Genomic DNA, 72,089 nt, shown 5'->3' with positions numbered 1-72,089 from the left:
AATAAATTGTGTGCGTGACATTAGTAAGGCCAATCATCTAGCCACACAAGATCTTATGTCCCTATTTTTCCCTCCACATATTTCAAATTATTTATTTGTCATACGATAAGTTTGACCGTATAAAAAGAGATGATTTGAGACAATGGGTCAAGCCCGTGTGGTGATTTTTAGATCCAATGGGTCAAGCCCATTTTGCCCATAACCTCCCTCTCTACAAAACTTGGGCACCCCTTGGGGTGTGCCCCGAGGTCCAATCCCGTGCCTTATAAACCCACTCAAAACATCCCACCAAATCAATGTGGGACAAGCCATTTTCCAACCTTAAGGAATTTCCACCAAAACTCCATTTCCGTGGAGCTCACTTTGGCTTCAATTTCCCATTCACCCGATAATGGTTTTGAGCAACCAAATATACCACGTGAATCACAACGCGGCATAGAACGCGTTACCGCTTAGACCCGCCAAAATAGACGTACGGGTCCCACCTAAATAATAGACTAAAGTTAGCAAAAAATTCTGTTTTTACCCATAATTTTTCAACCATTTCCAACAAATTGTTATAAAGTAGGGATTAGTTTTAGGTGTGAAAGTATTTTATGAAAAAAATTGAATGTTTGATTGTGATGCTTGCATTTAGACAAGACCATGTGCATTGTGGTTACATGAAATATTATTGGCCATTCAGATTTGCCAGCTCTAAGGTTGTGTTTTTCAAGCCCGATTTGATCATGGTCGATTCTCATTATTGAATCTATTGATAACCGGACTAGTAAATCTATTTGTCCAAAAAAAAAGGGGTCAAAAAATTTATTGACAATTTGATTATGCGGGCTTTTTAATAAAAAGGCGCTTCTATGATGAAGGAGGTATTGTGGACTATCTTGTACATTATTTGTAGTGCTCATGGCGAACACATAGCCCAACTACCACCTTGAGGCATGGACAACACATTGCCCAGCCAACACCTAGAAGTATTGTCCGCTTTGGCCTAAAGCATGATAGCTGGAGAGCCGCACGGATTTATTCCTTTGATTTCCCAAGGACGCCTCCACAATGGAAGTGTCCAATGCTATCTTATAAGTCTATTCTAAATATTATATACAATCGATGTGGGATGGCAACACATATTTGAAACAAGATAATTGAGAATATTATCCGCAATCGATGTGGGATGGCAACCCATATATTTGAAACAAATGATATAATAATAAATATATAGCTTGGACATGAACATTGAATACATCATATTAATATTTTTCAAAACTGGTGTCGTTCAATGGTCAATTTTATTGAATTATTTTAGAAAATTTGAAGTTATTTTCAAATTTTCAAAACTTTAATTTATATTTCTTTATTTATCTTGATGAAACTTTGCCCCACGTAAAAAAAAGAAAGAATAAAAATAATGTATTAATAAATGAAGTTTTCAAAGTAATTTTTAAATCAAAGAGGCTTGATGATTTAAACCAAAAAAGCATTTTGACGGTGGAGGTATTGCTGATGAAGAGTGATAAAAAAAATTTATTAAAAAATCTACGCCAATAAATTTTTATTTTAACTTCACAAATGGTTGATATATATATATATATATATATTAAATATACTTAAACAATTTGATAGGTATAGACTGTTAGTTTTTAAAAGTACAATCATATAATACAATCTTATGAAATCAAATAGAAATCTCGACATAATCGATCAAAATTCTAATATTTAGAGCTTGTTTGGCATGAGCGTTTTTGATGAAAATAGTCAAAATGTCAAAACATCAAATCAGAACACTTTTTTACTTTTTATACATCTTTTCTTAAAACATAAAAAAAATCAATTAAAAGAATCAATTCCGAAATAGCCCCTAATGTCTTTTTTCACCTCTCCATTTATTTATATTAATCGTAACTAATAGATTAAAATTTTACAATACATATGGCACGATTGTAACCCATTCTGAAAAATACATGCATAAATTCACATTCAATAAATTAAGGGCACTTCTGGAATTATTTCGAAAACCAGTGAAAATAACACTCAGAATTTTCGAACTAGAATTATAACTAATCCAAGCTTCATATTCTATCCCCCGTGTTATATCACAGTTCCATATTTCAATAGCAGTAGATTGGAGAGAATTGATATTAATACCTACATGAGGTCTCGGGATACTGTAACGGTCAATCCCATGATCGTAATAGGTATCAAACTCCATAGCAATGAAAGAACTAAATGATCTGATTGTACCAGGTTTGATCGTAATAGGTATCAAACTCCACAGTTGATATTGACACCTCTACCGTTAGTTACCGTTTATAATCAAACGGAAATTGTCGACGTGGCACCGAAATTTCGTTTGAAATTTTATTTTATCTCCCAAACTATCTCAAAAATTTCAATTGCACCCCAAACTTCATATTGTTGAGGGGTCTAATTGATATTTTGGGAATAATTTAGGAATAAAATGAAATCTCAAATGAAGACGGCAATTAACGGTGGGGTGAAATTGATTCAAAATTGATCATCGATGTATAGTTTGAAGGACAAAATGAAATTTCCTCTTTTATTTATATGAAGAGTAAGTAGACTGTTGGAGATGAATTTTTTGTGTTATGACTCTTTAGGCTATGTTTGGTTTAAGAATTTAGATAGGACGGGACTCGAAACTAGGATCATATGTTTAATAATGAAGACACTTACAACTTGAACAACTCATACTATATATGTATTTTTCTTTGTCATTATTCTTATACTAGTACATTTTACATATTGCATGTGTCGACTAGTAATTTGACATTTCTATGAATTTATTGTTCCAAAGTCACTGTGGGTCGTCTTTCATCACAAATGAAATGAAAACGTGGCATGGAAATTTCTTAAGCACTATCATAGGGGAAATTGTACTATACACACCCCATTTCAAGGGTGTAGTATATGCACCTCTAATTATGTCATTTTTTTTTTTAATTATGACTAATTTTTCTTCTTTAATTATGATATTATTTTAGTTATAACTCATGAGATCTTTGGTTATACCTTATGTAGTGTTTGGTTATGACTTGTTTTTTTTTTAGTTATGATTTAGAAAGTATGGAATTAGATCATTTTCTTCTTTGATTATAAACTGCATATCTTTCCCATATTATGGAATCTTCTCTGACTTGTATATATGTATATATATTCAAAACTGATAGAGACCCCGTTAAAAATGAGTCTTAACTTTTGGGGTTAGAGTAGTATTCGGGGAATATTTAATAATTTCCCCTTAATACTTCTTGGAATTCTAGTTATGTATTTTTTTTTTTTCCTTGTAAGCAATAAATATATATGTTTTCGCTTTTTGTTTAATGCTTTCATTTTTTTGGAAAACACAAAAGTCTAGGAGGGTTGCAGTTTGAAAGTTGCTCATAATCCACAAACACAAAACACACACATATGGTTCCTCTTCTAAGTTGAAGGTTTCAATGACGTTTGGAGTGTCAATTGGGTTGAGAGCTTGATTTAATGTACAAAATTGTCTTCAATAATTTATTTTGTTGGACTTGAGCAGTGACAATCCCCAAGTCAATGTAGAGATTGGGCAGGGAAAGAAGGCTCATTTAAGGAAAGTGACAATGAGCTTAGCAAGTAAAGTCTCTTATTTGGAGACTTGGGATCAAACCCCTCCTTGGTCTGGGTAAGAAGTGTATTGAATTGGGAATGTATTGTATCCACACACACACACAAATCCACTTTGTCACTAAAATTATCACATTTGTGTCACCCTACACCTGCCTATCAATTTGGAAAACAAAAATGCTATGGACCCAGATTTCTTGTTCCAAATTTTTCTGGGTAAAGTGTTTGTATGATAGAGATTAAATTGGTATAATGGAATGAATTGATGTTTCTGGATAAAATTTAGGGTAAAATTTTTGGAATTGTAACATTGTTGTTTGAACAATTAACTCTTTAAACTAATTAGTTCACTATATCCCAAACAATCAAATGTGGTTAATATTTTTTGAGCAGGTCTACCGACTAGAAAATGGAACCAGAAAATCACCCAAAAATTACAATCTAATGTTAAGATTTATTCATGCTGGGTCCCATGACAATAAGCTTTAAAATGGACCCTAGATCAGGAATTCTTTCTGGTATATTTCCCGGGACAATAGACTTTTTGTAAGGGCCAAATATTACAATGAATTGTAGCAAATTATTCAATAAAACTATTGTCAGCAAGTATGACATTTCGTCAAAAAAAAAAAAAATATATATATATATATATATTAACTCTAAAGTGAACTAATGTTCAATTTAAAGGGTAAACTGATAATTTGAAGATGCAAAATCAATTTTTTTTTCTCCAAAAAAAATACATGAAAATCAAACCTGGAGAGCGTGCGTGCTTCATGAGTTTGACAATGAAAAAAACCTCTGCAAAAAAATGCCATTAATAACGCACGCACTCTCTCTCTCTCTCTCGCTCTCGCTCTCATAAAGAGAGATTAAATAGGAAAATTTTAAAGGCTCTAAAATTTCTACCAAATGACATTTGATAAAATATTTAATATGGTGAAAGCCGCTTGCAAATTGAAGAGAATCAAAACAATTAAAATAATAATAATTCTACACATATTCACAATTTTACTAAAAATCTCATTAAAAATACAAATGATCAAATGTGATTGTTATCAAAATAATAATTTTATTTAAATCTCCAATGATATTTGGATATGAATGATTTTAGTAGGATTAGCAATACTACGAACCCATCCTTATCAACTCAAAAATTACTTAGAATTTTCATCTTATAGTTCAAATTTATTCTATGCATAAACCCCACATGAACCTCACAGTACACAAATTAATCTCTATCACACAATCACTCACCCAGAATTTTCTGGATGAATAAGGGTGGGTCTCTAGGCATTTCTTTAGTAGGATTGTTAGTAAAATTTTAAATAAATATAGTGATGCTCTTAAAAAAATACAAAGGCAAAATTACACCAAAAAAATAAATAAATAATTTGACACTTGTAATAAAATTACTTTTTTAATTTTTTCAATTTGAAGTCTAATTTTTTTTTCAATTTAAATTATTTGACTATTTTTGTTAAGTAAAATTGATCAAAAAATAATATTTTAATTATTAAACTGTGTACATAAAATGTCTATAAAAAAAATTATTTAGTTTAACGACTAAAATATTCTTTTTTAGTCAGTTTTACTTAATAAAAATAGTTAGATGATTTAAATTGAAAATAAATCAAAAGATTAGATTTTAAATTGATAAAATTAAAAAGTTAAATTTGTTTTGTTACAATAGTCAAATTGTTCTTCTACTTCTTTTTTTGTAATTTTCCCAAAGGAATTTCAGGTGTGAGCTTTATACATAAATAAATTTTTAATTTTATAAATTTAAACTCTAAGTTTTTATTTGTTTTCAATTGAAAATATTTGGCTAAATTCATTAAGTAATACTGACAAAAAAAAAAAGAAGGCATTTTTGTTAGTAAACTCAATGAAAAAATGAGTATTTTAGATATTTATGTACACCTATATTGAATATAATGATTAAAATATTATTTTTCTACCAATTTTACTTAACAAGTAAATGATTGTACGGGGAAGAAATAATTTTCCTCGTATAATCCTGTTGACTAAGTCCACGCTTCTCCGTACGACGTCGCTTTGTCACCTGAAAACACAAACGTGAGCTAGCCGGCGGGTGTGTACCGGAAACCTCTCCGATGCCTAAGTCAGAAAACTTGACAAACAGACAAAGCTCAATGTATTCAGGAAGCAAAATTGTATGTTGTGTTATGTTACCTCCTCCAAGGTGATGCTTGTGAACTTTTATAGGTTTCGAGTGTCCCAATCCTAGTAGGACTTTTATTCCTCCATGCAGAGTCCTCCTAGGATTCATACTTCTAAAGGATAATGCTTATCCTTTTACACCCCCCCTCCACTGCTTAAACCAAGTGGGATGGTTTTTACCGCGGCCGAACTACCAATTGACCGAAGTAAACTGGCTAAGCTGAGTCACAAGGTAGGCCGAACTATCCTTAGTTCGGCCCTTCCTTTTACTTCTCATCTCGGTTCTCCTTTGTATGAATCATGATATGTTGGGACCAAGCTACCGAGTAGCAAGGTCTTGACCGATCTATCCAGAATACGTCATGACCGGACTAACTCGGAGACCGGACTAACTCCAAGTCGTCCAAACCGAAGTAGCTTCACAATTCCTGAGCCGAAGTAACTTCATCTTTTTTGGCCGGAGTAACTTTATTTCTCTTGGGCCGGAGTAACTTCCCGGCCCATTTTACCCAGTCCGTCGTACTTTGGGCCATAAAGTCCATCTCATAACTCGGCCCAATTTTCACCAAAAATTACCCTCTCAATTGCCCCTTAATTCCATCTGCACAGCATGATTGGGATTACCTAGTGACCAGCCGAGCTAACGTTTTTAAGCCTTTCCAGCCGAACTAAAAAACCTCCTTTAGCCTCTCTAGCCGAGCTTGCTTTACTCCGGGTTCCGCTTGTCCGGTCAAAACATCTCTTCAATCACTGACTGTAACGTTTCACTTTCCAATGACACGCGGCAGGCTCTGATAGGCTGTGAGTAGCTGTCACGCCGCCCTCGTACCACGAAAATTTTGAACAGTTCCCGCTTTTTTTCCCTCTCTCCCTTTTCACAAAACAACCCTTTCATTTTTGGATCAATCACCTATTCTATTCATCTTCTCTCTTCGTGCCTCTGCTTTTCCAACTACCAAGCTTGTGTTCTTCATTTGCTGCCACTGTTTTCGTCTCCAGCTCTCCCTTCTTTAATATGGTAAACAGATCCATCTTCCCTGTTCTGTTTGTTTTTTGCATTTGTTTTATGCGTGTTGCTTACTGTATTTTTGCAAAACATTTTCTTCCATTTCTGCTTCGCTTCTGAACTTTCATGAAAAAATTAGTAGAACTCATGCGTGTATGAACTATTCTGTAGAAAACTAGTCTTGGATCCAAAATTATGTAGCAACTGAACTAGGATACTGTTTGTCCTACATAGGAAGATTACTTTAGCAAATAACCGAACTAGAACTTGTAGAAGAAACAGCAGTTTCAGTAGGTTATCAACTCTTGAATAACTCTAATCGGGATAATCCCACCGAACGAAGTTTGACTTTATTAACTAAGGAATCTCGGTCTTTAACCGAGCTAAGCCTTTGGGGCTAAGCCAGCTTTCCTAGTTTCTAAACCAAACTCAGAAAGCTGCCCCTAGAGGCTCAACCAAAATAACAAAACTCCTAGTTCAACCGATTTAGGCCTTTGGGGCTGAACCAGCTTTCTTAGTTTTTTAGACCGAACTCAGAAAGCTGCCCCTAGACGATGAACCGGTCTAACAAAAATTGTTTCCAAAGCCCGTATGCCGAGATGCCTGCCAAGATTTGGCTAATAAGAACCTTGCTCAAACCGAGCTACCAAGCATTTTGCTGAACCGAGATAGAACCTGTCCATTAAGCCGAAGTAGGACTCTTTTAGCTCGCTTTTAATTCGTAGCACGGTCCAATGATCTGTGCTTAACTCCAGTGTTTTCTACTTTGCAGACTTAGGTTGCCCAGGCACTCTTGCGTGCGCTCAACCGAGCTACTAAGCACAATTTTTTCACCGATATAACTTATTCGTAAATTATACGATAGATGGGGAAGTATAGATACCTAGTAAATACTCCGGGCGGCCTAGCCGAATTCAGGAAAGACTACCAAATACTTGATGACGTCCATCTGGTCTTGGCCGAAAAAGAAGTCATTCCCTGGGACAATGAAGGCTTCGTCCCCTTCACCCTTTTATCCATTATAGAAACCGGACTACGGTTTCCAGTCCAGCCATTGATTTGCGAGTTCCTTAGGCAAACCAGACTATGCCCAACCCAACTATCTACTAACTCCTACCGCATCATTATGGGAATAGCCGAACTGAACCATCAAGCCGGACTAAACCTTGGCCTGGCCGAAATCTTCCATCAATATTCCATTAGCTCAAAAGAGGATGGGTGGGTTTATTACCTTAGAATACGTCGCCGCCGAGAGAAGATAATTAAATATACACCGGACAAAGACGTAAATGACGATGATTTTTTCTGGGTCTCTGGGAACTTTGAGGATTTTCAAGCCCAAATTCCTGGCCGACCTATAAATTGGAAAAAAGGAGAGCCCGGTAATTTAACTTCGGTCTTCTTCCTTGCATTTTTTTATTTCGGTTTGTTAGTGTATCAACCGAACTAACAGTTCTTCTTTCGCAGATTCTGCCCACCTTCATTCCTTATACAGTTATCCAAACCTTGCAACTTTGCGAGCCGCACTACGATATCCAGAACGTAGCTGGGCCAAATTGCTGCAATTCGAGCCGACCTACTGATACAGCGGTCACCGGAAAGCCAAAGTAACTGACTTCCTTCTTGAAGACGCCCCAGAACCGGACCCATCCTTGCCCGAGATTAGGCTAGTCCCACTTACAGCTGAAGAAGAGATGGCAAAAAAGAATAGAGTCAGGGCCCTTTTAACCGAGACAACCAGGCCCGAAGTAACGCCACCCAGCCAATCGCAGCCTGCTGTTGTGGCCCTCCCCTCTCAACAGCCGTCCTCTTCCCGCCGAACCAAGCGAGCTCGGGCTGCCGAAACTGAACAAACTTTGGTTGATGAAGAAGAACCCGCTCTTCCACCGAGCTTACCACCGAGCCCCCAACCGGAGCCCTCTGACCGAACGACCGGTTGCTGGGCACCGAAACTTACTTTCAACAACCGAGACATCCAAGCGTCGGACTCGATTGTTGCTGAAAAAGACCATCAGTTAGCCTTCAATCTGGCCAAGGGTGTGTGCCTCCCCAAAGACATGGAGCACCACCAAAAACAACTGAACACCGAACTAAAGGCCATCCGGTCAACGACAAAATCCATGATTCTGGTAAGTGACTTCGGTCGCCTCTCTGTCTACTTTTCTTTTTTCAACTTTTACTTCGGCTAAAGGGAAATCTTTGCTTTGTCAGACCATTCAGAAAAACCAAATCACTCATAGGAAAGTGCTGGAGCTTAGGAAAATAACAAGGCAGGCCGCGGCAGAGGCTGAAGCAAAAACGACCGAGCTAGAGGAGGCTAGAAAGCAAATGGCCGAGCTACAAGGTGAGATCGGCAGACTGATCGGACTGGTTAGTTCGGCCGAAGTCGAAAAGCAGAAGGCTGCCATTGCTCTGAAGGACAAGTACCTGCGTGAGCTGGTAAAGCTTGAGAGAAAGAAGGATACCGAAATATCCCAAGCGAAGGAGAGCGCAAAAGAGGCCGAAAAGAGAGTCTTCAAGAAGGCAGAAGATGTATATGTCAAACAGTGTGAGGCCGCCAAGGAGCTGTTCTTTAAGTGCGGCTGGAGGGGAGCCGTTGAGAAGCTCGGTCATGATCCGCAGACCGAGGTTTTCAACCCTCCAACCTACTTTATACCGAACTCCTTCATGGAATATGCAAATGCCATGCAACAACAGTTTCTTGAGGGCTCAGACTCTGATGAAGACTCTGCCCCTAAAGATACTCCGGTTGTGCATGTAGATCAGGCAGTTCGGTCGGAGCCCATGGTGGAAGATCTAACTATTGAACCACCAGGTGAAACCGTGGTTCCGACCGAAACCACTCTTGCGACTAAAAACGTCCTTCCGCCTGAAACCGGTCTTCATGTTGATGCCGATGCTGCTTTTGACGCCGAAATTGAAGATCTTTTTTCTTGATTTTTTCTCTTTTTTTGTTACCTTTTGTCTTTGTAACCGGGCTATGCCCCTCTGTACTTGCTTTTCAATGAATGAAAATTTTGTTTGAACTTTTATTCCGGTTTTGATGTGTGCTTGCACTTGTAATGTCTTCTATTGTTCCAACTGCTATTCCGGTTTTAAATGGTTAAACTATGCTTATCAGCCAACCACTCCTTAGCCGACATAATTACTTCGGCTAAGGAGTACGATGAGTTGGTTTTGTAGCCAACCACTCTTCAGCCATACCCATACTTCGGCTGAAGAGTACCAAGAGTTGGTTTATTCCAGCCAACCACTCTTCAGCCATACTCATACTTCGGCTGAAGAGTACTAAGAGTTGGTTTATTCCAGCCAACCACTCTTCAGCTATACTCATACTTCGGCTGAAGAGTACTAAGAGTTGGTTTATTCCAGCCAACCTCTAAGTTAGTTTTTTCCAGCTAACTTAGAGCATTGTTTGGTTATTCCGACCAAACGTCCTGCAGCCTGGATCCTTATCCTGGGCTTAGGAAGGGTGTTGGTTTATTCCAGCCAACCTCTAAGTTAGTTTTTTCCAGCTGACTTAGAACAAACGTCTTGCAGCCTGGATCCTTATCCTGGGCTTAGGAAGGGTGTTGATTTATTCCAGCCAACCTCTAAGTTAGTTTTTTCCAGCTAACTTAGAACAAACGTCCTGCAGCCTGGATCCTTATCCTGGGCTCAGGAAGGGTGTTGGTTTATTCCAGCCAACCTCTAAGTTAGTTTTTTCCAGCTAACTTAGAACAAAAGGTTTGCAATATTCCTATCTTTATTAAAACTGACTTTTACAAAGATCAACTTATGCTGAAAAAGAATTGGTTGTCTTATTGAGAAAAAAGAAGAAATTTCATGTTTGAAAGAAAAAAAGCTAAAAATAAAACAACTTGAGATTGGCCGTGTTCCATGGCCTAGGGATTGCTTTGCCGTCCTTGTCTTCTAGGTGGTATGCCCCTTTGCCTGCTAATCCAACCACTTTGTAAGGACCTTCTCAGTTTGGCCCTAACTTGCCATCTCCTGGTACCAAGGTGTGTCCCATTACTTTGCGCAGCACCCAATCGCCGATCTTGAATTGTCTTGGATGCTCCTTTTTGTTGTATTTTCTAATTAACTCTTGTTGGTATGAAGCAATGTGAACCAGTGCCCTTTCTCTTCTTTCTTCCGCAAGGTCGAGTTCCAATATTATGGCTTCTTCATTTAAGTCTGGATCAAAATTTTCGCTTCGAATTGTGGGGAGGCCAACTTCCAGTGGGATTACTGCTTCCATTCCGTAGGCTAAGGAGAATGGTGTTTCTCCTGTTGATCGTCGAGGTGTGGTGCGGTAAGCCCATAAAACATGAGGAAGTTCGTCCGCCCATTTGCCTTTTGCCTTTTCTAATCTTTTCTTCAGTCCATCCAAGACAACTTTATTTGATGCTTCTGCTTGTCCATTTGCTTGAGGATATGCCGGTGTAGAATTGTAGAACTCTATCTTATACTCTTCACAAAAGCCTCTGAAGATTCTGCCGTCGAACTGAGTACCATTGTCTGAGATTAGGGCTTTTGGTATGCCAAATCAAGTGATGATGTTTTTCCAGACGAACTTTTTTACATCTTTTTCCTTGATTGATGCTAATGCTTCTGCTTCTACCCACTTTGTGAAGTAGTCTGTTGCCGCGAGAAAGAATTTCCTGCCGAGTGCTGTTGGAAGCGGTCCTACTATGTCCAAGCCCTACATTGCGAAAGACCATGGGCTGGTCAATGGTAGGAGTTCTCTTGCTGGTTGATGAATTTGGTGTGCGAATTTTTGGCATTTCTCACACTTCTTTACATATTTCTCTGAGTCTGCTTGCATGTATGGCCACCAATAACCTTGTGAAATGGCCCTGTAAGCTAACGATCTTCCGCCTTGATGGCTTCCACACACCTCTTCATGTATCTCGTACAAGAAAGCTTCTACTTTGCTAGGATGTACGCACTTTAGGTAGGGTCCTGAGAATGACTTCTTGTATAATGCTAAGTATGGGGAGAGCCAAAATCGCTGCAATTTCGCTCTTATTCTGTTGGTTTTTAAAAATTTTGTATATGATTTTTGAGGTTTGGGAGTTTGGGTGGTTGTGTCCTTATTATGGTCACTGTTGTACCTCATTCATTCGCACTTTGAATTTTGGGCATAATGTCCCATGTTCGTATTATATATGATGGGTTGCATTTGTGGGGTAGTGTAATGGGGATAGCAATCCAACAGACTTTGTAATGTTTCATGATCATTGGTCTGAAGTAAAACATTAAAGGCACATCGGTACAATTGGTCATGTAGGTCGATTGATTTTGTTATGTTTCACGTGACTGCGTGGGATATGATGCACGTTCTGTATTTTATTTTTTATTTATTTTTTAATAAAAAAAACTGGCTGTTTTTCATGTGCGTTAACCCAAAAATGAATGTGTCGTTTGCACAATGGTGTTACGTAAAAGTGACGGCTGTCCATATGTTGGTCAAAGTTGCAGTCGTTTGCCTTAAAGTGTGTTCGTGAAATTGGCGACAGCGTTCGGTTTTATTGTCATTTAGGTATTGTGTATTGGGTTGTCAAGCTAGTGTGGAACTATCATGCCATTGTTAACTACTGGTGTTGTGCATATTGTGTCCACAAAGTGTTAAAGGCATTAAGGCAATTAGCAAGAATGTTAGCAAGAACATTAATTCCCAAAATAAGGGAGTTGTATGTGATTAAGGTTTGAAGTTCGCAGGGAAACATCGGGGCTTGATGTTGGTTTTTGATTCATCACCAGTCAATACAAAAAATGGCGTCAGTCTGTGGTGTGTCTTATTTCGGCCTAATGCACTAATCACGTATTTGCCACCCTCATTTATGTTTTTTTGAATTGGCTATTTAAAAAGTTGGCTGTCATTTTTTTTCCCCTCAGATTTGCCATACTGTCAATCATAATGATGTTTGACTCATTGTTGTTGTTTCATACATTGGGACACCACTTGTTGATCATGCTACTACAGGAAAAACGAGTTTTAGCAGCGTTTTTAAAATGCCGCTAAAAGCTTGAAAAACGCCGCAAAATGTTACAGCGACGTTTAAATTTTTCGTCGTTGATACGGCCGCCGCAATAGCTTTGCAACGTTTACAAAATGTCGCTAAAAATATTACACGGCGTTTTTTAAAATGCCGCAAAAGCTTTGACATCCGTCTCAACTTCCATCCCAAACTAACGGATGACATCACAATGACGTCATTTAGTGGCGTTTACTTTTCTTTTTTTCTTCATATGAAATGAAATATCAATTCCCCCCCTAGAAATGAAATATCAATTCCCCTCCTCTTCCTCTAAGCTGCTGCTACTACAAGAATATGGAAAAAAAAATACCAAAATTGGCATTCTCTGTATAGTTGCTGTAAAATACAATCCAGGTTTTCAAAAACAGAATCCCAAAAATTGAAAACAAAATTCACTAGAACAATTACAACAAAAATACTCAAAACAATCATCAAACAGGCCTTTATCCCATGAAAATTATGGAACTAAAAAGGATTATAGAACAAAAACAATCAATTAAATATTAGAACTTGCATGAACAATGGCCTTGATCAGCAAATTTTGATATGCCAATGACTGGACTGCTGTCTCATCTCTGTCGATCCATCCTCATCTTCCTCGTTCTCTTGAGACATTTCCTCCAATGATTTTCCTTTCGACTCAGGCACCAAGAACGTAAACACCATACCCAAGAAATTGACTCCGCCAAGAACCATGAGCGCATTCCTCAAACCAATACCCGGTGGATACCCTTTATCTGTCTTAGTTAGGTCTTGATTCTAAGCTGTATATAAGAACCCGAATGGCCCAACAATTGCCCCAGCTTTCCCAGATGCTGCTGATATGCCATGACACGTAGATCGTAGCCTTGCAAGGAAAATCTCAGCGGGGACAACAAAAGTCGTTGCGTTTGGACCAAAATTGGCGAAAAAGAAAGTTAGCGAGTACATGACAATGAACCCAATTCTGTTCTCCTTATGAGTCTAGTGATTGTAAGGAATAGCTAAGGCATTCATTGTCTTGGCATCGGGAATCCACCCGATTGCACTGAAAATGTCATTTTGGAAAAGGTTTTGACTGTAGAAGGCGATGTACACATTTTGAAAGCAATAAGATTTTAATTTGGTGAGTTAGCAAAACTGACAATTTCAAAACTCCAATAGAAAGGTGAGAGGTCCACCACCTCCCACAGATCCTCTAAAGATTTCCAACAGGTCCACCACCTTCATCTTCTCAAACATTCTAATTGATTTTTTTGTTCCCCTTCCAGCCAATTCAAACCTGCCTTCAATAGTTTTGAACACTTTGAAACTTGTAGACTCTTCAATAGCATGAATAACTGCAGAAGACATCACTGAATTTTGACCGGAAAGATAACAAGAAAATGTAGATATGCATCATCTATCTGCAGCGATCACTCTACAGTAGTTGTTCTCTTTTCTAGCAACGACTCCAAAAATGATGAACATAATTTGGTCAGGGGAGGAAGGCTATGAGATGATCCACTAAATATGGTCTCCCATGGATTTTCTGATGCTACAAATGGGGTTGGTAGAGTCTGCTTTCCCACATTCAAGTCGAACTCTGGTAACTCCCCGTAAATAGGTACATAATCGAACTGGCCTGTAAAAAGGAAAGGCGAAGAATCACCCATTAAATCTTAGGAAAACAAAAACTATATAGAAAAAAATTCTTGTCACCTGACAGATCCAGTAGAACTACAACTGCAATGTTAGTTACGAAACCAAAAGGGAATTTTAACAGAATAATTTCAGTTGTCAATTAAGAAATTGCAACCTGGACAGTGAACTAACCTCGTACCATGTCCATTTGGTAAGTTGTCGACATGGCAATAATACCAGCACATGCTCGAGGTCCAAGGCGTAATGGAGGGGTGAGTTCAGCATCCTCTCCATGAGATGACAATGAGAAATAACAACCCTATTCTACATGCCTACATTGCTTAAATTCAAACCTAACATTTAACAGAAAACAAATTCAGTGACTCGAATAGGAGCTGATGTATGAACCTCATTTAAACATTGTTGGTAGTTAACTGCAAAAGTTGAATGTGTTCATATGCTCTGCATTTGGTCTTCTATTTCTTATCCATTAACTACTAAATTACAACCATTACATCTTATCAGAGACAAAAAATAGTCCACATTCCACAGACTAATTATCCCGTCCCATTTTATATGCCACTTAAAGAGATCACATCTTGTTTTAGTAGCATTGTTCTTCATAACAATCTTCAAAACTTTGATAGTTAAAGAGCCTACATCCTAAGGAGATTGAAATGAATCAACTCATTGGGTTTCAGATAGCATTTAAAATGAGCACATTTTTGGGTATCATTTAACAGGACCTGTCTGTTTTTCCTAACAAGCATTTAATTTTGAATTTTTTCAGGTTCCCTAAAATTAACTTTTATCTCTCTCCTCACAACCATTTTGGTGAGAGCTCCATTTATCCCAAGTACTCCATTCAAGAAACTGGATTTGAGCTGTATGAATTATTAGAGATTATAAAATGGCAATAAATGCCCTTTTCGAACGAAGTGTGAAGTCCATTTATTATATGGAACACTATCCCAAACAATAGAAACATATTCAGAAATAAACTAAAACTCAATTTCAAATAAAAAAATAGGCTATTGACTTTTTAGAAAACATGGCTGCTACACACACGCACACACAAAAAGGAAAAAAAAAATGCAACAAGCAATTTTCTTCCAACGTTAGTACAATTTAAACTGGATTGCTTTGGATCAACCAGCTAGTCCAATAATCAACACATGCACTCGTGAACTTAGGGCTGCCATAGACACACCACAATCCATCACACTTTCTACCTTGACCAGACCTTAACCAATAAACTAGTGGTGGATCTGTACTTAGTACATGTGAGAATGAGGAAACATATCAAAGAGATCATAGCTTTGCTAAAGGTTAAAAGAGTAATAGAGTAATATGAGAATAGAAAATAGGAGCAGGTTATACCCTTTCCAGTCTGCTGCCGATAAAACCATAGAATTCCCCTCTTTGATGTCAAACATGAGCACAAAGAAAAAAATATTTTGATAATCAAATTCAGAAATATATATATATATATATATATATAAAATTACAAAAGGGAATCCTGATTTACTAACCAGAGTCATTCTTCGATGAGTAGCGCCCATGCCACTCCTAATAAGGACATTGAATTCCTCTTGCATAGCAATTCGCCAACCTGGAGATTTGGTGGGCTAAGTGTAACAAGAAGTCATCTTAACAGCATCCAGCAATAGATTCAGTCATGGGCAGGGTGATTTGTCAATGCCGAAATGAGTGATCAAGGGATAGGTATGATCAATTGATGGATCAAAGGATGGAAAAATGAGGAATCAACTCCAAATGAAAATCTTGTGGGAGATAAATACAAGTTCTATTCAAAGAAGGAAATATTTCCACTACTGTTCTAGCAGGATAGTGGGTTTCAACATCTATAGCCTTTTTATTAACCAGAATAGTCAAAGGAAATGCATAAATGTAGCTCTAACTGGAACAACGTTTAGGAACACTTTGCTACAGATTGAATGACGATGTTAGACTCAGCATGACATAGGTAACGAAAAAGGGATATGAGTTGGCACATCCTCCTTGTATGTGTGATAAGAGATGAGAGGAAGTTATACAGAATAATCAAAAATTCCTTGGCTACTACCTTAGTTATGATCCTCTGTTGAAATAAGTACCCATGTTGGGCACTTTATGGTAACACTAGCACATCATTAAACCATAGTGTTCAAGAAACGTAAAATTAAAGGAATTAATCCAAATCATGTCCCCGCAATCACCAATTAATCATCAATTCAAAAACCTAAATATAGATTGTTTTGGCCTAAAAATATATCAAAGCAGGTGTACATGCCTTGGACAACCAAACTTAAACACAAATTAACAAGCTTGCCTAAACATCAAACATAGGTTTACTTTTCATGTATACATGCACTAAATGTTTCAGATACAATTTAGCCCCACATATTCACTAAATCAAGATGAAGAAACCTACTATTATTTGTTGAAAATAAAATACAGGCACCTGGCCAGCCTTGGCCTTGCTAATTGAAGAACAATGCATTAAGACACATAATCTAACAAATCCTCCATCTTACAACGGAAACATACACCCACGAAGTTGAATTAAAACCCAAACCCAACTCAATGCGAAGCATACAATCATGAAATCAATCTGAATGCAACCGAAACTAAATTACTCTACTGGAAACTCCCAGGAGCCACCTCTGTCAATTCTTTTCTACATAAGAGATTTTTACAATGGTGGTTCTATGTAAGCTATAAAGAAATTTATACATGGTTATCATACACATCAGGCAAGACAAATGTGGAGAACAACCTCTGACTATTTTTTCTACATTATTTCAAACTATTACTAACTTACTAGTAATTCTCAATCTTTGAAATACATTTTACCCTCTCACATTAGTTCTATGTTACATTTATTCTCCAAATACAAGTCAAACTGCAAAGAAGAAGGTTTCAGCTAGCCTTGCATTTTGAACAATTTAGATTCACATACAAACACAAGCCAATCCAAAAGTAACACCTACTGAAATCTGGAACTCCAACTCAACTCAAATGGTTGGTATCAATTATGAATCTAGATAAAAATAAAGCAGCAGCACAACCTAGACTTATAATTGGGAAGAAGAAATGTAAACGAAAACAAATTTAAAGAGGATTAAGTGGATTAGAAATAAACATCAATAGTTTGATGTGTGTGCATGAGGGAGAGGTGAGATACATCCACCAAATCCAAAACAATGAACTCAAAATAATGAAAAATCAGAGATCTGAGTTCATACAAAACAAATGCATATATAATAAAAACTTACAGATCTAAGTTCTGCAACAAAAAAAAGCGGGCGACCGATTGAGCGAAATCTGTAACAAAACAAAGCAGCAACAAACTTACAGATCAAAAAAAAATGAGGGGGCCTAAACAAGAGGAGAACCAAAAGACCAAATCGAAACTCACAAAATCCAAAGAGAGGAGAACCAAAATTGAAAGATAAGCGTAAATCTGGTGACCTTCAAAATCTGCAACAAGCTCTGAAATTGACAGATCTGAAATCGATCAAGAGTGTTTGAAATCGAGCGAGAGAGTGCTTGAAATCGAGCGATAGTGAGCGCTTCAAATCAGTGAGAGTGGAGGTTTTTGAGCTTCAAATCGAAAGGGTTTCTGAGCGAGAGAAAGAGTCTGAGTTGTGGAAGAGTGAGACTGAGAGGGAGAGACGTTTTGAAAGGGATGGAGTATTGAACAGTGTTAACAAATTGACCCAAACGGTGCCGTTTTACTGAGATCAGATACAACGTTTTCAAAACGTTGTATTGAACTAATCTATAATGGCGTTTTTCATAAACGCCATAAAAGAAACGTCGCAGTAGGCACCTTTTCTTATAGTGTGCGATATCCATATATTTGCGTTTAACCCGTTATGGCAATTATCATTCTTGTCTCGTAATTGCTGATCATGATTTTGCAACACGATATGTGGAAAAATCTAATGGACACCATGTTTTTTTATGTGGCAAGTAACGCTCGACATCAGACTCCCTAAAAAGTTCCCATGGTATGAACGCGAGGTTCAGGTATGAAATGATGGACATCGACCTGGTTGGCTGTTAAGAAGCAAGCAAAGTTGCCGTTCTAGTGCAAAAAAACAGCATCACCCATGAAAAAAATGCCCCACATCGAGGCATATGTACCATTCAAACATTGCCAGCATCACCATGAAACATTTTTGATTATTTATTGTTGAACTTATCACAGGATTTAGTTTTGTTGGCATACAAAAGACACTAATGTGTGTCCAAATTGTTATCCACATCTTGATGAACACCCAATTTTGAGTGCATAATTCGTGTGTATGTTTGAATGAAGTTCTTGACTTTGCAAAACATCCTTTGGACCAACGACATCCGTCCAAAGTGAAGATGACCATGATATACTGTATGGTGCACAATTAGCACAGTACGAAATTCCACAATTTTATGTTGTCTTTTATGTTTGGCTACATAGGTTGTCGTTACTGATTGCGTCGTAATTAACGATAGAATGTTTGTCGTTTGTTCATGATAATTGTACACCACAACAAACAAGCATATTGCATACGAAATATTGAACAGGTACCTAAACACCAGGCCAATGTGTGACGCTGAATAACACATCATGGAAATAGCATACAAAATGTTATGCATCATGTTTGGCAATGTTGGTGTGAATTATGTTATGCACTGAATGTGAGTTTTTTTCCCACTCATGGTAATTGACAAGTGTTTGGCAAGTTTGATTGCAGTACACACAATATATGCCCCGAACAAAGAGAGTGGAAACACAAAAACTAAAGGGAACAATGGGAGAAAACACCACAAACACCCATACATTGAGTACAAGGAAGACATAAAAAAATGATAAATCTCACAGTAGTCACAAACACAAATCACAACTTACGTCCATCATAAATAATGAGAGTCAGACCCATATCCTATTATCCCTACATAACAATGACAAGTTGTTTCGAAAAATGAGGGGTGTAAATGCATGCTCTTTTTTTTCTTTATTTTTTTTTTAAATTTTTTTTTTTAACTTTGACCATCGTATGATATTATTGTAATAGACACATGTGCGAAATTAAAAGTAACAACAACAAACACCTGAAATGACTCGATATCATTATTGTAGTCTATAAAACGAACCAAATGGACATGCAAGATCATTTGACATGCGCTATTGCAACGTCAACACGTTCAACAAAATCTGAAACTTAAAAAAGGACATGCAACTTTAGCGAACACCTCGAAAACACACCCTAGAAAAAAAAAAAAAAAAGGTGTAGAAAAAAATAACGTCAATGCTTAGAATACGCTGTGGCTAAATCAGTTCCTTGCACAACCTCACCCCTTGATGGAACCCTCTTCCATTTTGGCCTCCTTGGCGGGCGCTTGACAGCAGGCGGTGCTATGAGGAAATCATTAGGCGTGACCGTGGGTTTCTCAAACACTGCCATTGCGATTGACACCATCGCTTACATTTCGTTTCTGAACCAAAACATCAATTTGATCGAGTTCGAAAGACTTAGCAAGAGATAACATATTCTGAACATCCTCATCACACACAACCTTGAACTTATTATATCCGGGTATAGAGAACAATAACACCACCAGGTCGGAGGCCAACCCATTAAACTTCCCGCATATCTCATTAATCAACTCTGCGAATGTCAGCGCTTGATGAAGACGAACGACAGCGTTCATTAGGCCGTATGTACACAACAACAAAATACCGACCTCCATGCTTGCAATTCACAAAAACATTAAAAAAACCCAAATCTGCAAGTTGCTGAAACCTCCGTCCTCCCGAAACAAACACACACACACAAATTACCCACGACACCAAACACATATACACAAAACAAATCAGAATAACAAACACACACACATACACACACACTTACCTTGAGGGGGAAAAAAATCAGAACTGTCGGCACCAAAACCCATAGCATCGCGACAAAATTCTCAGACTAGCAAAATCAAATTCACAGCCCAATAAATCCATATCAACAATCTAACCAATCCCACCGTAAATCATTGAATCAAATATATTACCAACGAAAATGTAAAAATAAGTTACCAGAAATGAACAAAAACCACATCAGCCTAGAATCTACTCAATCTCATAAAAAGGATAAATATGTAAACTTCAACAATATCAAATAAAATAAAAATATCCTTACCCAACTAGATAGGACCAAATAGTTCATTAAAAAAAAAAAAAAAAAAAAACACAGGACTAAATGGAACGACATTCCCTAATTTGGGATTTATCAGTAATTTTTCCATATATCTAAAAAGTAAAATATTTGTGAAAAAATATTTTAAAAAATTAATAAATATACAAAAATACAAAATATATATATATATATATATATATGTATTTTTGTATTTTTGGTATTTAGTAAATTTTTAAAGACTTTTTTTCACAAAAATTATACTGTTTAAGTGTATTTATGTTAGATGTATCTAAAACTTAAAAAATTTACTTAAAATATTAAAAAATTAGTAAAAACAAAAATATGAAAAATAAGAAAATAAAATTTTTTAAAAAATATTTTCTAAAAACTAAAACTAACCTTTTTTTATTAATTACAAGAAGTGTTCATGACACAGCTTCAAGACAAATGGAATGCGTCAACGGAAGGGAATAATATTAATTTTATGAAAATTGAATTTATATATTAAAAAGTTATATGTACTCATTCTCTTTTAAAATATTAATCCTTTATTTTATTTTTTATTATTTCAAAATATTAATTTCTTTTCAAAAATTAAGTAATAAAATAACATAAATTTACTATTTTGCTCTTATTTTAAATTCATTAATAATAAAAAAAATAAATTATGACAATTGATATTCTCAAAAAAAATGTACCATTAAAGGGTAATTCTAAAAAAATTAATATTTTTAAAATGCAATAATTATACTATTAAAAAATATTGAATTCTCCAAAAGTGACTATTATTTTAGAACGAAGGGAGTATTTTATTAAAATAAAATAGAATAAAATTTATTTTGTTTTTTAATTATAAAGGGGACTGCTAAATGTCCCTACCTTTCTATTTTGCACCTCCTACTTCTTTGGCCTCCCACCACTAAAATTGCTTCCCTCTTTATTTTTCTTTGGACCCCTACCGTAATCTCAAATATACCATTTGAACCCCACCTCTCAATCTTCCACCTTCAACTCCTCCTTCCTTCCTCTGGCTGTCCTCCTCCCACTCTAGCAACCTTCATTCTCCGACAACTTGCTCAAACAGCGACAACAACAATAACAACAGAACAACCGTCTGTTTCCTCAAAATATCAAATAGATGCGAATTATGTTTCAAATAATGTAACAACTTTGGAAGTGTAATGGGTCCAAGTTCAAAAAGTGATTCCTCTATTGTAGAGAATCACATTGATGTTGCTGAAGATGAATGATGGATAATCAGTTCGGAAAACCCATCTTTTTGCCTTCGTTCCTCGCCGTTCGGAAAACTAGATCTGAACAAAAGCTTGATGTTCAAAACTCTGTAACCAAACAAAAGCCATATGTTTAGTTGTAAAGTACCAAACATATTCAACAAGTTCAGCTCTGTGCAACCGAACGAAGAGAAATCGACCAACCTGTGAGGTAAAGAGAGAAATTGATAGAGAGAGGGGGAGCAGAGCACAAAAGAGAGAAAAGAGTGTAAGTTCCGAAAGATGAAGATGAAGATCGCAAAAGAGAGTTTGTGAATCAGTCGCTCCTTCTTTGCGGCCGCCACCAAAACCATAACCTTCATCGCCATTGATAGTTTTGTAAACAATAGGTGGTGGCGAGAGGCTCGCCAAAGGAGGAAAATAACGAAGGTGGGTTGGTTGGTGGAGGACGTCGGCGGGAGTGGAAGTAGTAGTGGGATTAGAGTTAAGGTTAAACTTGAGAGAATAAAATGAGGATAAGATTAAAATTTGATGTTAGAATAAAATTATAATAAAATAAAATATAAAAAGTAAGAAATTCAAATAAAAAAGTAAGGCATTTACCGGCCCTCATTATAAAATGAGGTCAATGATGCGATGTGTGTGATAAGGAGGGAGAGAGAGAGAGAGCGAGCAAAATTGTGATGTTTGTCCTCAACATCCTATCTAAAAAAAACATAAAAATTGTGATGTGTGTGACGTGTTCGACCCCGCTATGTAGCTCGAAAATGGAAAGCTCGAATGGCTCGAATTTTTTTTTTTTCTCTCCTTCGTTCTTTCTCTTCTTCCTTCCCTTTGGATTTGTTGAAAAACCTTTCTCTCTCTGTCCTTCTTTCTCTTCTACGTAGCTTGAAAAAGCCTTCTGGGTTTGTTGAAAAGCCACACAGCTCTCTCTCTCTCTCTCCTCAAACCCAAAGAGGAAGAAGAAGAGATCAAAAACGTAATGGTTCAGCCGAAGATCAAAATCAGCACACACAAAAAAAAAATCACAAAAAAAATCAAGTCTCAAAACAAAATCACAGTTTGCAAAATCACCAAAAAAATCAAAAAAAAAAAAAAATCAAAACAAAATCAAAACAACCAAGTCTCAAAACAGTTGAGCCGAAGACCCATAGCCGAAGATCAAGCTTCGGCCTCTCCGTCCATGGCGGATCAAACTTCGGCCTCTCGAAGATCAAGCTTCGGCTTCTCCTCTCTCTCGCCTCTCTCTTCCTCTCTCGCCTCTCTCTCCTCTCTCTTCCTCCTCCTCTGTTTCTCTCACCTCTGTTTCTCTCTTGCCTCTCTCTCAAACCAGTTCAAGAAAGAAGGAAAAAGAAGAAAAAGGAAAAAAAAAATTGGAGTGTCAAAACGACGTCGTTTTGACACTCGGGGCATTCGGGCCGCTTAACTCTCGAGCTACCACGCATTTCTCGTGACGTGTTTTAGTGAGTGTGTGAGTGTGATGTGAGACGAGAGATTTGAGAGGTAAAAGTATATTAGATAATTATAGAGAATTCTAACATTAGAGTTTTAACATGGGTTTTAATTAGGTGTTAAAAAAGAAAAAAACAAATCAACACATCATATTATTACGTGGAACCCACTATTAGAATTATATTAGAACCCTCAAAATAGAATTCCCAAACCTTATTCTATATTTTTCACTTGTCAATACTGTTGAAATTTTCAAACATTTCTCACTGATTTGTGGTTTCTCGCTATAAGGTAATTCCCCCATTTTTAAAAGGTATGATCAACTTTAAAATATATTTAAATTTAATTTATCTAGGTAACCAATAGATGTCAAACAATTTTTTAACCGACTAATTTGGACAAAATACGATTTTTGTGCAGCTGATTCACAGAGACGCCAATTGAGAAATTGAATGCATTCCCTCCGAGACAGCACCAATGAAATCGTTTCTGTTGGGTCTTCTTTGTTCTAGCCCTAACAACTTCCCAACAGAAATAATCCAAAATATTTCAATTGAAGTTGTCCGTGACATTGCTGAATCTGCTGTTTCAGGGCTTCAAATTCTGTAATCAAGGCGGTGATCTCATCAACTAAGCTCAAACTCCTTTGTTTTCCTTTTAAATTGATGGGTTTGTCCTCCTTTTGTCTAATTGAACAAAATGCGATTTTATTTTAATTTAGGAAATATATTGTTTGTTTGTTTGTTTGTATTCCTGTTAACAAATTAAAAGCTTTTTTTTACACCTTGACCCTGTTTTTAGTTGAATTTGTGGTTTTTGGCTCGTGGGTTTGATTGGTTGGTTTCCTTTTGGTCCATTTTACTCTTCCATTCAGGTCAATGAATCAATGTGCATTAGTGTTCTGTACCTTAATTTTTTGTTTTGAGGAAAAATTTAGCACCAAACCCTTTGATTCCTTTGATTTGTTAGTTGAGGAACCGAAGTGACCCCAATGATATGGTTTGGTTTTGTCGTTTAGTTTCATATGCAAATGCATGGATGAAGATGTATATCTAAATTTGATTATGTGATTGGTATCTCTCTTTTTTTTATTTTTTTTTTATTTTATGAACAAAAACTTTGGAATGTATGGCCAATCTGTAGATGGCCATTTTTTAAAAAGCATGTAGATACTTGTATAGCCTCAATCAATAATAGGAAGGTATCCCAATTTCCATGCTTTAAAGATTATTCATTTTTATTTGAGATCATAGAAGCATTACAAACATTATCAAATGCCTACGTCAAAATTTTAGTGGTTGCATTCATGTAATGTCATAATCTTGCACCATAGAGATGATATAAAGAGGACTCTTAAAGTGAATTTCAATGAAATTTAATAAATGAATGTTACCATATATAACAGTAGCTAGTTGGATTAAAAGAAATTCTCATGATGAGTTATACATAGTTGTCGTGGATCAAAGAGATTTGAGTGTGGGATTTATGGTGATTGATATAAAGATTCCTTTCCCATTACTATTAGATTCCCATTTGGCTTAACCACAAATTAGTTTGTAATATTCCACTTAATTAGCAGTTTGTGATAAATTGATTTGTTTATTTTTATTTTTATTTTTTATAGTTTTTTCATGGATTTAATTCATTGTCTCAGCCCTATAAATTTCATCCTATACCACAATATTTGTCTGGAAGCATAATTTGATGAATGTACTTCTTGTGGCTAATGTTATATAACCTCTCAATTATACTTCTATGACTTATCTACATAATTTTGACAAACACATTATTTTTATTATATAAAGCATTATATTACTTTCTAAGTATATTTAACATTCCATGATAATGAACGAACATATCTATATTTGGTGGATACATTGGTACCAATACAAATTATAAATTGCACAAAGAGTAAAAACAATGAAATCAATATCTATAACTATGATTTTACTCTGCTAAAATACATTAAATATTGGACTAGATACTTTCTATATCAACTTACTTTTGTATACTAGATGAGGCAGATGAAGAAGTTGCAGAGGATGAGGTGTACTTGGAGAAATCTGTGTTGTAAGTATAGCTTGAAGAATGAACTTGGCTGCTATTAGAAACAGTAGTAGAGCCGTAGGTTAAAGAAACCAAAGACGAAGAAGTATTCATAGGAGCAAAATATGTTGCCACGTGCATTTTAATTGGGAGAATGGGCAATGGAGCTTCAAAATTAAGCACATGAATGGCTTGCCTAATTGAAGGCCAGAGATTGTGATTCGGGTGAGCACACCAGAGCCCAACAATCATCAAGCATTCCATTTCTTTTTGAACAAAATCTGGGCTCATCTTTGAATCCACCACTGCTTCAAGAAGCCTACCAGTACCGTATAGGTCCCAAACCCAGTCCACTATTCTTATCTTACTTTCCTTAGCCTTTAGGTCGATAGGTTTTCTTCCACAAGCTATCTCCAATGTCACGATTCCAAAATTGTAGACATCTGATTTCTTATTAGCTTTGCCCGTAATTAAGCATCCGGGTGCCATATAGCCCATGGTCCCGGCCAAAACAGTCTTTTGTGACCCTTTTGTGGTCAAGAAGTCTGGCTAACCCAAAATCCCCAAGTTTAGCATTGAAATTCGTATCCAACATAATATTACTTGATTTTACATCCCTGTACACCACACATTGTTCCCATTCTTCGTGCAGATAGAGCAAGCCAAGACCAACCCTTGAGCAATTTTGTACCTTATGACCCATGTCAACAAGGCTTTTTCTTTGAAGAGATGGTAATCTAAGCTTCTATTTTCCATGAACTCACAAACAAGTAAGAGTTCTCTTTTGTAGTGACACCAACCAATTAGTTGCACTAAATTTCTATGCCTCAATCGACTAATGATCTTCACTTCTGATGCATACTCTTTTATTCCTTGTTTTGATCCCTTTGATATCCTCTTCATAGCAACATAGGAATTGGATTCCCTTAAGAAACCTCTATATACCCCACCAAATCCTCCCTTTCCAAGCGTATGTTCCCCTGCAAAGTTATCTATTGCACGAAACAATTCACCGTACGTAAATTTCTTTGGTCCGATACCTGCCTCAAATTCGTTGTCCACGGATAGTTCAATAGCAAATTCATCTCCATCTTCTTCTTTTACTCTACTACTTTTTTTCCACAAGACAAAGCCAAGCAAAGCCAACCCACCAATCAAAACAGGTGAGACAGCGGTCAATCCCACAACCAGCGCCTTTTTGTTGTTTTCACCCATCTTCTTTGGAGGGCTTGGGATGACTGTGTTGGGTCCTGGACTGGGACCTGGTTTCACTACCACATCAATTTGAATCTGATAAGCCAATTGCAACCCATTATGGTAAGTATTCCCTTAGATCAACCAGGAAACTAAGGTTCCTTTCAACTGTCATATTATTTATTGAATTAGTGAAAACAACACTCGAATTTTTCGAACTAGAATCATAATTAATCCAAGCTTCGTTTTCTATCCCAGACGGTATGTTACTGTACCATACTGCAGTATCGTTAGATATGATAGAGTTGATATTGATACCTGTAAAATAAACTGATGTATTATTGATTGATTGATGGATGTTTTGATGTGTGAATTACAGATGGTGAGGTACTAATTATATAGGAGAGGATTGGGGAGTAGGTGAGTGTGTGTGGTAGGTGAGTTGAGTGGAGGTGGTAGGTGATGATATATTCTAACAGCCCCCCGCAAACTCAAGGAGGATAGAAACTAACCAACTTGAGTTTGGAGAGAGTAACAAAACAAGAAAATACATAAAAATAAGAAAATACATAAAAATAAAAATAAAAAAGATAGGGGACACTGTATGGTCGTGTCAGACCGTTGGTGAAGACTCTGAAAGGTAGTGCCATAACGTGGTAGAGGACACTGGATGGGTGTGCCATAACGGTGTAGAGGACACTGGATGGTGGTGTCATAACGTTGTAGAGGACACTAGATGGCGGTGTCATAACGGTGTAGAGGACACTGTAGGGTGGTGTCATAACGTGGTAGAGGACACTGTATGGTGGTGTCATAACATTGTAGAGGACACTGGATGCTAACCGGAATCAAATGTCGGGACAGTTTACGGGGTCATGTCGGACCGGTGTAGAAGACAGTTTACGGGGTCATGTCGGACCGTTGTAGCAGACAGTTTACGGGGTCATGTCGGACCGTTGTAGCGGACAGTTTACGGGGTCATGTCGGACCGGTGTAGAAGACAGTTTACGGGGTCATGTCGGACCGTTGTAGCAGACAGTTTACGGGGTCATGTCGGACCGTTGTAGCAGACAGTTTACGGGGTCATGTCGGACCGTTGTAGCGGACAGTTTACGGGGTCATGTCGGACCGTTGTAGCGGACACTGTGTGGTCGTGTCAGACCGTTGTAGAAGACAGTTTATGGGGTCATGTTGGACCGTTGTAGAAGCTGTGGTGGTGCACCGATGAGGCGACTTAGGGAGTGCGCCTTGAGCACCGAGGAGGCGACTTAGGGAGTGCGCCTTGAGCGACTTATACATGATACTGTGTATAACCCCCCCTCAAACTCAAATAGGTGTGAAGATAGAAACCTATTTGAGGTTGAAACAAAGGGATTGATAAAGCTGAGCGGTGTAGAAGACACTGTATGAGTGTGTATATAGGCTGCCCAAAAAATAGACATGGATGTAAATATCGAGCCCTCAAAAGTCGTGCCCTCAAAAGGTGTGCCCGTACCCTCAAAAGGCGTGCCATCAAAAGGCGTGCCCGATGCATCAAAAGGCGTGCCAGATATGATGGCGAGGCACGTGAGTGCTTTGGCTGGCGTGCCCGTTTGTCTGGCGTCAAGAGGCGCGCGATGCGCGTGGCTGCCTCTGTGTCATGGTCTTTATAAACCGAAGCGGAGGAGGCAGAAGCTGAGACAGAAAAACTGAGAGAAACCTCTGAAAAATTCTTCGTTTTGCTGAGAAAGAGAGGTCGTTTTGCTGAGAGAGATAGTCTGTAACTCTGTTGCCCAGAAAATGGCCTCGTCTTCCCGTGGGCTGCTCACTCTCTTTCCCGATCTCAACGAGTCCACAGGAGAGAGAACTGGTGCGGTGTCCCGTGAACCTCAACCAAACACCACTGGGTTTGCTCCGTTGAACTTTCCGATGCAGTCGGTGGAGCAAAAAATGGCAGTGTAAACGGATGTGGAGGCTAATCAGTATACTTTGAAGGCATGCGTGGAAAGCATGACGGCAGTTACAAACTTGTCGAACCGGCTGCAGAGTAGGACAAATGAGGTGCAGCATTTAAACTCCCAGCTGGCTCTGCTCCAACGCATGTATAAGGATGCGCGAGCAGAGATAAGCGTGCTAAGGGCAGAAAACAAGGAGCTGAAGCGGAAGGCCACCGTGATGTTCCGATTTGGAGGGCCGCCATATGCTGCAGTGGAAGAGTATGGGGGAGTGAACGTGCTGGGCGGCGTGGAAAACACAGATGCAGCACCGTCAAGGACTGTCCAAGACGGAGGCAAGAAGAAGAGACCTGCGGCAGAGTAGAGAAAAAAAAATCCTGCTTGTGGATGTGGTTGTTTTGTGTTTGTTTGTTTGGTTTGTTTGTTTTTTTTTTTTTTTTTGTTGTGGATAACTGTAATCAGGGTTGATCCCTAAGATAAATAAAACTAAGTTGTTGTGCAAATCTGTATAAATTTGGTTTTTTTTTTTTTTTTTTTTAAATAAAATAAAATAAAATAAATAAAAGGGATAGTGGGATGACGGTGTGGTGTGAAAGTGGTGTTGTTGGAATAATAAAAAAAGAAAATGGGTTTCTTTATGCATGTGCGTGTGTTGGGATGGATGATTATGTTGGAAAAAAGGAGAGAGAGAATTGGGACCTATGGGTTGGAAAAAAAGACGAAGAAGCAGCACGTTTTGAAAAAGGAAGAGATGGGGCTGGTTTTGGGGGTGTTGACTCTAATGATCGTATGGGTATAGGATGATATTCGGGAACAGAGTCTGGTGAAGATGAGATTGGGATTTCTCCGGTCTTTCGCTTTGAACAACAGAGTCCCATACTTGCAAAGAGAACTCGAAGCAATGGTGTCTGGATCGGGAATATGGGCTCGGCGGGTGGTGGTGGAGATCCTGGCAGACCACAGCCAGATTCAGGTGAAGTTTCTGTTGGTGGTGATTCTGTGTTGTATGTTTCGTTCGGATCGACAACTTCAATGACATACGAACAAATCAAAGAGCTTGCATTTGGGTTAGAACAAAGTGAGCAGAAGTTCATCTGGGTGTTCAGACATGCAGGTGAGGGATCCATTTTTTCAGAAGATGTCAAAAGAGATGAACTGCCAGAAGGGTATGAAGAGAGAATGAAAGAAGTTGGAATGGTGGTGAGAGATTGGGCACCTCAACTACAAATTTTGGGACAACCATCAACAGGTGGGTTCATGAGTCACTTACAAATTTTGGGATTCATGCTTGGAGAGTATTTCCATGGGAGTGCCTATAGCTACTTGGCCTATGAACTTTGACCAACCCATTAATGCTTTTCTGGTAACAAACATATTGAAGGTTAGCATTCCAGTTAATCAATGGGCACAACAGAAGGAGCTAGTGGTCGAGAGGGAGAGGTGATGGGTGTGTGTGTGAGCTGCTGGGTTTGTCCGGCGGGCGGCCAAGGCGAGATTGCCGCCCGCCGGTGGAACGAAAATATTAGGTTCTTAACCTTGCTCTGATACCATGTAAAATAAACTGATGTATTATTGATTGATTGATGGATGTTTTGATGTGTGAATTACAGATGGTGAGGTACTAATTATATAGGAGAGGATTGGGGAGTAGGTGAGTGTGTGTGGTAGGTGAGTTGAGTGGAGGTGGTAGGTGATGATATATTCTAACAATACCTACATGTTGTTGGGTATACCTCCTTATTGGAGTGTGGGACTCAATTGATTTATTAAAAGAGTTTTAATTTGGCTTGGTTTAGTATAATATATTTTTATATATTATATTTGAGGAGACCCAATTCAATTTGGATACAATTAGGATTTTAATAAAATAAGTCCTAGATTTAACAATATATATATATTGTTTATGGTTTTTTGCTCGGGGCGTGAGGAGAAAACAGCAGCCGTTTTTGTGAAACACTTCATTGATCAATTTGTTTTGTGAGATAGTGCATATGGAAAAGTCAATCCAGTGGCTTATTTGATTAAGGTATGGAATCTTCAGTTGGCTTCTTCGGTTTCGGCTTCATAAGTTGGATGATTTAGTTCGTTATTTTGGGTCTTCTTCAACTTTGGTTCAGAAGATTTTGGTTCTTCTATTTGGTGAGGTCTTTCCTCTTTGTTTATTTGTGATTATTTGGAATTCACCTAAGGGTGTTTTGTGAGACCATTAGTGTCTCGTTTGTAATCGTTTGGAATTATTTGGTTGATAGTGGAATCGGATTTCGATCCCGTGGACGTACCTCACATTGAGGGAACCACGTAAAAATTCTTGTGTTGCCTTTGATTTAATTTTTTCCGCATTAGTTTTTATTCCCATTGATTGATTTACTTGTGGAGAATCACATCGATTTTCCTTAACAACTGGTATCAGAGCTTACGGTTTATTTGGGTCTATTTATTTGTGTAAATCAATGGAGGGGAATGTGGGTCGTATGTCTAGCTTCAATGGAAGCAATTGGGTAACTTGGAAAACTAAAATGGAGGACCTATTATTTTGTAAAGATTTATATGGACCCATTGAGGGTGATTCTGGCAAACCCGAGGGTATGAAAGATGATGAATGGAATAGGCTTAATCGAAAAGCCGTTGGTGTTATCCGTCAATGGATTGATGACAGTGTGTTTCATCATGTTGCTACTGAAACTTCAGCACATGATTTATGGAAAAAATTAGAGGGCCTTTATGATAGGAAATCAGCCACAAATAAAGCTTTTCTGTTTCGTAAGTTGGTTAATTTAAAATATAAAGAGGGCAGCCCTATTCCGGAACATCTGAATGAAATAAAGAGTATTGTTAACCAACTTGCTTCTATGAAAATTGTTTTTGATGATGAGTTGCAGGCTTTGATGCTACTTAGTTCTTTACCCGAAAGTTGGGAGACTTTGGTTGTGACCGTCAGTAATTCGGCGCCCGATGGAGTTGTCACAATGGGCCAAGTCACTAGTAGCCTGTTGAATGAAGAAACTAGAAGAAAATCAGCGGGTTCCTCTCATTCAGAAGCATTTGTTGTGAGAGGCCGAAGCAAATCAAGGGGGAGGAGTAAGACTCCTCATGGTCGTGATCAAAGCCGTGACAAATCAAAAGATGGTTCTTTTTCAAAGAAAGACATTGAGTGCTATTATTGCCATGAGAAAGGACACATGAAGCGAGAATGCCGAAAGCTCAAGAATAAGGAGAAAAGGCGTGATAAAAGTGTGGATAAGAAGCAAGAAGACACAACAGCAGTTACTACCAATGGTGATCTCATGGTCGTTTGTGAAGATGATTGTATCAATTTTGTGGGTCAAGAGAGCAATTGGGTGATTGATTCTGGTGCTTCTTTTCATGTGACTTCTCGAGTTGATTTCTTCACTACCTACACTGCAGGAGATTATGGTTCTGTTCGAATGGGTAATGAAGGTTTGTCCAAGATTATTGGCATGGGTGATGTTTGCTTGGAAATAAATTTGGGCTGCAAGTTGTTGCTTAAGGATGTGAGGCATGTTCCCGACATTCGCCTCAATTTGATCTCTACCGGGAAGCTAGATGATGAAGGCTTCAACAACAAATTTGGTGATGGAATATGGAAGCTCACAAAGGGTTCCTTGGTGGTGGCTAAGTGTAAGAAGACTCATACACTTTATTCGATGCAAGGAAAAATTTGTAAAGGTATTGTCAATGCACTTCAAGATGATACTTCTACCGAATTGTGGCACAAGCGGCTTGGCCATATGAGTGAAAAGGGGCTGCAAGTTTTGTTCAAGAAAGAGCTTCTACCCGGTTTGAAAGGTACACATCTTAAAACTTGTGTTCATTGTTTGGCGGGTAAACAACATAGAGTTTCTTTTCATAAAAATGTTGTTTCTAGAAAAGAAAATGTTTTGGAGTTGATTCATTCTGATGTTTGTGGTCCTTTAAAAGTTAGAACACATAGTGGTGCACTTTATTTTATTACTTTCATTGATGATTATTCAAGGAAAGTTTGGGCTTTTCTACTAAAAACTAAAGATCAAGTTCTAGAAGTATTTAAGCATTTTCAGGCCATGGTTGAAAGAGAAACAGGGCAGAAATTGAAGTGCATCCGATCAGACAATGGTGGTGAATACATTGGGCCATTTGATGAGTATTGTCGCAGTCAAGGTATTCGACACCAAAAGACAGTTAAGAAGACTCCTCAACAAAATGGCGTTGCCGAGAGGATGAACCGCACAATTGTGGAAAGAACAAGGTGTTTGCTTTCACAAGCTAAATTGCCAAGATCCTTTTGGGGTGAGGCATTGAAGACGGCGGTTGACGTGATCAATTTGTCTCCTTCCTATCCATTGAATAGTGATGTTCCAGAAAGAGTTTGGACCGGCAAAGATGTGTCTTATGAGCACTTGAGAGTGTTTGGTTGCCGAGCCTTTGTTCACATTCCAAAAGATGAGAGGTCCAAGCTTGATAGCAAGTCAAGACAATGTATTTTTCTTGGCTATGGGCGTGATGAATTTGGGTATAGATTGTGGGATCCGGTCGACAAGAAAGTCATTCGAAGCCGTGATGTTGTGTTTCTTGAAGACCAAACAATTGAAGACTTTGGCAAAGGTGATCAACCGGAGCCAAAAACTAGTGATCTCATTGACATGGATTCATCTCCTTCATCTTCAGTTGATGATGAAAACGGGAGAGATGTGCAGCCACCTATTGAAAATGTAGAGGATGATGCTAATCCTAATGAAGTTGAGCCAGAAATTGAGGAAGAACATCCAACTCAAGTACCGTCACCACAACTTGAGTTGAGGAAATCTACAAGGGACCGACAACCTTCAAGAAAGTATCCTCCTAATGAATTTGTGTTGATTTCTGATCAAGGGGAGCCTGAGAGCTACCAAGAAGCAATTGAGCATACAAAGAAAGGTGATTGGAAAAAGGCCATGGAAGAGGAGATGAATTCCTTACTTGAAAACCAGACTTATGATTTAGTGAAATTGCCTAAAGGGAGGAAAATTCTGAAAAATAAGTGGGTCTTCAAATTGAAGAATGATGGCGAGAATCTGAGGTACAAGGCACGTCTTGTTGTGAAAGGCTTTGGGCAAAAGAAAGGTATTGACTTTGACGAGATTTTCTCGCCGGTTGTGAAGATGTCTTCTATTCGGGTTGTACTTGGCATGGCTGCAAGTATGAACCTTGAAGTTGAGCAATTTGATGTGAAGACCGCATTTCTACATGGTGATCTTGAAGAAGAAATTTACATGGAGCAACCGGAAGGCTTTGTGGAAAAAGGGAAAGAGAAATTTGTTTGCAAAATGAAGAAAAGTTTGTATGGTCTCAAGCAAGCCCCGCGGCAATGGTACAAAAAATTTGACTCTTTCATGATGAATAATGGTTTTACTAAAACCACTTCGGACCATTGTGTGTTTGTGAAAAATTTTCCAGATGGTAAATTTATTATTCTTTTGCTTTATGTTGATGACATGTTAATTGTGGGTCAAGATTCTACCATGATAAACAGGTTGAAATTGGAGTTGAGCAAGTCTTTTGCTATGAAAGATTTGGGACCGGCAAAGCAAATTCTTGGTATGAAAATTGTTCGTGATCGCAAAAAGGGGCTGATTTGGTTGTCTCAAGAAAGCTACATTGAGAAAGTTCTTGAGAGGTTCAATATGGATAAAGCGAAGCCGGTTGGTTGTCCACTTGCGGGTCACTTCAAGCTTAGTTCGAATCAATGTCCTATAGGTGAGAAAGACAAAGAAGAGATGTTGAAAGTTCCTTATGCTTCAGCAGTTGGTTCTTTGATGTACGCCATGGTTTGTACAAGGCCGGATATTGCTCACGCAGTTGGTATGGTGAGTTGGTTTCTCTCTAATCCGGGTAAAGAACATTGGGCAGCGGTAAAATGGATTCTAAGATATCTTCGAGGGACTTCAAAGGTATGTTTGTGTTTTGGGGATGGTAAGCCGATGCTTGATGGGTTCACAGATTCTGACATGGCTGGTGATGTTGATTCTCGGAAATCTACTTCAGGGTATTTGATGACTTTTGCAGGGGGAGCTGTGGCATGGCAATCTAAATTACAAAAATGTGTTGCTCTCTCAACTACCGAAGCTGAATTTATTGCTATTACAGAAGCTTGCAAAGAAGAGTTATGGTTAAAGAAATTTTTGCAAGAGTTGGGTTTGAAGCAAGAAAAGTATGTGCTTTATTGTGATAGTCAAAGTGCTATTCACTTGAGTAAAAATTCTACTTTTCATTCGAGATCGAAACACATTGATGTGAGATACCATTGGATTCGTGATGTGTTAGATTCGAAATTGTTACAACTCGAAAAGGTTCACACAGATGATAATATTTCAGATATGTTGACGAAGACTTTGTCGAGGGACAAACATTTAAAGTGTCGAACTTTGGCGGGTATGGTTGATGTCTCCACCTAAGTCGGTAGGGGGAGAATTGTTGGGTATACCTCCTTATTGGAGTGTGGGACTCAATTGATTTATTAAAAGAGTTTTAATTTGGCTTGGTTTAGTATAATATATTTTTATATATTATATTTGAGGAGACCCAATTCAATTTGGATACAATTAGGATTTTAATAAAATAAGTCCTAGATTTAACAATATATATATATTGTTTATGGTTTTTTGCTCGGGGCGTGAGGAGAAAACAGCAGCCGTTTTTGTGAAACACTTCATTGATCAATTTGTTTTGTGAGATAGTGCATATGGAAAAGTCAATCCAGTGGCTTATTTGATTAAGGTATGGAATCTTCAGTTGGCTTCTTCGGTTTCGGCTTCATAAGTTGGATGATTTAGTTCGTTATTTTGGGTCTTCTTCAACTTTGGTTCAGAAGATTTTGGTTCTTCTATTTGGTGAGGTCTTTCCTCTTTGTTTATTTGTGATTATTTGGAATTCACCTAAGGGTGTTTTGTGAGACCATTAGTGTCTCGTTTGTAATCGTTTGGAATTATTTGGTTGATAGTGGAATCGGATTTCGATCCCGTGGACGTATCTCACATTGAGGGAACCACGTAAAAATTCTTGTGTTGCCTTTGATTTAATTTTTTCCGCATTAGTTTTTATTCCCATTGATTGATTTACTTGTGGAGAATCACATCGATTTTCCCTAACAACTGGTATCAGAGCTTACGGTTTATTTGGGTCTATTTATTTGTGTAAATCAATGGAGGGGAATGTGGGTCGTATGTCTAGCTTCAATGGAAGCAATTGGGTAACTTGGAAAACTAAAATGGAGGACCTATTATTTTGTAAAGATTTATATGGACCCATTGAGGGTGATTCTGGCAAACCCGAGGGTATGAAAGATGATGAATGGAATAGGCTTAATCGAAAAGCCGTTGGTGTTATCCGTCAATGGATTGATGACAGTGTGTTTCATCATGTTGCTACTGAAACTTCAGCACATGATTTATGGAAAAAATTAGAGGGCCTTTATGATAGGAAATCAGCCACAAATAAAGCTTTTCTGTTTCGTAAGTTGGTTAATTTAAAATATAAAGAGGGCAGCCCTATTCCGGAACATCTGAATGAAATAAAGAGTATTGTTAACCAACTTGCTTCTATGAAAATTGTTTTTGATGATGAGTTGCAGGCTTTGATGCTACTTAGTTCTTTGCCCGAAAGTTGGGAGACTTTGGTTGTGACCGTCAGTAATTCAGCGCCCGATGGAGTTGTCACAATGGGCCAAGTCACTAGTAGCCTGTTGAATGAAGAAACTAGAAGAAAATCAGCAGGTTCCTCTCATTCGGAAGCATTCGTTGTGAGAGGTCGAAGCAAAACAAGGGGGAGGAGTAAGACTCCTCATGGTCGTGATCAAAGCCGTGACAAATCGAAAGATGGTTCTTTTTCAAAGAAAGATATTGAGTGCTATTATTGCCATGAGAAAGGGCACATGAAGCGGGAATGCCGAAAGCTCAAGAATAAGGAGAAAAGGCGTGACAAAAGTGTGGACAAGAAGCAAGAAGACACAACGGCAGTTACTACCAATGCTGATCTCATGGTCGTTTGTGAAGATGATTGTATCAATTTTGTGGGCCAAGAGAGCAATTGGGTGATTGATTCCGGTGCTTCTTTTCATGTGACTTCTCGAGTTGATTTCTTCACTACCTACACCGAAGGAGATTATGGTTTTGTTCGAATGGGTAATGAAGGTTTGTCCAAGATTATAGGTATGGGTGATGTTTGCTTGGAAACAAATTTGGGCTGCAAGTTATTGCTTAAAGATGTGAGGCATGTTCCCGACATTCGTCTCAACTTGATCTCTACTGGGAAGCTAGATGATGAAGGCTTCAACAACAAATTTGGTGATGGAATATGGAAGCTCACAAAGGGTTCTTTGGTGGTGGCTAAGTGTAAGAAGACTCATACACTTTATTCGATGCAAGGAAAAATTTGTAAAGGTGTTGTCAATGCACTTGAAGAAGATACTTCTACTGAATTATGGCACAAGCGGCTTGGCCATATGAGTGAAAAGGGGCTGCAAGTATTGTTCAAGAAAGAGCTTCTACCCGGTTTGAAAGGTACACATCTTAAAACTTGTGTTCATTGTTTGGCGGGTAAACAACATAGAGTTTCTTTTCATAAAAATGTTGCTTCTAGAAAAGAAAATGTTTTGGAGTTGATTCATTCGGATGTTTGTGGTCCTTTAAAAGTTAGAACACATGGTGGTGCACTTTATTTTGTTACTTTCATTGATGATTATTCAAGGAAAGTTTGGGCTTTTTTTCTAAAAACTAAAGATCAAGTTCTAGAAGTATTTAAGCATTTTCAGGCCATGGTTGAAAGAGAAACAGGGCAGAAATTGAAGTGCATCCGATCAGACAATGGTGGTGAATACATTGGGCCATTTGATGAGTATTGTCGCAGCCAAGGTATTCGGCACCAAAAGACAGTTAAGAAGACTCCTCAACAAAATGGCGTTGCCGAGAGGATGAACCGCACCATTGTGGAAAGAACAAGGTGTTTGCTTTCACAAGCTAAATTGCCAAGATCCTTTTGGGGTGAGGCATTGAAGACGGCGGTTGACGTTATCAATTTGTCTCCTTCCTATCCTTTGAATGGTGATGTTCCAGAAAGAGTTTGGACCGGTAAAGATGTGTCTTATGAGCACTTGAGAGTGTTTGGTTGCCGAGCCTTTGTTCACATTCCAAAAGATGAAAGGTCCAAGCTTGATAGCAAGTCAAAACAATGTATTTTTCTTGGCTATGGGCGTGATGAGTTTGGGTATAGATTGTGGGATCCGGTCGACAAGAAAGTCATTCGAAGCCGTGATGTTGTGTTTCTTGAAGACCAAACAATTGAAGACTTTGGCAAAGGTGATCAACCGGAGCCAAAAACTAGTGATCTCATTGGCATGGATTCATCTCCTTCATCTTCAGTTGATGATGAAAACGGGGGAGATGTGCAGCCACCTATTGAAGATGTAGAGGATGATGCTAATTCTAATGAAGTTGAGTCAGAAATTGAGGAAGAGCATCCAACTCAAGAACTACCACCACAACTTGAGTTGAGGAAATCTACAAGGGACCGACAACCTTCAAGAAAGTATCCTCCCAATGAATTTGTGTTGATTTCTGATCAAGGGGAGCCGGAGAGCTACCAAGAAGCAATTGAGCATGCAAAGAAATGTGATTGGAAAAAGGCCATGGAAGAGGAGATGAATTCCTTAGTTGAAAATCACACTTATGATTTAGTGAAGTTGCCTAAGGGGAGGAAAATTCTGAAAAATAAGTGGGTTTTCAAATTGAAGAATGATGGCAAGAATCTGAGGTACAAGGCACGTCTTGTTGTGAAAGGCTTTGGGCAAAAGAAAGGCATTGATTTTGATGAAATTTTCTCACCGGTTGTAAAGATGTCTTCTATTCGGGTTGTACTTGGCATGGCTGCAAGTATGAACCTTGAAGTTGAGCAACTTGATGTGAAGACCGCATTTCTTCATGGTGACCTTGAAGAAGAAATTTACATGGAGCAACCGGAAGGATTTGTGGAAAAAGGGAAAGAGAAATTTGTTTGCAAATTGAAGAAAAGTTTGTATGGCCTCAAGCAAGCCCCGCGGCAATGGTACAAAAAATTCGACTCTTTCATGATGAATAATGGTTTTTCTAAAACCACTTCGGACCATTGTGTGTTTGTGAAAAATTTTCCGGATGGTAAATTTATTATTCTTTTGCTTTATGTTGATGACATGTTAATTGTGGGTCAAGATTCTACCATGATAAACAGGTTGAAATTGGAGTTGAGTAAGTCTTTTGCTATGAAAGATTTCGGACCGGCAAAGCAAATTCTTGGTATGAAAATTGTTCGTGATCGCAAAGAGGGGCAGATTTGGTTGTCTCAAGAAAGCTACATTGAGAAAGTTCTTGAGAGGTTCAATATGGATAAAGCAAAGCCGGTTGGTTGTCCACTTGCGGGTCACTTCAAGCTTAGTTCGAATCAATGTCCTATAAGTGAGAAAGACAAAGAAGAGATGTTGAAAGTTCCTTATGCTTCAGCAGTTGGTTCTTTGATGTACGCTATGGTTTGTACAAGGCCGGATATTGCTTACGCCGTTGGTGTGGTGAGTCGTTTTCTCTCTAATCCGGGTAAAGAACATTGGGCAGCGGTAAAATGGATTCTAAGGTATCTTCGAGGGACTTCGAAGGTATGTTTGTGTTTTGGGGATGGTAAACCGATGCTTGATGGGTTCACAGATTCTGACATGGCTGGTGATGTTGATTCTAGGAAATCTACTTCGGGGTATTTGATGACTTTTGCAGGGGGAGCTGTGGCATGGCAATCTAAATTACAAAAATGTGTTGCTCTCTCAACTACCGAAGCTGAATTTATTGCTATTACAGAAGCTTGCAAAGAAGAGTTATGGTTAAAGAAATTTTTGCAAGAGTTGGGTTTGAAGCAAGAAAAGTATGTGCTTTATTGTGATAGTCAAAGTGCTATTCACTTGAGTAAAAATTCTACGTTTCATTCGAGATCGAAACACATTGATGTGAGATACCATTGGATTCGTGATGTGTTAGATTCGAAATTGTTACAACTCGAAAAGGTTCACACAGATGATAATATTTCAGATATGTTGACGAAGACTTTGTCGAGGGACAAACATTTAAAGTGTCGAACTTTGGCGGGTATGGTTGATGTCTCCACCTAAGTCGGTAGGGGGAGAATTGTTGGGTATACCTCCTTATTGGAGTGTGGGACCCAATTGATTTATTAAAAGAGTTTCAATTTGATTTGGTTTAGGTATAATATATTTTTATATATTATATCTAATTTTGTGGAGACCTAATCTAATTTAAAAACAACTAAAGTTTGATTATAAACCCTAGATCCACAATATATTTATTCGTATTGTTTTGTCCCGAAGAAAAATAGCGGCAGCAGTATACACTTTCTTCTTGGAGAGAGAGTGCTTGGGTTGAGAAATTCAATTGGCTGGTGCAGAAGTGTAATTAGTATTTCATTGTGTGGTGTTTTTTGGGTCCCAACCCCAATTCTGATAGTTATCAAACTCCACAGCAACAAAGGGAGTGGTCGATCTAAGTGTCTGCAGGTCGAATGGAAGGCCAATGGCACCACCTGCTGTGATATTGGGAGTGGAACCATTAGGAACAAGGAAGAATGTGATCCCATCTGCAAAATCATAGCTTCCTATCGAATCAATGACAAACGAGAAATAGGTGTTGAAGTCCGTGAGTTTTCCAGAAGTGTTGTCCCAAAGGAAAAGAGGATCTTTGTATGTGGCTTAACCAGCTGCGTGGCTCTGGCTCGTGTTCATCTCATTTGGGGTGAGTTGGATGCCTTCAGGTGAGACATAAGCATCTCCTTCTACAACTATCTCTGCATTTAGTTGCGGACCAATATTAGTCGAGTTGAAGCTCAGTGCAATTGCATGAAGAGGGTTTACTACAAGGAAGTAGGTAACAGATGATTGCGTAGAAGAAGAAGAAAAAGAGAGAACGAAGTAAATTTTGTGATCGGAGGGGGTTCCACGAGTTGCAAACAGCCATGGCCATGGTTGGTTGAGGAAAATTAGTTTTTGGTGAATGAGTTTGACATATAAATTAGTAAATAACTATAGGTCATCTTTTGTACCGAAGTCTTGCAACTTTGGTTTGTTTATTTTTTTTTTGGAACACAAGTCTTGCAACTCTGTTGAATCAGTTTTTTTTTTTTGGTTGAACCAGTCTTTTTGTGAACTGTTTCATAGATATAATTTTCTTTTCATCGCCTGTGTTCTTTTTAATCACAAAAAATAGAAAACATTGCTTGGTAATTTTTTAATTTATTTTTATTTGTCCAAAAAAAAAATTATTTATTTTTTATATTATTCATTTGGGGTCCTTCTCATGTGACATTTGAAAACGAAATGTTGCAATTAATTAAGTTTGGTGCAAGGCCGGGATTAGGAAAGGCCAGTAAGGCGGCCTTGGACTCTCGAATTCTTTTTAAAAATAGGCTCCTTAGATAATTTTAACTCTTATGTTATGTTTGTTTTATTAGAATGATATAATAATTTCATCATAATTTATATTCCCACATTTGGTTCACTAAAAAATTTATTAAAAATTATATTACAAATAAAATTATCATTGAATATGAATAGTTATTTTATAAAGAGTTTAATGAATAACTATTTCGTTTCATTCAATTTTAATGAACCAAACATTATATTATAATATTAGTAGTTCAAAATTAAAATTTTATTAAAAACAATTGAATTGATGAATTATTTAAAAGTAATAAATGGTTGTTTGTCAAATGTATGGATTATTTATAAAATATTATTGACTATACTAGTCACAATTTTCTTTAGAGAGAGAAATTTGTTAAAGTTAAAGTTGAGCAAATTTTACATTACATCACAAAAGGTTTATCAAAGTGACATTGTTTTGGTCTAATTAGCACCCTCAAACTTGTTCAAAATCTCATTTTCACTTTTGTTAAAATTTCACTTTAGTGATGATAAATGGAATAAATGGTGGCATTGTAACTTGACATAAAGTTTAAGGGATTGACTGTTATAATTAAAAATGAAAGAACTGAAATGATATTATCATAAAAGTACAAGGATGCTAAGTGTAATCTTTTGACAGGTTTGTCCTCTTCTGTTGTCTAATTGAGATTTTATTTTATTTTTAAACGTTTGCTTTGTGTTCACGTTTACGAATTAAAAGCTTTATTTAGAGATTTACCCCAGTTTTTACTTGAATTTGCAGTTTTGGCTCGTGGGTTTGATGGGTTGGTTTCCTTTTATTGTTTAGTTCTTGTATCTTTGTTGGTTTTTTTGGTCCATTTTACTCTTCCATTTAACTCAATAAATTAGTGTGCATTAGTGTTCTGTTCAACGGTTTTTAATAATTTATTTTTTACTGTGTTGGAAACCATGTGGTAAATACACATGGTGTGACCTCATGGTACATATGGTGTGGCCTAATTTTTAAGGGCACATCGTATGCATGGTCCATCCACACATGGCCTACTTATGAGGGACATATGGTCTTGGACATATGGTGTGACATAACCATGAGGTACTCATGGTTTGCCATATATGTCTATATAAAGGCTCATACTCAACAATGTGTAGACACACCAAAAACAATAAGTTATTTCTCTATTCATTTGTCTTGAGGCTACCATCTTGAAAGCTTAGGAATTTGGAGTGTGGATAACTATTGAGAACTCTAGTAACTTCTCAATTGACGGGGATTTTTCCAGACGAGGCTTGTAATTCAAGCATCCGATCCAAACCCTTTTTGCATCAGCTAATATAATTACCCGTATATTTTTCCTTCATACTGATTTTGGTGAACCAGTTGTTTTCCATTCTTTGCATAACAATGTTCAGTTTCAAATGATGGAACTAACTTAGCAGCAAATGAATGGTTGAACATGCATATATTTGAGACTCTGATTTGTATGTATTTTTTATGAGCAAAAACTTAGGGATGTATGGCTTATCTGTAGATGGCCATTTTTCTTTTGATAGAGCATATAGTAGGAAGATTGTTTTAAAAAGTAATCACTTTTACTCAGAGATCATACAAACATTAAGTAAACATGTATGCTATCAAATGTCTAGAAATATCGAAGACTGAAATAATACTGATTCAACCCTTAAAATGAAGATGAAAGCATGTTCAGTGGAGGAGCAAAATATGTTGGCACAGGTATTTTCGATGGGAGAATGGGCACTGGTGCTTCAAAAGTAAGGACATGAATTGCTTGCCTTATTGAAGGCCGGTTACTGAAATCCGGGTGAGCACACCACAGCCCGACGATCATCAACCGTCCCATCTCTCGATTATCGAATTCTGCACGTAGTTTCGGATCTGCAGCTTCAAGAATCTGTCCTACTCCATAGAGTTCCCAAACCCACTCCACCAGCACTATCTGACTCTCTTTGGCATTTGGGTCAATTGGTTTTCTTCCACAGGCTATTTCCAGAGCCACAATCCCAAAGCTGTACACATCCGATTCTCTGCTTGCTTTGCCTGAAGTGACACATTCAGGAGCCATGTAGCCCATAGTCCCAGCCAAGTCTGTGGTTTGCGGTCCTTTTTCATGGTCAACAAGCCTGGCTAAACCAAAATCTCCGAGCCTAGCATTAAAACTCGAATCCAACATAACGTTGCTCGATTTCACATCTCTATGGATGGCGCACTGTTCCCATTCTTCATGTAAATACAGCAAAGCCGAGGCAAGGCCTTGAGCAATTCGGTACCTCACAGTCCATGACAATACATTTTCTTCCCCGAAGAGAAGGGAATCTAGGCTGTCATTTGGCATGAACTCATAAACAAGTAGTAGTTCTTTGTCATGGCACCAGCCAAGCAGTTGCACCAAATCCCTATGTCTCAATCGGCTAATGATCTTCACTTCCGATGCATATTCCTTTATCCCTTGTCTAGACTCCCTCGAAACCCTCTTGATTGCGACATAGGAGTTCCAATCCCTCAAGAAGCCTCTGTACACCCCACCAAACCCTCCTTCTCCAAGCTTCTCCTCCTCTGTAAAGTTCTTTGTCGAGCCAACCAACTCATGATAAGGAAACTTCTTAGAACCCATTCCTTTCTCAAATTCATCGTCCAAGGCTGCGTTGAAGGCAGGATGATTTCCACCATTCCCCTTTCCCCTCTTTACTCTTGTTTTCCATAAGTAAACTGATGACAAAACAAATCCGAAAATCACAACAGTTGCACCAAAAGTCAATCCCACAACTTCTACTATCTTGTTAGTTCCTACTCGGGATGATGGTGTGTGCTTTGTCATGGCTGCAGTTGGATCAGTATGATTGTTTCTGTCATACCCAATAGTCTGTAAACTTGAATTGAAATACCATGAACAAATGGAATGTATCTCAGTTGAAGCTCTGGTGGTAGCTGAGAAGCCAAAAGTAACCCATTCTGGCAAGTATTTTCTCAGATTAATTATGTAGTAAATACCATCTAATTCAGCTTTGTAACCTTTGAAAAGTACACTCAGATTATTTAATTTAGCATCATAACTAATCCAAGAATTGACTTTTTTCCCAGCATGAATACTAGCAGGCAAAGTTGCGACCGAGCTTACAGAGTTGATGTCAATACCGATATGAGCGCCAGTGTCAGAGTCCCATTGGTTTACAAATGTATCAAACTCAACTGCAACAAATGGAGGGCCTGTTGAGTTAGTTGTCTGGTTGTTGCTCGCAAGACTGTGACCAAGGCCAAGACCACCACCTTCAGTGTTTGGAGGTATATGGGAACCATTGGGAACAAGGAAGAATGCAAGGCCATCACCACCGGTGATTGGACTTGAAATGTTTGCCGTAGAGATCACGAAGGAGAAATGAGTAGTGAAGTCAGGGAGATTTCCCGAGGCATTGTCCCATAGGTGCAGTGATTCTGTATAGGTGGCTCGTCCTGTCTTCCCGCTCATATCCTTGTCACGCTCGTTTAAGGTCAGTTGAATGGCTCCAGCCACAGGATATGCATCTCCCTCATAATTTATTTCATGGTTATTTGGATTGAAGCTGTCAAAGTTGAAAGACGGGGGAGAAACAAATGAGAAAACTGACAGAAAGGACATGTAGAACATGAAGAGAAAAAATAGAAGCTGCTCTGGTGAACAGAGATGAGTATTTCTGGAGTTATAGGCAGCCATAATCAGGAATAGTGTTTTATGGATAATTAGAAGCCTTCTTATTGTCACATATGTTTTCTCTTTCTGTTTAATGTTTTCATTTTTTGGGAAAACACGAAAGTCTAATAGGAGGGTTGCAGTTTCAAAGTCAATCATAATCCGCAAACAAAAAACACACGGTTCCTATTCTAAGTTGAAGGTTTCAATTATGTTTGGAGTGTCAATTGGGTTGAGAGCTTGATTCAATGTACAAAATTGTCTTCAAAAAATTATTTTGTTGGACTTGAGCAAAGTGACAATCCGCCTTAGTCTACACGCCACAAGTCAATGTAGAGATTGGGCAGGGAAACTTATATAAGGAAAGTGACAATGAGCTTAGCAAGTAAAGTCTCTTATTTGGAGACTTGGGATCAAACCCCTCTCCTTCATCTGGGTAAGAAGTGTATTGAATTGGGAATGTATTGTATCCACACACAAACAAATCCACTCTGTCACTAAAATTATCACATTTGTGTCGCTCTACATCGGACTATCAATTTGAACAACAAAAATGCAATGGACCCAGATTTCTTGTCCCAGATTTTTCTAGGTGAAGTGTGTTTGTGTGATGGAGATTGAACTGGTGCAGTGTGAGTCTTAAGTATAAAATGAATCTGAGTCATAGATTGTTATTTTTTTTAGGGTAAAATTTCTAGGATTGTAGCATTTCTCTTTGAAAAATTAACTCCCTAAACTAATTAGTTCACTTCATCCCAAATAAATAATACTACAAACTTAGACTTAATTACTCAGAAATTACCTAGGATTATCATTTTTTTGTTCAGATTTATTTTACAAATGGATTTCACAATACACGAATTCAATCTCAACCGCACATTCCCATTTGGGGTAAATTCGGGATCCATACGTCTTGGTCCATAGAATTATTCATCCCAAACAGTCATCAATGTAGTTAATATTTTTTGAGCAGGTTTACGGTCCAGAAAATCACCCACAAATTACAATCTAATGCTAGGATTTATTTATAATGGGGTCCACGACAACAAGCTTAAATATGGACCCTAGATCAGGAATTCTGAACAATTTCTAGTATATTTTCCTGGGACAATAGACTTTTGTAAGAGACAAATATCCAACCAAATTCCATGCAGCAAACAAAACACAAGCAGTTATAATACAATACAAAGTACAATGAATTGTAGCAAATTTTTGTCTCTATATAGAACTAACTCTAAAGTGAACTAATGTTCAGTTTAAAGGGTAAATTGATGATTTGAAGACACAAAGTCAAAAAAAAATTTGGCCCAAAAAAGTACACAAAAATCAAAGGTCGAGAGCGTGCTTCATGAGTTGTCTTCAAAATTCAAACCACGAAAAGAGCACAGCCACTAGTTTGCAGTGTATCAAATGTTGATTATGCATTTTGGTCTTAGTGCTGAGAAATTCTTGTGCCTATACACATAACACTTCAGCTTTTCTTCTTCAATAATTTGTTAATCATATATGAATGAAATAATATTACAATTTGTTAGTCATATAACTTATGAGTAAATTATACTCAGAAATTTGTTTTATATCTAGCTATGGTTTTCAAAAGAGATGCATAAATTTATCATGACTTGTTTTTTGTTGTTGCATCCCCAACGATTTTGGGTAGTTCAGGTATCCATGCAAGGGATTCAAATTATTAAATATTAAAAACTACCAGGAGAAATAAAATTTAAAAACAAAAATATTTCAAACATATAGTAGCGTTTTTGTAAACGTCAATGAAAGTCGCATCAAGTATATAGCAGAGTTTGTCCAAACGTCGGTGAAAGTATCTAGCGGCATGTACTTAAACGTCAGTGAAAATGATTAGTGGCGTTTTTAAAATGATGCAAAGCTAAGGCGACGGCCATGTCTTCAATGAAATGTAAAAGTTATTGTAAAAACCTCATTTTTAACGGCATTTTTGTGCCTATGCCGAAGTTTTTAAAATGTTACTAAATCTTAATTTTTCTGTAGAATCGCAACGGTAATACCATCTTACTTAATATAAATGGAATAAGTGAACAATTCATTTATATAATTTTGTAGTCTAATTACTAGTGCATGATATTTGAAGTCTCATTAATTGATGATATCTACACCCTTGTGAAACACAAATCATTACAAGAAGAAAAATGATGATTCAGCTATAGAGAATGAGGTGAATTTAAAGAAATTTGTGTTGTAACTAGTATAGCTAAAAGACTAAAATTGACCGCTATTAGAAAAAGTAATAGAGCCATTGGTACAAGAAACCAAAGAAGGAGGACTCACTAGAGGTGTAATGCATGTTCCCACAGGCATTTTTGTTGGCAAAATGGGCAATGGAGCTTCAAAATTAAGCACATGAATTGCTTATTTAATTGAAGGTCGGAGATTGTGATCCGGGTGGACACACCAAAGCCCAACCATCATCAAGCATTCCATTTCTTCTTGAACAACATATGGCCATATCTTTGGATCAACCGTCTCGTCAAGAAGCCTACTGGTACCACAAAGGTCCCAAACCCACTCTACCATTCTCATTTGACTTCTTGAGACATTCAGGTCAATGGGTTTTCTTCCACAAGCTATTTCCAATGCCACAATTTCAAAATTGTAAACATCTGATTCCTTGTTTGCATTGCTTGTGATTAGGCATTCTGGTGCCACATAACCCCTGGTTCCTACCAAAATAGTTGTTTGGAAGTCTTTTCCGTGATCAACAAGCCTAGCTAATCCAAAATCTTCAAGTTTAGAATTGAAATTTGAATCCAACATGACATTGTTTGATTTTACATCCCTGTGCACCACACACTGTTACCATTCTTCATGTAGATAAAACAATGCTGAGGCCAAGCCTTGAGCAATCTTGTACCTACTTGCCCATGTCAACAAGCTTTTTTCTTTGAATAGATGGTAATCTAAGCTTCCATTTTCCATGAACTCATAAACAAGTAGGAGTTCTCTTTTGTTATGACACCAACCAACTAGTTGCACCCAATTTCTATGCCTCAAACGACTAATGATCTTCATTTCTGCTGCTTACTCCTTTCTTCCCTGTTTTGGGCCCTTTGGTATCCTCTTCACAACAACATAGGACTTGGATTCCCTCAAAAGACCTCTATAAACCCCACCAAATCCTCCCTCTCCAAGCGTTTGATCCTCCGTGAAGTTGTTGCATGAAACAATTCACCATACGAAAATTTCTTCGACCCAGTACTTGCCTCAAATTCATTGTCCATGGACATATCAAGGGTTAACTCCTCATCTTCTCCTTGTGCTATTCTTTTCTTCCACAAGACAAAGCCAAGCAGTGCCAACCCACCAACAAAACAATTCAGTCAACAGTCAATCCCACTACTGGTGCCTTCTTGTTTGTCTTCTTTGCAAGGATTTGCAAAGTCGAATTGAATTTGCATGGTTTAATAGTATGTTTCTCAACAGAGTATCCTGTTGCAACTGATAAGCTAATTGTAACCAATTCTGAAAAATGCATACTTAATTCATATTCAATAAATTAAGGGCACTTCTAGAATTATTTGGAAAACCAGTGAAAAAATATTATATTATCATATTAGTAGTTTAAAAATGAAATTTATTGGAAAAATTTTAAGAACAATTGAAGTGGTGAATTATTCAAAGGTAATGGATAGTTGTTTGTCAAATATATAGATTACTTATAAAATATTATTGACTGACTATACTAGTCACAATTTTCTTTAGAGAGAAATTTCTTAAAGTTGATCAAATTTTACTATACGTCACAAAAAGTTTATCAAAGTGACATTGTTTTGGTCTAATAAGCACCCTTAAATTTTTATCAAAATCTCATTTTAGTCATTGCACTTTTGTTAAAACCTTACTTTAGTGATGATAAATTGAAGGAATGGTGACATTGTAGCTCGACTGTTACAATTGAAAGTGAAAGAACAATATGATTCATATTCCATGAAAGGATTCAAATTATTAAATATTAAAAACTACCAAGAGAAATAAAATCCAAGAACAAAAATATCTCAAACATATAATGGTGTTTTCTGTAAACATCAGTGAAAATTGTTACACTAACATTGGCATAGTTTGCTACATCAAATATATAGCAGTGTTTGTCTAAATGTCGGTGAAAGTATCCAGCAGCGTGTACTTAAATGTCAACGAAAATGATTAGTTGCATTTTTGAAATGACACAAAGTTAAGGCGACGGCCACATCAAATATATAGCAACGTTTGTCTAAATGCTGGTGAAAGTATCCAGCGGGGTGTACTTAAATTTCAGTGAAAATGATTAGTCGCATTTTTTAAACGACACAAAGCTAAGGTGATGGCCACATCTTCAATGAAATGTAAAAATCATTGTAAAAACATCATTTTTAACAGCATTTTTGTGCCTATGCCGACGTTTTTAAAATGTCACTAAATCGTAATTTTTCTGTAGATTTGCAACGGTAATACCATATTACTTAATATAAATGAAATAAGTAAACAACTCATTTTATGTAATTTTGTAGTCTAATTACTAACGTATGATATTTGAACTCTTATTAATTGATGATATCTACAGTCTTGTGAAACACAAATCATTACAAAAAGAAAAAAGTTGATGCAGCTATAGAGAATGAGGTGAATTTAAAGAAATTTGTGTGGTAAGTATAGTATAGCTTGAAGACTAAAATCGACAGTTATTAGAAAAAGTAATAGAGCCATGGGTACAAGAAGCCAAAGATGAAAGAGTATTTAATGAAGGTGTAATGTATGTTGCCACAGGCATTTTTGTTGGCAGAATGGGCAATGGAGCTTCAAAATTAAGCACATGAATTACTTGTTTAATTGAAGGTCGGAGATTGTGATCCGGGTGAGCACACCAATGCCCAACCAACATCAAGCATTCCATTTCTTCTTGAACAAAATTTGGACATATCTTTGGATCAACCGCCGCTTCAAGAAGCCTACCGGTACCATAGAGGTCCCAAACCCATTCCACCATTCTCATCTAACTTTCTGGGACCTTCAGGTCAATAGGTTTTCTTCCACAAGCTATTTCCAATGCCACAATTCCAAAACTGTAAATATCTGATTCCTTGTTAGCTTTGCCTGTGATTAGACATTCTGGTGCCATGTAACCCCTGGTCCCTGCCAAAATAGTTGTTTGAGAGTCTTTTCCATGATCAACAATCCTAGCTAATCCAAAATCCCCAAGTTTAGCATTGAAATTTGAATCCAACATGACATTGCTTGATTTTATATCCCTGTGCACCACACACTGTTCCCATTCTTCGTGTAGATAGAACAATGCTGAGGCCAAGCCTTGAGCAATTTTGTACCTTCTTGTCCATGTCAACAAAATTTTTTCTTTGAATAGATGGTAATCTAGGCTTCCATTTTGCATGAACTCATAAACAAGTAGGAGTTCTCTTTTGTCATGACACCAACCAACTAGTTGCACCAAATTTCTATGCCTCAAACGACTAATGATCTTCACTTCCGATGTGTACTCCTTTATTCCCTGTCTTGATCCCTTTGATATCCTCTTGACAGCAACATAGGAGTTGGATTCCTTTAAGAAACCTCTATAAACCCCACCAAATCCTCCCTCTCCAAGCTTCTGTTCCTATGTGAAGTGGTTTGTTGCACGAAACAGTTGACCATACGAAAACTTCTTTGGCCCGGGACCTGCCTCAAATTCATTGTTCATGGATATTTCAATGGCAAACTTATCTTCTTCTTTTGCTCTACTTTTCTTCCACATGACAAAGCCAACCAAAGCCAATCCACCAACCAAAACCAAAGAGCCGACAATCAATCTTACTACCAGTGCCTTTTTGGTTTTTGCACCCATCTTCTTCCCAAGGCCAGGGATGACTGTGTTTGGGGCTAAAGCTGGACTGGGATCTGGTTCTGTTGACACATCGATTTGCAAAGTCGAATTGAATTGCCATGATTTAATTGTATGCTTCTCAAAATAGAGTCCTGTTGCAGCTGAAAAGCCAATTGTAACCCATTCTGATAAGTACTCTCTCAGATCAACCGAGTAACTAAGGCTACTTTTGATTCTCTGATTATTTATAGAACCAGTGAAAATAACACTCAAATTTTGTGAACTAGAATCATAACTAATCCAAGCTTCATTTTCTATGCTATACGTTATGTTAGTGTACCATACTTGAGTAGCGTTAGATGTGAGAGAGTTGATATCGATACCTACGTGAGTTTCCTTTGGATACCTGTCATTATGTGGACAGGTATCAAACTCCACAGCGACAAAGGGAGTGGTCCATTTGTTTGTTTGGGGATTGATTGGAAGCCCCATGGCACCACCGCTTGTGATATCGGGAGTGGAACCATTAGGAACAAGGAAGAATGCGAGCCCATCTCCATAATTATGGCTTCGCTGTGAATCAATGACAAACGAGAAATAGGTGGTGAAGTCTGTCAAGTTTCCAGAACCTCTGTCCCAAAGGTGAAGAGGATCTTTATACATGGCTCGACCGGCTCTTTGCGATCGGTCTGTGCCTAGGTCGTTTGGGGTGACTTGGATGCCATCATCGTTGATATAAGCAGGTGGATTGGCTATTACCTTGATATTTTGAAGAGTTTGATCAATCTTGGGGAAGTTGAAGATTAGTGCAGTTGCATGAAGAGGGAAGTAGTAAAGGGTGAAGAAGAAAAGGAGAGAACAAGGCAGAAAAATACTTGATGGGAATAGTGGGTTCCAATAGTTGCGGACAGGCACAGCCATGGTTTTGAGTACTACTTTGGAAGCATATATGAAAATACCTATTTATATTGAGTCTCATGTATATAATAGTATAGTATAGACGTGCAGTTACCTATCAACATTAGGGTTCTCCAATGCCTAGTTGACGCGTATGTCAGATGAAAAAAAAAAAATAGCCCCAATAGGGTATGGTGTATTGTGTTTAAATATTTGGAATGGGTAATATGTTTGAATTCAAACCACTTTTCATGGAAAAATTACTTTGAAAAAATAGTCTCAGAGATGGAATCCGAGGAGGAGGAGAAGGAGTAGGAGGAGGAGAGATGGAATCCGAGGAGGAGGAGAAGGAGGAGAAGGAGGAGTCATATAAATACGAGAAAACTGTTTACTATGTGATTGGCTTGACCCATCTCCGGTGTGTTATATTCACTGGCTGTCTGTTCGAGACTCAAATGTTTTATTAATATTTTTATTAAATGTCTCACATGAATGCGGGAGTTACATAAGATCCATATGGTCACACCCATGTAAAATATTTTGTAAAAATATTAGTAAAACATTTAGGTCCGGCATTTTTCCCGTTCCAAAGTCTTGTTTGAATTTTGCTGAATCAGTCATTGTGTTGCTCTGTTTCAACGTCGCACCGCTGGTCTTCTTTCAGCATAAATGAATTGAAAACACTGCTTGGAAATTTTTTAAGCACTATTATCGAATCTTCGACTTTTAGTTGTACGTGAGTGACGAAGATTTAATTTTACATTATTTTTTCATTTTCTCTCTCCTAAAATTTATGCTCCCTTTGTTTGGATAGAAAATGTTTTTCAAAAAATATTTTTCGTATATTCTGGTATTTAATATAATAGAATACGAAACTCAACAAAAAAAAAGCATTTTTCATGGTCAATAGAAAAAAAAAAACCTATTTTGGTAGAAAATATTTTCCTCTCCTTAAATTTATGCACCGTTTGTTTGGATAGAAAATATTTTTCGTATTTTCTGATATTTGGTATAATAGAATACGAAACTCAACAAAAAAACATTTTTCATGGTCAATAAAAAAAAACAACCTATTTTTGTAGAAAATATTTTCCGTTTTTAAAAGGCGAAAACATTTTCCAAACTAAAATTTTACTATTGTCACGACACCACCTCCACCACTACGCCACCATCACCACGGTCACTGCCACCATCATTGTCATTGCCTCACCACCATGCCACCACCTCTACCTCCATCTTCATTCTATTACCACCACTACCAAATATATAAATAAATAAATAAAATCTAAAAAAAAATTTCGTAGAAAATATATTTTATCCAAACAAAGTATTGCGTACATGATTTATTTTATTTTATTGATATCTTACTGACTTGTAGTCCTAGACGAGCTTACATTTTTTTATTCAAGTTTAGCAATTCAACAATTTTTATGTCATACGAAATTTCAAGGTCATATAGCTCAGTTTTTAAAAGCATAAATTACATTTATGGTCCTTACAATTTTAATTTTATTAATTTTGTTTTTAAAAAATTTAATTTGAATTGATTTAGTCTAATTGTAAACGGACCATCTAAATAATTTAACGGAATAATAATAAAATACAAATATAGTTACTAAAGTATATGTTCTATGTCATTTTAATCCTTATAATTTTTAATTTTTGTCATTTTGGTCTCGAAATATTGATGAAGAAGATGAACGTAAAATTACAATATTAAGGGACGAAATCAACAAAAGTAAAACTTTAGAGACCAAAATGATACAAAATGTATACTTTAGGGACTCTATTTGAAATTTATAATTTTTTTTTTATTAGCACCGAGGTGTCTGGATCAAAACCCGACTAATGTCCTATAGTGCAAAAGACTTTGGCAAAGAGTTTTCTGCAAATGCATCATAATTAATTCAAGAGTTTTTTTTTTTCCCAATCCGATAGCCTCAAGAAATTGTTAGCAGTTAAGAGATTTTAATTCCTAAACTTTGAAAGGTGCCCATCCTAAAAACCAAGATTTTACCATCAGGCCAATCCTTGAGATTTAAGAACATTATAATTATTTGTTAACAATTTAAATAGTCATTTGAAATTGGACCAATTTACCTCAAATTGAACACTACCGAGACAAAATTAATAAAAGTAAAACTTGAAAGAACTAGATGATACAAAATTCGTACTGTTGAAACCATTAGTATATTTTTATCCATTTTCAAAATCCCATCCCCTTGATAATATAAATTATTTCTTGTTGTATTAAAAAAATTAGGGTAGATTACAGTTTCAACACATACTCTAATTCACTTTGGTTCTTATAGTTTCAAATTACATTGGTGGTCTTTATATTTTATTTCTTGTGTCATTTTGATCCATACACTTTCAATTGGCTCAATTTTGACTACTAATTTTAAATTTTATATCAATGTAGTCCAATTGATAATATCGTTAGTGTTTTTTAAAGAAAATTATCACTAAATTGGTTGAGATTAATTCATTGAGATTAGTAAGTTTGTAATTTTGTCCTTAAAATATGACACATGAGACTATAAACAAATACTAAAAATTGTAATAAATTGGATTAAATTGAGATAAAATCATAAATTCAGGATCAAAATCAAACCAATTAAAATTACAAGAACTAAAATAATACAATGATCAAAGTACAAGGACTATCATCGTAATTTGCCTTAGTTTTAATTTGAACAATTTGATCCCTATACTTTACATCTAATTTCAATTTGGTTCTTCTGTTAAAAAATGTAATTAACCCAAGACTAAAAGATCAAAAAGAGCATAATCAAGCCCAAAGTGCTCCAAACCAATCCTAGCCAAAACAGCTAGCAGAAACCAAAAACAAAATATGTATGCTATCATTTTGCTCTTTGTTGCTTGTTTTCTTGAGATTTAAGTTATGAAGGCAACAATGCTATTTTTCAGCACCCAAAGGTGCAGTGATTCTGTATAGGTGGCTCGTCCTATCTTCCTGCTTATGTCCATGTCACACTGGTTTAAGGTCAGTTGAATGGTTCCCTCATAATTTATATATTTCATGGTTATTTCGATTGAAACTGTCGAAGTTGAAAGATAAGGGAGAAACGAATGAGAAAACTGACAGAAAGAAGAACATGAAGAGAAAAGAAAGAAGAAGCTCTGGTGAACAGAGATGAGTATTTCTGGAGTTGTAGGCAGCCATAATCAGGAGTTGTGTTTTATGGACAATTGGAAGCCTTCTTACGTTGTATTTGGTTGGGAGATTTGAAAAAAAAAGAAAAAAAAAAAAGATAGGTAAAATATGAATAAAATATACTTATATTTTACCTAATTTCACACACATTTTCCCTTTCATTTTTCAAATCCCTTCACAAATCTCTCAACCAAACTGAACATTATTGTAACATATGTTTTTGACTTCTACTTTTTGTTTTCATTTTTTGGGAAAACACAATAGTCTAATAGGAGGGTTGTAGTTTCAAAGTCAATCATAATCCACAAACACAAAACACATATGGTTCCTATTCTATGTTGAAGGTTTCAATTATGTTTGGAGTGTCAATTGGGTTGAGAGCTTGATTTAAAATGTACAAAATTGTCTTCGATAATTTGTTTTGTCTGGCTTGAGCACAGTGACAATCCGCCGTAGTCTACATGCCACAAGTCAATGTAGAGATTGGGCAGGGAAAGAAGGCTCATATAAAGAAAGTGACAATGAGCTTAGCAGGTAAAGTCTCCTTTTGGAGACTTTGGATCAAACCCCTCTCCTTCATCGGGGTAAGAAGTGTATTGAATTGGGAATGTATTGTATCCACACACACACAAACAAATCCACTGTGTCACTAAAATTATCACAATTCACCTGACTATCAATTTGAACAACAAAAATGCTATGGACCCAGATTTCTTGTCCTAGAATTTTTTGGGTGAAGTGCATTTTTGTGATGGAAATTGAACTGGTGTAGTGTGAGTCTTAAGTATGAAATGAATCTGAATCATAGATTGATATCTTTTTAGGGTAAAATTTCTAGGATTCTAGCATTACTGTTTGAAAAATTAACTTCTTAAACTAATTAGTTCACTTTATCCCAAATCAGTAATACTACAAACTTAGACTTAACTACAAGGAAATTATCTAGAATTATCATCTTGTGGTTCAAATTTATTTTACACATGGATCCCACACTACACAAATTCGATCTCAACCACACATTCCCATTTGGGGTAAATTCGGGATCCATATGTGTTGGTCCATAGACTTATTCATCCCAAACAGTCAATGTTGTTAATATTTTTTGAGCAGGTCTACAGACCATAAAATCACCCAGAAATTACAATCTAATGCTAGGATTTATTTATAATGGGATGTACAATAATAAGCTTAAATACGGATCCTAGATCAGGGATTCTGAACAGTTTCTATAATATTTTCCTAGGACAATAGACTTTTGTAAGAGACAAATATCCAACCAAATTCCATGCAACAAACAAAACACAACTAATTATTTTGGAAAAAATTCAATACAATACAAAGTACAATGAATTGTAGCAAAAAATAAGTGAACAACTCATTTATGTAATTTTGTAGTCCAATTACTTGCGTATGATATTTGAACTCTCATTAATATCTACACCCTTGTAAAACACAAATCATTACAAGAAGAAAAATGCTGATGCAGCTATAGAGAATGAGGCAAATGTAAAGAAATTTGTGTGGTAACTAGTATAGCTTGAAGACCAAAATCGACCACTATTAGAAAAAGTAATAGAGCCATTCGTACAAGAAGCCAAAGAAGGAGGATTCACTGGAGGTGTAATGTATGTTGCCACAAGCATTTTTGTTGGCAAAATGCGCAATGGAGCTTCAAAATTAAGCACATGAATTTGCTTGTTTAATTGAAGGTCGGAGATTGTGATCCGGGTGGGCACACCAAAGCCCAACCATCATCAAGCATTCCATTTCTTCTTGAACAACATATGGCCATGTCGTTGGATCGATTGCCTCGTCAAGAAGCCTACCAGCACCATAGAAGTCCCAAACCCACTCTTCCATTCTCATCTGACTTTCTGGGACATTCAAGTCAATGAGTTTTTTTCCACAAGCTATTTCTAATGCCACAATTCCAGAACTGTAAACATCTGATTCCTTATTTGCATTGTGATTAGACATTTTGGTGCCATGTAGCCCTTGATTCCTGCCAAAATAGTTGTTTGAAAGTCTTTTCCGTGATCAACAAGCCTAGCTAATCCAAAATCCCCAAGAATCCAACATGACATTGCTTGATTTTACATCCCTGTGCACAACATATTGTTCCCATTCTTCGTGTAGATAGAACAATGCTGAGGCCAAGCCTTGAGCGATCTTGTACCTTCTTGCCCATGTCAACAAGCTTTTTTCTTTGAATAAATGGTAATCTAAGCTTCCATTTTCCATGAACTCATAAACAAGTAGGAGTTCTCTTTTGTTCTGACACCAACCAACTAGTTGCACCAAGTTTCTTTGCCTCAAACGACTAATGATTTCACTTCTGCTAGGTACTCCTTTCTTCCCTGTTTTGATCCCTTTGATATCCTCTTCATAGCAACATAGGATTGGATTCCCTCAAAAAACCTCTATAAACCCCACCAAATCCTCCCTCTCCAAGCTTTTGGTCCTCTGCGAAGTTATTTGTTGCACGAAAAAATTCACCATACGAAAACTTATTTGGCCCAGTACTTGCCTCAAATTCATTGTCCATGGACATACCAAGGGTGAACTCCTCATCTTCTTCTTGTGCTATTCTTTTCTTCCACAAGACAAAGCCAAGCAGTGCCAACCCACCAACCAAAACAATTGAGCCAACAGTCAATCCCACTACTAGTGCCTTCTTGTTTGTCTTCTTTGCAAGGATTTGCAAAGTCGAATTGAATTTCCATGATTTAATAGTATGTTTCTCAACAGAGTATTTGTTGCAGCTGATAAGCCAATTGTAACCCATTCTGAAAAATACATGCATAAATTCACATTCAATAAATTAAGGGCACTTCTGGAATTATTTCGAAAACCAGTGAAAATAACACTCAGAATTTTCGAACTAGAATTATAACTAATCCAAGCTTCATATTCTATCCCCCGTGTTATATCACAGTTCCATATTTCAATAGCAGTAGATTGGAGAGAATTGATATTAATACCTACATGAGGTCTCGGGATACTGTAACGGTCAATCCCATGATCGTAATAGGTATCAAACTCCATAGCAATGAAAGAACTAAATGATCTGATTGTACCAAGTTTGATCGTAATAGGTATCAAACTCCACAGTTGATATTGACACCTCTACCGTTAGTTACCGTTTATAATCAAACGAAAATTGTCGACGTGGCACCGAAATTTCGTTTGAAATTTTATTTTATCCCCCAAACTATCTCAAAAATTTCAATTGCACCCCAAACTTCATATTGTTGAGGGGTCTAATTGATATTTTGGGAATAATTTAGGAATAAAATGAAATCTCAAATGAAGACGGCAATTAACGGTGGGGTGAAATTGATTCAAAATTGATCATCGATGTATAGTTTGAAGGACAAAATGAAATTTCCTCTTTTATTTATATGAAGAGTAAGTAGACTGTTGGAGATGAATTTTTTGTGTTATGACTCTTTAGGCTATGTTTGGTTTAAGAATTTAGATAGGACGGGACTCGAAACTAGGATCATATGTTTAATAATGAAGACACTTACAACTTGAACAACTCATACTATATATGTATTTTTCTTTGTCATTATTCTTATACTAGTACATTTTACATATTGCATGTGTCGACTAGTAATTTGACATTTCTATGAATTTATTGTTCCAAAGTCACTGTGGGTCTTCTTTCATCACAAATGAAATGAAAACGTGGCATGGAAATTTCTTAAGCACTATCATAGGGGAAATTGTACTATACACACCCCATTTCAAGGGTGTAGTATATGCACCTCTAATTATGTCATTTTTTTTTTTAATTATGACTAATTTTTCTTCTTTAATTATGATATTATTTTAGTTATAACTCATGAGATTTTTGGTTATACCTTATGTAGTGTTTGGTTATGACTTGTTTTTTTTGAGTTATGATTTAGAAAGTATGGAGTTAGATCATTTTCTTCTTTGAGTTATGATCCTGAGTAGAAGTACTGGTACCAACAAACCGAAATCTTAACCGCTATCAAACTTGAGCTTGACCCGACTACCAACCAGCAGGTCCAACAACCTGATGCTGTTTATACGCTTATCCAGACAATTATCTACCGTTTTTTCAGTACTTCTACTCAGGATCGTGGTCGTGAGCTTCTCCAGAACTTGCGTTGTCCATCCTTAACCCATTTTCGATGGTATAAGGATGTCTTCCTCCTTAAGGTTACTCAACGCCCTGATGCTAACAGTACTCATTGGAAAGCCAAATTCATTGATGGCCTTCCTACTCTCTTTGCCGAACGCGTTAGGAAAAAACTTCGGGACCGCCATGACCGGATGTCTATTCCTTATGACCAGTATACTTATGGCCAACTCTGTTCCATTATAACCGATGAAGGTCTTTCTCTCTGTAATGACCTTAAACTTCATTATCAAATGAAACAACAGAATTTAACAGGAAGAAAAGAATTAGGAGAATTTTGTGAACAATTTGCTTATGAACCTGGCATTAAATATCCTAATAAAACCAGAAAAATATCTCATAAAAAATCTTCGAAACCATACAGAAAAAAGTCCTCCAAGACTAGTCATCCGAAACCACCTAAGAAGTTTTATCCAAAAAGAGCTACCAGTAAACAAAAAGGAAAATCTAAATCAGAAGTTAAATGCTACAAATGTGGCCAAACAGGACATTATGCTAATAGATGTAAGTCTAAAGCCAAATCTAAGGTTAATGAATTAAACCTTGATCCAGACATTAAAGAACAGTTAATCCAAGCTTTAGAGGCAGAAGAAAACTCAACTGCAGACGAAATCCCTTCTGATGATGAGCTTAACCAATTATACTCTACTTCCTCTGATGAAGATGAACCAGAAGAATCCTGTCCTTGTAGTACCAATCAGGAACAAATATCAGAAATTAATTACTGGAAATCCATAGTGGAAATGAATGGTTTACACTTAGGAGAACCAAGTAGTATTAATGTCTTAACCGATACCCAAAAGGATATGCTTGCTGTAGCAGATCAAATCCAGGATCCCGAAATAAAAATTAAATATTTAAAAATGTGTTATGATCACCAGCAGACTATAACAGACACCCCTCCTATTCCAGATTATTCTTACAATCTTCAAACAGTAATTAACAGAATTCAAACCAAGTCCGTAGTAGAACAACCAACTACTCTCCAGGATTTAAAAATGGAAATTAATATCCTCAAAACAGAAGTTAAGCACTTGCAAACTGCCAGTGAAGCCGCCATCAAAGATATTAAATATCTTCATACCCAAATTCCCAAACAGAAAGAAAAAGAAACTGAACAAAAACTTGATTTTAATAAGACAGAACCAGAAGCCTCTACTCCTTATCTTTTACTTGTTAATCAAGTCACTTTTCAGAAATGGTATATCAAAATTTCTTTTATGATTAAACCGGATTTTATCATTAAGGATGCCATTGCCTTAGTTGATAGTGGAGCAGATATGAACTGTATCCAAGAAGGTATAGTTCCAACCAGATACTTTGAAAAGACTACCCAGAGTCTTACCAGTGCAAGTGGAAATTCTCTCCAAATCAGGTATAAAATTCCAGAAGCCTATATTTGTAATGAAGATCTCTGTCTCCCAACATCCTTTGTTCTAGTCAGAAATCTTGCTACAAATATCATTTTAGGCACACCTTTTCTTTGTCTTTTGATGCCTATCCAGAAAATTGATTCAACAGAAATATATTCTCAATTACAAGGAAAATCCATAATCTTTGAATTTATCACTCAACCGTATACAAAAGAATTAGATCAAATTCGTGATTTAATTTCTGTTAAACAAAATCAGATAAATTTAATTCAAAAAGAAGTTTCTTTTTTAACAACAGAACAAAGGCTCAACCAATCTGCTTTTCAACAGAAAATTAAATTAATTGAAAAAGAATTTCAAACAGAAGTATGTGGTACTGTTCCTAATGCTTTTTGGAATCGCAAAAAATATACTGTAACTTTACCATATGAACCAGATTTTGATGAAAAATATATTCCAACTAGAGCTCGCCCTAGCCAGATGAAAAAGGAATATATGGAATTATGCAAAACAGAAATTCAAAATCTTCTTGAAAAGAAACTCATCCGTCCCAGTCATTCCCCGTGGAGTTGTACCGCTTTTTATGTTAATAAAAATGCAGAGTTAGAACGAGGCGTTCCTCGCCTTGTGATTAACTACAAACCGCTAAATGATAAACTGAAATGGATTCGTTATCCTATTCCGAATAAAAAGGATCTTTTAGATCGTCTCCAGGATGCCATAATTTTTTCCAAATTTGATTTAAAATCAGGCTATTGGCAAATTGAAATTGCTGAACAGGATCGCTATAAAACAGCTTTTACCGTACCCTTTGGACATTATGAATGGAATGTCATGCCTTTTGGCTTGAAAAATGCTCCATCAGAATTCCAACATATCATGAATGATATTTTTAATCCTTTTACAGAATTCACTTTATCTTACATTGATGATGTTTTGATTTTCTCTTCATCAATTGACCAGCATGTTAAACATCTTAATATTTTTAAGAATGTTATTATCAGAAATGGTTTAGTTCTTTCTGCACCAAAGATGCAATTATTTCAAACCACCATCAGATATTTAGGACATAATATTTCTAATGGTAGTATTATTCCTATTAACAGAAGCATAGAGTTTGCCTCTAAATTCCCCGATGAAATTAAAGACAAAACTCAATTACAGAGATTTTTAGGCAGTCTTAATTATATTAGAAACTATTATCATAATTTATCAGCAGATGCTAACATTTTGTATTCCAGGTTACGGAAGAATCCTCCACCTTGGTCACCAGAACATACTTTAGCAGTTCAAAAAATTAAAGCTAAAGTCCAACAGTTACCTTGTCTTAATCTACCTAATCCTGAATGGAAGAAAATTGTTGAAACCGACGCTTCCAATGAAGGATTTGGTGGTATTTTAAAACAGTTTAATCCCAAGACTCAGAAAGAAGAACTCTTGCGTTTTCATTCTGGGCATTGGAATCAAGCTGCTTTAAATTATCCAACTATTAAACAGGAATGTTTAGCCATTGTAAAATGTGTTATAAAATTCCAGGATGATCTTTTAAACCAGCATTTTATCATCAAAGTGGATTGCTCTGCTGCCCGACAGATATTTAAACAGGATGTTAAAAATCTTGTTTCCAAACAGATATTCGTAAGCTGGCAGGGTTACTTATCCAATTTTGATTTTGATATTGAGTATATCAAAGGAGAAACTAACTCTTTGCCTGACTTTTTGACCCGTGAATATTTGCAGAAATCCGCAAATGACCAGTAGGGGCCAAAGAGGTCGTGGTCGTGGCAGGGGTTCAAACCCTCGCTATGATCCATCCGAATTTCCTCCCTTAAGAGGACAAACCAGTAATCCATCGGCCAAGGATGTTCTCTTGAGGCCGGAAGATCCGTATACTCCTAACAGTCTTACCGAGGAAACTGTCCTCTGGATTGAACCGTCTGACGAACAGTGGATGACCGATCTGGTATAGACTTAAACAAATGGTTGATATATATATATATATATATTAAATATAGTTAAACAATTTGATAGGTATAGACTGTTAGTTTTTAAAAGTACAATCATATAATACAATCTTATGAAATCAAATAGAAATCTCGACATAATCGATCAAAATTCTAATATTTAGAGCTTGTTTGGCATGAGCGTTTTTGATGAAAATAGTCAAAATGTCAAAACATCAAATCAGAACACTTTTTTACTTTTTATACATCTTTTCTTAAAACATAAAAAAAATCAATTAAAAGAATCAATTCCGAAATAGCCCCTAATGTCTTTTTTCACCTCTCCATTTATTTATATTAATCGTAACTAATAGATTAAAATTTTACAATACATATGGCACGTTTGTTTGTTTGGTGAGTGCTACATATGAACTTAATATTCAATTCATTAACTTTTTTCTATTATAATTTGAACTCACAAAATGATTACAGGGGTGCGAACCAAAATGATAAGCAAATAAGTCTCAAAAATTGAGGCTCCGTTGGGAAAGTCTCTCAAAATATGGTTCCACCCGTTGATTTGAGTGTGTTGTTTGTTTGGGTCTTTCAAATCATAATTCTACACCCATTTCTCAAAACTCAATTTAAAACAGAATTGTTACTTTTCAAAACTCATAACCAAAACACATAATTCAAAACTTAATTCAAATCAATATTTTAATTTTTTAAATATTTTAAATATTTTTAAAATATTTTAATTTTGTTAAGATTTTAAATATTTTAATATTTAAATATGTTATGCATTTTTTAAATTTTTTGAATACTTTTAAATATTTTAATTTCAAAATATTACGATTCGCAGTTTTTAAATTTTAAAATATTTTATTAAAATAAATTCAAACTCTATTTTATAGAAATATTTTTAAGTATTTTAATTTTTTTGTTATGTATTTGGTTACGATTTAGGTGTAGAGTTGTGAAAGTCGTATGGAGTTTCGAGTTATGCGTTTGGTTATGCGTTTTAAAAATAATTTCATAATTGACTTTTGTTTTATGTGTTTGGTTACGATTTGAGTGTAGAGTTGTTTTTAAATTTAAAATATTAATACTTGAAATTATTTAAAATTTTTGAATATTTAAATTATTTAAATTTTTACGATTTAAATTTTTTGAATATTTATTTTAATTTTTTACTTTTTAAATTTTTTAGATTATTTAAATATTTATGATTTTAATTTTTTGAGTATTTATTTTGAAAAAAATTTATTTCCTCTGTAGTATTTTCAATTAAAAAGCTGATTAATGTTATTTTCTATTAACAATAATTTTTTTTAATAGAATTCTAAAAAGAGTTTGGTTATTAGTGTTGATCAGAATTTTCAATAGTGTGAAAGTAGTATGTTTTGTTTTGAGTTATAATAATTTGAATTAAGTTTCGAAAACTCTTTCCAAAACTCATAACCAAAAAAATTTTCTTACTTCACATGTCAGATCAAACTTTCAAAACTCAATTCCACACTCTATTCAAAAACTATAACCGAACAAATTTTCTACACTCAAATCATAATTCCACAACTCACAAACTCAAAATACAACTCATACTTTCAAATCATATTTACAAAACTCTACCAAACGTAACCTAAAACTATGTATTATTCAATACTCAAGATCTAAGAATAATTAAAACAAAAAACAAAAAATAAAAATTTAAAAATTTTGCCAAACGGGCCTTACGAAGTTGAAATCGAGACGTAATATAATTTGTTTTTATCAATTTAAATAGAATGGTTCACGACACTAGAACTATTATAAAACTACACAATTCAAAGGATTTGTAAATTCATACCAACTCAACTCGAGTCAATGCCCGAACCCACAAACAAATTAAGAATATTATTTAACAGATACCCAAAAAAATAATAAATAAATAAATAAATTTAATTTGATTCAACTCGTTACAAATATATTATTAACATCACAGTTATAAGAAGTATGCCATACAATGGTATTATTAAAATTTCAAAAATATCCCATGGCTTTTACTCAACCACCTTACTATAGAGGCTAATAAATTGTGTGCGTGACATTAGTAAGGCCAATCATCTAGCCACACAAGATCTTGTGTCCCTATTTTTCCCTCCACATATTTCAAATTATTTATTTGTCATACGATAAGTTTGACCGTATAAAAAGAAATGATTTGAGACAATGGGTCAAGCCCGTGTGGTGATTTTTGGATCCAATGGGTCAAGCCCATTTTGCCCATAACCTCCCTCTCTACAAAACAAAACTTGGGCACCCCTTGGGGTGTGCCCCGAGGTCCAATCCCGTGCCTTATAAACCCACTCAAAACATCCCACCAAATCCATGTGGGACAAGCCATTTTCCAACCTTAAGGAATTTCCACCAAAACTCCATTTCCGTGGAGCTCACTTTGGCTTCAATTTCCCATTCACCCGATAATGGTTTTGAGCAACCAAATATACCACGTGAATCACAACGCGGCATAGAACGCGTTACCGCTTAGACCCGCCAAAATAGACGTACGGGTCCCACCTAAATAATAGACTAAAGTTAGCAAAAAATTCTGTTTTTACCCAGAATTTTTCAACCATTTCCAACAAATTGTTATAAAGTAGGGATTAGTTTTAGGTGTGAAAGTATTTTATGAAAAAAATTGAATGTTTGATTATGATGCTTGCATTTAGAGAAGACCATGTGCATTGTGGTTACATGAAATATTATTGGCCATTCAGATTTGCCAGCTCTAAGGTTGTGTTTTTCTAGCCCGATCTGATCATGGTCGATTCTCATTATTGAATCTATTAATAACCGGACTAGTAAATCTATTTGTCCAAAAAAAAAAAGGGTCAAAAAATTTATTGAGAATTTGATTATGCGGGCTTTCTTTTTTAATAAAAAGGCGCTTCTATGATGAAGGAGGCATTGTGGACTATCTTGTACATTATTTGTAGTGCTCATGGCGAACACATAGCCCAACTACCACCTTGAGGCATGGACAACACATTGCCCAGCCAACACCTAGAAGTATTGTCCGCTTTGGCCTAAAGCGTGATAGCTGGAGAGCCGCACGGATTTATTCCTTTGGTTTCCCAAGGACGCCTCCACAATGGAAGTGTCCAATGCTATCTTATAAGTCTATTCTAAATATTATATACAATCGATGTGGGATGGCAATACATATTTGAAACAAGATAATTGAGAATATTATCCGCAATCGATGTGGGATGGCAACCCATATATTTGAAACAAATGATATAATAACAAATATATAGCTTGGACATGAACATTGAATACATCATATTAATATTTTTCAAAACTGGTGTCGTTCAATGGTCAATTTTATTAAATTATTTTAGAAAATTTGAAGTTATTTTCAAATTTTCAAAACTTTAATTTATATTTCTTTATTTATCTTGATGAAACTTTGTCCCACGTAAAAAAGGAAAGGATAAAAATAATGTATTAATAAATGAAGTTTTCAAAGTAATTTTTAAATCAAAGAGGCTTGATGATTTAAACCAAAAAAGCATTTTGACGGTGGAGGTATTGCTGATGAAGAGTGATAAAAAAAATTTATTAAAAAATCTACGTCAATAAATTTTTATTTTAACTTCACAAATGGTTGATATATATATATATATATATATATATATTAAATATACTTAAACAATTTGATAGGTATAGACTGTTAGTTTTTAAAAGTACAATCATATAATACAATCTTATGAAATCAAATAGAAATCTCGACATAATCGATCAAAATTCTAATATTTAGAGCTTGTTTGGCATGAGCGTTTTTTATGAAAATAGTCAAAATGTCAAAACATCAAATCAGAACACTTTTTTACTTTTTATACATCTTTTCTTAAAACATAAAAAAAAATCAATTAAAAGAATCAATTCCGAAATAGCCCCTAATGTCTTTTTTCACCTCTCCATTTATTTATATTAATCGTAACTAATAGATTAAAATTTTACAATACATATGGCACGTTTGTTTGTTTGGTGAGTGCTACATATGAACTTAATATTCAATTCATTAACTTTTTTCTATTATAATTTGAACTCACAAAATGATTACAGGGGTGCGAACCAAAATGATAAGCAAATAAGTCTCAAAAATTGAGGCTCCGTTGGGAAAGTCTCTCAAAATATGGTTCCACCCGTTGATTTGAGTGTGTTGTTTGTTTGGGTCTTTCAAATCATAATTCTACACCCATTTCTCAAAACTCAATTTAAAACAGAATTGTTACTTTTCAAAACTCATAACCAAAACACATAATTCAAAACTTAATTCAAATCAATATTTTAATTTTTTAAATATTTTAAATATTTTTAAAATATTTTAATTTTGTTAAGATTTTAAATATTTTAATATTTAAATATGTTATGCATTTTTTAAATTTTTTGAATACTTTTAAATATTTTAATTTCAAAATATTACGATTCGCAGTTTTTAAATTTTAAAATATTTTATTAAAATAAATTCAAACTCTATTTTATAGAAATATTTTTAAGTATTTTAATTTTTTTGTTATGTATTTGGTTACGATTTAGGTGTAGAGTTGTGAAAGTCGTATGGAGTTTCGAGTTATGCGTTTGGTTATGCGTTTTAAAAATAATTTCATAATTGACTTTTGTTTTATGTGTTTGGTTACGATTTGAGTGTAGAGTTGTTTTTAAATTTAAAATATTAATACTTGAAATTATTTAAAATTTTTGAATATTTAAATTATTTAAATTTTTACGATTTAAATTTTTTGAATATTTATTTTAATTTTTTACTTTTTAAATTTTTTAGATTATTTAAATATTTATGATTTTAATTTTTTGAGTATTTATTTTGAAAAAAATTTATTTCCTCTGTAGTATTTTCAATTAAAAAGCTGATTAATGTTATTTTCTATTAACAATAATTTTTTTTAATAGAATTCTAAAAAGAGTTTGGTTATTAGTGTTGATCAGAATTTTCAATAGTGTGAAAGTAGTATGTTTTGTTTTGAGTTATAATAATTTGAATTAAGTTTCGAAAACTCTTTCCAAAACTCATAACCAAAAAAATTTTCTTACTTCACATGTCAGATCAAACTTTCAAAACTCAATTCCACACTCTATTCAAAAACTATAACCGAACAAATTTTCTACACTCAAATCATAATTCCACAACTCACAAACTCAAAATACAACTCATACTTTCAAATCATATTTACAAAACTCTACCAAACGTAACCTAAAACTATGTATTATTCAATACTCAAGATCTAAGAATAATTAAAACAAAAAACAAAAAATAAAAATTTAAAAATTTTGCCAAACGGGCCTTACGAAGTTGAAATCGAGACGTAATATAATTTGTTTTTATCAATTTAAATAGAATGGTTCACGACACTAGAACTATTATAAAACTACACAATTCAAAGGATTTGTAAATTCATACCAACTCAACTCGAGTCAATGCCCGAACCCACAAACAAATTAAGAATATTATTTAACAGATACCCAAAAAAATAATAAATAAATAAATAAATTTAATTTGATTCAACTCGTTACAAATATATTATTAACATCACAGTTATAAGAAGTATGCCATACAATGGTATTATTAAAATTTCAAAAATATCCCATGGCTTTTACTCAACCACCTTACTATAGAGGCTAATAAATTGTGTGCGTGACATTAGTAAGGCCAATCATCTAGCCACACAAGATCTTGTGTCCCTATTTTTCCCTCCACATATTTCAAATTATTTATTTGTCATACGATAAGTTTGACCGTATAAAAAGAAATGATTTGAGACAATGGGTCAAGCCCGTGTGGTGATTTTTGGATCCAATGGGTCAAGCCCATTTTGCCCATAACCTCCCTCTCTACAAAACAAAACTTGGGCACCCCTTGGGGTGTGCCCCGAGGTCCAATCCCGTGCCTTATAAACCCACTCAAAACATCCCACCAAATCCATGTGGGACAAGCCATTTTCCAACCTTAAGGAATTTCCACCAAAACTCCATTTCCGTGGAGCTCACTTTGGCTTCAATTTCCCATTCACCCGATAATGGTTTTGAGCAACCAAATATACCACGTGAATCACAACGCGGCATAGAACGCGTTACCGCTTAGACCCGCCAAAATAGACGTACGGGTCCCACCTAAATAATAGACTAAAGTTAGCAAAAAATTCTGTTTTTACCCAGAATTTTTCAACCATTTCCAACAAATTGTTATAAAGTAGGGATTAGTTTTAGGTGTGAAAGTATTTTATGAAAAAAATTGAATGTTTGATTATGATGCTTGCATTTAGAGAAGACCATGTGCATTGTGGTTACATGAAATATTATTGGCCATTCAGATTTGCCAGCTCTAAGGTTGTGTTTTTCTAGCCCGATCTGATCATGGTCGATTCTCATTATTGAATCTATTAATAACCGGACTAGTAAATCTATTTGTCCAAAAAAAAAAAGGGTCAAAAAATTTATTGAGAATTTGATTATGCGGGCTTTCTTTTTTAATAAAAAGGCGCTTCTATGATGAAGGAGGCATTGTGGACTATCTTGTACATTATTTGTAGTGCTCATGGCGAACACATAGCCCAACTACCACCTTGAGGCATGGACAACACATTGCCCAGCCAACACCTAGAAGTATTGTCCGCTTTGGCCTAAAGCGTGATAGCTGGAGAGCCGCACGGATTTATTCCTTTGGTTTCCCAAGGACGCCTCCACAATGGAAGTGTCCAATGCTATCTTATAAGTCTATTCTAAATATTATATACAATCGATGTGGGATGGCAATACATATTTGAAACAAGATAATTGAGAATATTATCCGCAATCGATGTGGGATGGCAACCCATATATTTGAAACAAATGATATAATAACAAATATATAGCTTGGACATGAACATTGAATACATCATATTAATATTTTTCAAAACTGGTGTCGTTCAATGGTCAATTTTATTAAATTATTTTAGAAAATTTGAAGTTATTTTCAAATTTTCAAAACTTTAATTTATATTTCTTTATTTATCTTGATGAAACTTTGTCCCACGTAAAAAAGGAAAGGATAAAAATAATGTATTAATAAATGAAGTTTTCAAAGTAATTTTTAAATCAAAGAGGCTTGATGATTTAAACCAAAAAAGCATTTTGACGGTGGAGGTATTGCTGATGAAGAGTGATAAAAAAAATTTATTAAAAAATCTACGTCAATAAATTTTTATTTTAACTTCACAAATGGTTGATATATATATATATATATATATATATATATTAAATATACTTAAACAATTTGATAGGTATAGACTGTTAGTTTTTAAAAGTACAATCATATAATACAATCTTATGAAATCAAATAGAAATCTCGACATAATCGATCAAAATTCTAATATTTAGAGCTTGTTTGGCATGAGCGTTTTTTATGAAAATAGTCAAAATGTCAAAACATCAAATCAGAACACTTTTTTACTTTTTATACATCTTTTCTTAAAACATAAAAAAAAATCAATTAAAAGAATCAATTCCGAAATAGCCCCTAATGTCTTTTTTCACCTCTCCATTTATTTATATTAATCGTAACTAATAGATTAAAATTTTACAATACATATGGCACGTTTGTTTGTTTGGTGAGTGCTACATATGAACTTAATATTCAATTCATTAACTTTTTTCTATTATAATTTGAACTCACAAAATGATTACAGGGGTGCGAACCAAAATGATAAGCAAATAAGTCTCAAAAATTGAGGCTCCGTTGGGAAAGTCTCTCAAAATATGGTTCCACCCGTTGATTTGAGTGTGTTGTTTGTTTGGGTCTTTCAAATCATAATTCTACACCCATTTCTCAAAACTCAATTTAAAACAGAATTGTTACTTTTCAAAACTCATAACCAAAACACATAATTCAAAACTTAATTCAAATCAATATTTTAATTTTTTAAATATTTTAAATATTTTTAAAATATTTTAATTTTGTTAAGATTTTAAATATTTTAATATTTAAATATGTTATGCATTTTTTAAATTTTTTGAATACTTTTAAATATTTTAATTTCAAAATATTACGATTCGCAGTTTTTAAATTTTAAAATATTTTATTAAAATAAATTCAAACTCTATTTTATAGAAATATTTTTAAGTATTTTAATTTTTTTGTTATGTATTTGGTTACGATTTAGGTGTAGAGTTGTGAAAGTCGTATGGAGTTTCGAGTTATGCGTTTGGTTATGCGTTTTAAAAATAATTTCATAATTGACTTTTGTTTTATGTGTTTGGTTACGATTTGAGTGTAGAGTTGTTTTTAAATTTAAAATATTAATACTTGAAATTATTTAAAATTTTTGAATATTTAAATTATTTAAATTTTTACGATTTAAATTTTTTGAATATTTATTTTAATTTTTTACTTTTTAAATTTTTTAGATTATTTAAATATTTATGATTTTAATTTTTTGAGTATTTATTTTGAAAAAAATTTATTTCCTCTGTAGTATTTTCAATTAAAAAGCTGATTAATGTTATTTTCTATTAACAATAATTTTTTTTAATAGAATTCTAAAAAGAGTTTGGTTATTAGTGTTGATCAGAATTTTCAATAGTGTGAAAGTAGTATGTTTTGTTTTGAGTTATAATAATTTGAATTAAGTTTCGAAAACTCTTTCCAAAACTCATAACCAAAAAAATTTTCTTACTTCACATGTCAGATCAAACTTTCAAAACTCAATTCCACACTCTATTCAAAAACTATAACCGAACAAATTTTCTACACTCAAATCATAATTCCACAACTCACAAACTCAAAATACAACTCATACTTTCAAATCATATTTACAAAACTCTACCAAACGTAACCTAAAACTATGTATTATTCAATACTCAAGATCTAAGAATAATTAAAACAAAAAACAAAAAATAAAAATTTAAAAATTTTGCCAAACGGGCCTTACGAAGTTGAAATCGAGACGTAATATAATTTGTTTTTATCAATTTAAATAGAATGGTTCACGACACTAGAACTATTATAAAACTACACAATTCAAAGGATTTGTAAATTCATACCAACTCAACTCGAGTCAATGCCCGAACCCACAAACAAATTAAGAATATTATTTAACAGATACCCAAAAAAATAATAAATAAATAAATAAATTTAATTTGATTCAACTCGTTACAAATATATTATTAACATCACAGTTATAAGAAGTATGCCATACAATGGTATTATTAAAATTTCAAAAATATCCCATGGCTTTTACTCAACCACCTTACTATAGAGGCTAATAAATTGTGTGCGTGACATTAGTAAGGCCAATCATCTAGCCACACAAGATCTTGTGTCCCTATTTTTCCCTCCACATATTTCAAATTATTTATTTGTCATACGATAAGTTTGACCGTATAAAAAGAAATGATTTGAGACAATGGGTCAAGCCCGTGTGGTGATTTTTGGATCCAATGGGTCAAGCCCATTTTGCCCATAACCTCCCTCTCTACAAAACAAAACTTGGGCACCCCTTGGGGTGTGCCCCGAGGTCCAATCCCGTGCCTTATAAACCCACTCAAAACATCCCACCAAATCCATGTGGGACAAGCCATTTTCCAACCTTAAGGAATTTCCACCAAAACTCCATTTCCGTGGAGCTCACTTTGGCTTCAATTTCCCATTCACCCGATAATGGTTTTGAGCAACCAAATATACCACGTGAATCACAACGCGGCATAGAACGCGTTACCGCTTAGACCCGCCAAAATAGACGTACGGGTCCCACCTAAATAATAGACTAAAGTTAGCAAAAAATTCTGTTTTTACCCAGAATTTTTCAACCATTTCCAACAAATTGTTATAAAGTAGGGATTAGTTTTAGGTGTGAAAGTATTTTATGAAAAAAATTGAATGTTTGATTATGATGCTTGCATTTAGAGAAGACCATGTGCATTGTGGTTACATGAAATATTATTGGCCATTCAGATTTGCCAGCTCTAAGGTTGTGTTTTTCTAGCCCGATCTGATCATGGTCGATTCTCATTATTGAATCTATTAATAACCGGACTAGTAAATCTATTTGTCCAAAAAAAAAAAGGGTCAAAAAAT

The 72,089-nt window shown here is 35.7% G+C and overlaps 1 protein-coding gene, 1 long non-coding RNA gene and 3 pseudogenes across 4 annotated transcripts; 1 reads left to right on the top strand and 4 right to left on the bottom strand.

Moving 5' to 3' along the window:
* The first annotated feature begins 23,451 nt into the window (after positions 1-23,451).
* On the top strand, positions 23,452-24,063 carry LOC114308536 (uncharacterized). Of its 2 annotated transcripts, none has more exons than XR_003645527.2 (2): positions 23,452-23,575; positions 23,705-24,063. It is a non-coding gene; the product is annotated as an uncharacterized LOC114308536 (long non-coding RNA). The 2 variants fall into 2 exon arrangements; XR_014347309.1 differs by having other exon boundaries at positions 23,485-23,597.
* A 1,219-nt stretch (positions 24,064-25,282) lies between these two features.
* LOC145803904 (L-type lectin-domain containing receptor kinase IX.1 pseudogene) lies at positions 25,283-25,828 on the bottom strand (annotated as a pseudogene).
* A 16,702-nt stretch (positions 25,829-42,530) lies between these two features.
* Positions 42,531-44,725, bottom strand: LOC145804818 (L-type lectin-domain containing receptor kinase IX.1 pseudogene; annotated as a pseudogene). The gene has a single exon (XR_014347308.1). The product of XR_014347308.1 is annotated as an L-type lectin-domain containing receptor kinase IX.1 pseudogene (transcript).
* A 4,542-nt stretch (positions 44,726-49,267) lies between these two features.
* Positions 49,268-51,337, bottom strand: LOC145803903 (L-type lectin-domain containing receptor kinase IX.1 pseudogene; annotated as a pseudogene).
* A 5,537-nt stretch (positions 51,338-56,874) lies between these two features.
* On the bottom strand, positions 56,875-57,511 carry LOC145803902 (L-type lectin-domain containing receptor kinase IX.1-like). Its single transcript, XM_082897292.1, has 2 exons — positions 57,477-57,511; positions 56,875-57,277 (listed from the first exon to the last, which is right to left on the bottom strand). Exons 1-2 carry the CDS (start codon positions 57,509-57,511, stop codon positions 56,875-56,877), a joined length of 438 nt encoding a protein of 145 aa, XP_082753418.1.
* Between the last annotated feature and the right edge of the window lie 14,578 nt (positions 57,512-72,089).

Source organism: Camellia sinensis, chromosome 12, assembly GCF_055761805.1.
Source record: "Camellia sinensis isolate YWXY chromosome 12, ASM5576180v1, whole genome shotgun sequence".
In the NCBI taxonomy this organism is placed as follows: domain Eukaryota; kingdom Viridiplantae; phylum Streptophyta; class Magnoliopsida; order Ericales; family Theaceae; genus Camellia; species Camellia sinensis.
The sequence above is the reverse complement of the archived record's forward strand: the minus strand, read 5'-3'. Positions and strand labels throughout refer to the sequence as shown.

What these genes read in the sequence shown, in the direction of transcription:
- LOC145803902 (XM_082897292.1), bottom strand. Translation starts at nt 57,511, where the DNA reads ATGGGATTGACCGTTACAGTATCCCGAGACCTCAT. An exon ending in ACAGTATCCCGAGACCTCAT is followed by an intron (nt 57,278 to 57,476) that starts GTAGGTATTAAT and finishes TGTATTTTTCAG; the next exon opens with AATGGGTTACAATTGGCTTA.